This window comes from Nerophis ophidion, linkage group LG10, assembly GCF_033978795.1.
Source record: "Nerophis ophidion isolate RoL-2023_Sa linkage group LG10, RoL_Noph_v1.0, whole genome shotgun sequence".
Lineage (NCBI taxonomy): Eukaryota > Metazoa > Chordata > Actinopteri > Syngnathiformes > Syngnathidae > Nerophis > Nerophis ophidion.
Genome location: NC_084620.1, coordinates 22,124,785 through 22,196,873, shown reverse-complemented (window position 1 = coordinate 22,196,873; position 72,089 = coordinate 22,124,785). Strand labels below are relative to the sequence as shown.

At 39.6% G+C, this 72,089-nt stretch overlaps 3 protein-coding genes across 6 annotated transcripts in view; all 3 read right to left on the bottom strand.

Moving 5' to 3' along the window:
- LOC133560389 (ephrin-B3-like) overlaps positions 1–16,273 on the bottom strand; it is a 192,390-nt gene extending 176,117 nt beyond the window's left edge. Inside the window, exon 1 of the mRNA XM_061912853.1 lies at positions 15,300–16,273. Within this exon, the coding sequence (XP_061768837.1) occupies positions 15,300–15,415 (116 nt within the window). The 5' untranslated portion in view covers positions 15,416–16,273. The remainder of the gene's footprint in view (positions 1–15,299) is intronic.
- A 3,011-nt stretch (positions 16,274–19,284) lies between these two features.
- LOC133560388 (telomerase Cajal body protein 1-like) lies at positions 19,285–37,563 on the bottom strand. The gene is made up of 11 exons (XM_061912851.1): positions 37,371–37,563; positions 35,826–36,173; positions 35,440–35,620; positions 35,279–35,374; positions 34,332–34,440; positions 27,499–27,587; positions 26,119–26,342; positions 25,292–25,506; positions 20,508–20,611; positions 20,295–20,438; positions 19,285–20,226 (listed from the first exon to the last, which is right to left on the bottom strand). The coding sequence occupies exons 2-11, from the start codon at positions 36,034–36,036 to the stop codon at positions 19,989–19,991; spliced, it is 1,611 nt and encodes a 536-aa protein (XP_061768835.1). The 5' UTR covers positions 36,037–36,173; positions 37,371–37,563; the 3' UTR covers positions 19,285–19,988.
- Positions 37,564–37,621: 58 nt separating this feature from the next.
- LOC133560387 (GRB10-interacting GYF protein 1-like) lies at positions 37,622–65,912 on the bottom strand. Of its 4 annotated transcripts, none has more exons than XM_061912847.1 (26): positions 65,637–65,912; positions 61,312–61,940; positions 61,161–61,226; positions 52,800–52,929; positions 52,577–52,672; positions 52,346–52,463; positions 51,949–52,057; positions 51,499–51,692; positions 51,087–51,316; positions 50,839–50,983; positions 50,552–50,737; positions 50,114–50,271; positions 49,806–49,974; positions 49,416–49,711; positions 49,150–49,250; positions 46,832–46,932; positions 46,653–46,726; positions 46,412–46,549; positions 46,135–46,314; positions 45,860–46,068; positions 44,548–44,705; positions 44,304–44,467; positions 44,171–44,215; positions 43,942–44,086; positions 39,043–41,885; positions 37,622–38,974 (listed from the first exon to the last, which is right to left on the bottom strand). In XM_061912847.1, the coding sequence occupies exons 3-25, from the start codon at positions 61,193–61,195 to the stop codon at positions 41,818–41,820; spliced, it is 3,249 nt and encodes a 1,082-aa protein (XP_061768831.1). In that variant the 5' UTR covers positions 61,196–61,226; positions 61,312–61,940; positions 65,637–65,912; the 3' UTR covers positions 37,622–38,974; positions 39,043–41,817. The 4 variants fall into 4 exon arrangements, with proteins under 4 accessions (XP_061768831.1, XP_061768833.1, XP_061768834.1 ...); XM_061912849.1 differs by having other exon boundaries at positions 50,839–50,980; XM_061912850.1 differs by having other exon boundaries at positions 49,494–49,711; positions 65,637–65,911.
- Positions 65,913–72,089: the final 6,177 nt, after the last annotated feature.

The window sequence follows — 72,089 nt, the reverse complement described above, 5'->3', positions numbered from 1 at the left end:
TTGCTCGCAGACAAAGCATGTTATTGTTATTATTTTTGGTTTATATATCTTGGAGATGTAAACGTTTTAATTCCAATTACAATGTTTAAATATATGGGAAATATAAGTTTATTGCATTTGAAAGGTTATACATGCTTGCTAGTATGCTAACATTATTAGCATGCTAACTTTTTTAGCTGGTTTTGCAACCGTTCAGCCCAGAGTCCTATTACTTGGTACAGCATGCAAACAATAGCATGATAGCAAGCTAATTTAAACTTGCTACCTTTGTTATCTAATTTTACACTTTTTGTTCTATATACGCAGCCATACACCTTTGAGTCAAATAACTTGGTATATGAAACATGCTGACTGTTATCATGCTATTGTTAACACACGTGCTGAGTGTAAGCATTTTTATGTAAACATGCTAATGTTTCTGGCTAGCTCTATGGCTCATTTTATACAGTTACTCCTAAACTCGTGGATTCAGACACTCGGCACATCTAATAAGTACGGCGGCTTCCACCGACCCCTGGCCAGAGGTCCAGGACACAGGTAGCAGGCCCATCAACATTTCTGCAGGAATTTTGTATTTATGTATTCCATCCATCCATTTCCTACCACTTTTGGGGTCGCGGGGGGTGCTGGAGCCTATCTCAGCTACAATCGGGCGGAAGGCGGTGTACACACGGGACAAGTCGCCACCTCATCGCAGGGCCAACACAGATAGACAGACAACATTCACACTCACATTCACACACTAGGGCCAATTTAGTGTTGCCAATCAACCTACCCCAAGGTGCATGTCTTTGGAGGTGGGAAGAAGCCGGAGTACCCAGAGGGAACCCACGCATTCACGGTGAGAACATGCAAACTCCACACAGAAAGATCCCGAGCCCAGGATTGAACTCAGGACTACTCAGGACCTTCGTATTGTGAAGCACATGCAATAACCCCCGTTTCACTGTGCTGCCCATAGTTATGTATTATCGTGTTAATTTTGGTCTCATAAAAATAATGGCAATAATAGCGTTATTATACCTGCAATAATTTGTAGGTCAATATACTGTCAAGCAAATTTGTCCAAATAGTAATATCATTTTTTTTATGTATTTTGAGAATGATTTTCCCCCCAGGTTATCTCAGGGACCGCTGTCATACCACACAACCACAGAGCTGCCAGCCCTTTGAGGGCTTCAAGCAGAGTTGATCAAAGGCCCGGTTCTGCCACAAAAAAAGTATTGGGTTTCACCGGGTCGGACCTCCCGGGGTCGAATGTGATGGGAGGTGTCAGCCGTGAGGAATCGGAGGTTTACTCTGTCGCATGCGGGCAGGAAGGAAGCAGCTCGCTGCGGTTCTGACCCGAAGACAATCACTCACTCTGTCCGTCTACGCCCCCCGAGCCCACCGCGCTCTCCCAGAACCAACTGACCGCACTTCCTGCTCTTTTTCTATCTTTGCCCCGTCAAATGTGTCCTCGCCTTCTGACGCCACTCAGGGGTCAGTCTGTCACGGAACCATTTTGGGCCAAGAGGGGGGACATGAACCGAAGAACTGGGTTGTACTTATGCCCGTTTACACTCAAACCCTCTCACACACACACACACACACACACACACACACACACACACACACACACACACACACACACACGCACGCACGCACACTTCTGTCTTCTCTCTGTCACCCTCAGAAGACAAAGGTCGACCTGGTCCAAAAACTGCCAGGAGAATTGGATGATCCCGCTTAGGCGCAGTGTGCTGAGATGCAAGTTAATGAGGGGCCTGTGCGTGCGTGCGCGTGTGTGTGTGTGCGTGCATGCGTGTGTGTGTGAGTGTGTGTGTGTGTGTGTGTGCGTGTGATTGTGTGTAGCATTGGCGGGACACATGTGACCCCTTCTACACTCTCCCTACCCCTTCAGGCGGGGAGAACATGCATCCACTGGCTGGACATTTCATTAGGTACAGCTAGATTATTGAATTCCAGGCAATAAACAGACAACTGCTCACTTTTGAATGACGCCGTCAATCATATGAAAATATGAGTAGGAGTTATCAGTGCCGTGCAAATAAAAAAGGAAAGCGTCTCTTTTGGGAGGGGTCGGGGAGCAGAATGAACGCAGCGCTATCCTACTGGATCTCATTAGATGGTGCAGGTGTTCCTAATGTTGTGATCCTGCCAAATAATGAGCCGGCCTGCCAATTCTTTCATCTCTCACGTGTGTTTACAGTCTGGGGCTCACTCGTGTGTGTTTAATGCTCTCCAGCGCGCACACACACACACACAAACCTATTCACGTACCTAACAGGTCAATAGGTCACCAGGTCACCTCTAACCCACTTGAGCTCGTAAGGCTTCTTCTCTTCTTCTACTTATTGGATCATGTGACCGACATTCAGTTAACGGCCTTATGTCTTCGACATGTATGTAATCAAAGACTTCAGGATTTCTAGTAAAATCTCCTGTGTTGTATATTTTTGTTGCTGTTGTTTGTCAGTAAAAAAAAAAAAAAAAACCCTTAGCCTAGTTCAGGCGCCTTTTATCCACTGCCAATTAGCAGGCGATTAATGAATAATTGAGCAAGTGGAAAGAAGGAGGGAAGGGGGATTTAACTAGGATGTAGCATCTCGGCGGGTGGGCATTATGGGGGGTAGTTGTATTACAAGTCACCGCCAGTGACGAGCCAGCCATCGGGGGGAAAAAAGTGGTCCCCGGTAGAATTCATTTAAGATAAGAGATGAACACAGGATGGAATCAAACAGCGGCGACACCCACCAGGACACGTCATGTCAAAAGGACTTACTGTGACATCATCTTATCTACTTCTGCACATTATGGGAATTAGACTGACTCATCAACACTTTTGTAAAGCAAGTTAAAGGGGAAGTGCACGATTTGTGGAATTGTGCCTATCATTTACAAACTTTATGTGAGACAAGAACACGTTTTCTTTTTTTTTTTTCTAAATTATTTTTTTTTCTTCTAAATTCTAACTCGTAATTTACTTCAATAACATGGTGGCTAACAATGGAGGTAATAGGATTCGCCCAAAAAGTGCTCCGAAAAAACCTCCAAAAACATCAAAGATTGTTTTATATACACGCTACAGGTACAGTATATATGTAATGTAGTAACAGGCAGATTCATAATAACATTATATTTACTTATTTTGATCATTTTAATCATACGGCGGGATATTCATTTCACAGACGCATCACAACTTTTGCTCTTTCTTTTAAAAAAACAACACTACTAATCATGGCAGACTTCACGAGAGCCAACAATGACTACTTTGGGATAAACTCACCTCCCAGGGGGTGAACAAGGGGATGGGTCAAATGCAGAGGACAAATTTTGCTACAAATTTAAAGTACTTGGTACTTCAAAATTATGATCCAGAACTTAATTTTTTGAACCTGAATATACAGAGGATGAGATAGTGTTTACAAAGTACACAGAACAAGAATTATGATGAATCCTTTTTTTGTCTTTTTTTTTTATTCAGACAAACATTATTTATGTGTTTAATATTGATTTGCTTACAATGGTATATTATTTATTTATTATTTATCTGTTTGTTCACTGTTCTCTTACAGAGAACAAGGAAATTGGATAAAATTGCTATGGTATGAAAAGGGGTAGGATTAAATAAGCTCTGCTTCTTCCTACTCCTTTTCGGACGTGCTGTAATAAAACAACTGGAATTGTGTGATGCATTACATTGTATCGTAGGCAAGTTCGAAATGAAGTGGAACAGAACTGAACTGAACAAATCATGGCAGACTTCACGAGAGCCAACAATGACTACTTCCGGACGAATGATGATCCAGAACCTTATTTTTTTGAGCCCAAATATGCGGAGTATGAGCTAAAAGTTATAGAAACTGAGTGATTAGCAGATCAAGCCAGTAGCCATATTTCTAAATGCTAAACAAGAAACACAAATTAGGAATATAATACAACAATCAATAGATGTACAGATGTTTTTTTAGAGGGCACAATAGATGACATTCATTAGACGCACAGTCAGCCACCTCTTACTTGCCATGTATTACAAATTAAAATGCATTAAAAAAAAGTTAAACTCATGTGTTCTTGTCTTACGTAGAGATTGTGTAGGCAAAATTCCCCCAAAATTGCAATTCACATTTGAAGTTCTATTGATATTATATTTATAATACCTTTAAATAATTCTCATTGGTCCCACAATAGTGTATTGAAAGTCTGTTGACCAAAATCTAGCCTTGATGCTGGAGTTTAGACTTTCATAAGCTCTACGGGCAAAATGTGGCTTTGTATGTTTGTAGCTTTAATGCTAATAAGATGGGTGTGTGTCTCCAACAAGTGCTATTTTGCACTTCCTCAACATTTTACAGATGCACTGGAACTTTGCACTCGTCCAACATAACAGATGCCATAAAGCACATGACATTAAGGAGTGGGACAGGAGTACACCATCTTTAGCAACGTTAGCATAGCTATGTTAGCAACAGTACTGCTAACATTACACTCACATTTTAACAGCGACGTCATGCTCCTGTTGCCTGAATAGCAACAACATGATGTGAATTACAACATCCACACATGTAGATGACTGAAAGAGTTGGCAGTGGTTTCTATAGTTTAAGATCTGTAGCAAAGCCTGCTTTTTTTTTTTTTTTTTTTTTTACATTTTAACAGCAACATTTAGCCTATTCCCTGAATAAAAACAACATGATGCAACTTACAATACCCATGTTTTTAAGTGACAGGCAGATCATATTATTCAGATAACTTATCCTAGGTGTAGTTCAGTTAGGCACCAATCCTATGTATCGAAACGCTGGTATCTCTGCCTTTTATAGAATGTGTGGACACATTTTAAAAGTATATCTATTTTTTTGCTGATTTTTTTTTTTTTAGATGCCTTTTACTGAATATGCATAAGCACAGTTTTTAATAGTAAGTGATAATGCCTTTTATATTGTATTTTGTTTGTTATATATACTGTACAGTGGGGCAAAAAAGTATTTAGTCAGCCACCGATTGTGCAAGTTCTCCCACTTAAAATGATGACAGAGGTCTGTAATTTTCATCATAGGTACACTTCAACTGTGAGAGACAGAATGTGAAAAAAAATATCCAGGAATTCACATTGTAGGAATTTTAAAGAATTTATTTGTAAATCATGGTGGAAAATAAGTATTTGGTCAACCATTCAAAGCTCTCACTGATGAAACGAGGGTTTGTCTCAAAATCTCACGATAAAAGGCCCCATTCATTCTTTCCTTAACACGGATCAATCGTCCTGTACCCTTAGCAGAAAAACAGCCCCAAAGCATGATGTTTCCACCCCCATGCTTCACAGTAGTTAAGGTGTTCTTGGGATGCAACTCAGTATTCTTCTTCCTCCAAACACGATGAGTTGAGTTTATACCAAAATGGATACATGGATGATACAGCAGAGGATTGGGAGAAGGTCATGTGGTCAGATGAAACCAAAATAGAACTTTTTGGTATAAACTCAACTCATCGTGTTTGGAGGAAGAAGAATACCGTGTTGCATCATAAGAACACCATACCTACTGTGAAGCATGGGGGTGGAATCATCATGCTTTGGGGCTGTTTTTCTGCTAAGGGTACAGGACGATTGATCCGTGTTAAGGAAAGAATGAATGGGGCCTTTTATCGTGAGATTTTGAGACAAACCCTCGTTTCATCAGTGAGAGCTTTGAATGGTTGACCAAATACTTCTTTTCCACCATGATTTACAAATAAACTCTTTAAAATTCCTACAATGTGAATTCCTGGATATTTTTTTTCACATTCTGTCTCTCACAGTTGAAGTGTACCTATGATGAAAATTACAGACCTCTGTCATCATTTTAAGTGGGAGAACTTGCACAATCGGTGGCTGACTAAATACTTTTTTGCCCCACTGTATGTGATTGTATGTCTACTTGGGCGTTGGAGTTTGCAATAAAGCTTGATTGATTTAAGATGTGTAGCTTAGCCTGCTTTTTTTTGTGCTTTTTTGTGTTTTGTTTACAAAGCGCTGGTTGTGTACAGGGAGCAGGCTCATTGAGCTAGGAGAGAGTCAAAGTTTTACGCCCATAAGAGGGAGGTTTTTGCTTCATGATGGACGTCCCAAAAAGTCACGTCTTCAAAGGTCAATTTTTTTCAAACATCTTTCATAAACAGGTCCAAGCACACATGTTACTGTTGGAACGTCTTGGAAAAATCCCTTGTAAACCGAAAAGGAATTATAATTTTCTAATATTTGATAACGGAAATAAACCCACCATTTATTTCCACTGCAGGAATCAATCCGAATATGAGTGGTGTCCCATCCCCATCACTTCCAACACACATATTGGTTACATCGCCGGCTCCTGGCGTCGCTTAATTACTCCCTGGATGTGACACATGTTCCCAATTTGTGGCGTCTGGTCACTGCACGGGACATGGCGGGGGTGGTGTTGAATGAGGAGGGGAATGCGAAGGTGGAGATAACAGCAGAGAAGAGTCTGAAAGACAAGCTGGGGGGGTTGCTCACAAAAGTGGAAAGAAAGATGGAAGGAAAAGTAAGAAGAGGGAGGAGGCAGCTCTTGAGATGGGGGTCGGGGGGCGGGGGATGTGGGGGGTCGGCAGGTGGGCGGCTTTAAAGCAGCGCATCGGGCCGAGGAGCGGAGGTTAACAATGAGACAGTCCATTTGCTGCACCCACCAGACGTGAGGCGCACATGTGATGGACTTGGACTGCTGCAGCACTACAAAACATGCATGTGTGTGTGTGTGTGTGTGTGTGTGTGTGTAGCGGCAGGGAGCTCTATGTGGAGACTTTATCCACACTATAAAACAGGCCTGGGCAATTATTTTTGACTGGGGGGCCAAATTTAGAGAAAAAAATGTGTCCGGGGCCTCTATATCTATTTTTAGGAACACTATTACAAAACCCCAGGATAATGTCTGAATGCTAAAAACGTTACGACAGACCGCCTTGAAAACGGAATGGAATTTTAAATATGTTTACCGAATGAGACACGCAGAATGTACATTAAAATAAAGAATGTGGGTTTTACAATATTAACGATGAACGATAAAATACTGAATATTGACAACATATGAACGTCACGTCCCCTCTCATCGACATATTTCATAATCAAGCAAAAGGCAACAAACACAGCAAAATATGAATGCAAAGGGTAAAAAAAAAATAAACCCACCTCCAATCTGATATATGGGATATATCACTAAGCTTTAGAACTTTATTGTAAAAATCTCCTCCCGCGTCTGTCCCTGACACCCGCATTTCAGGCTCGTTCTGGAAACACTTTGTGGAAACAATCCACGCCAACACTGCTTAGTGCCTCATCTGAGCTGCTGTGACTTAGATTACCATAGCAACTAATTAGATTACCATAGTAACTAATAAGATTACCATAGTAACTAGTATATCCAACCATTGAAATACTTTATATAGATGAAGACTTACGGTCATTTGAAAACATCACTACACATCATGATGGCAGCTCCAGTTTCCATCTTAAAGATATAAAATTATTATTTGGGAATATCCGGCGGGCCGGATTGAAAAGCTTAACGGGCATGTGGCCCCTGGGCCTTAATTTGTCCAGGTCTGCTATAAAAGGTACTGAGACATCATGAGGTTTTATGCAAGGTTCTGAGAAGTGGCTGTGGGAACTTGGGGTAAACACTTAGTAAAAAGGCTTTGCTACACATCTTAAAACTAAGCCTAAAGTTCTGGTAACCCTCAGTTAGATACAAATGTGGGCACTGTAAGATTGATGATGTTGTTTTTCTTCAGCATACAGTACAGACCAAAAGTTTGGACACACCTTCTCATTCAATGCGTTTTCTTTATTGGCCTGACTATTTACATTGTAGATTGTCACTAAAGGCATCAAAACTATGAATGAACACATGTGGAGTTACGTACTTGACAGAAAAGGTGAAATAACTGAAAACATGTTATAAATTCTATTTTCTTCAAAATAGCCACCCTTTGTTCTGATTACTGTTCTCTTGGCATTCTCTCGATGAGCTTCAAGAGGTAGTCAGTCACCTGAAATGGTTTTCACTTCACAGGTGTGCTTTCTTTGAAGAAACTAGAATATAAAAAATGTTTTCATTTATTTCACCTTTTTTTGTAAAGTACATAAGTCCACTTGCGTTCATTCATAGTTTTGATGCCTTCAGTGACAATCTGCAATGTCAATAGTCATGAAAAAAAGAAAACGCATTGAATAAGGAGAAGGTGTACCCAAGCTTTTGGCGTGTACTGTATATGCTAACTTGTCGCTGTTACAATGAGACTGTATTGTTCGCACTGCACCTAACTAACACGGCTATGCGAGTGTTGCTGACGTTCACATCCTCCTGGCCCACTACTTAATGTTGCGATGTTGTGTGTGATACATGGCATCTATTGTGTTGCAGAAGTGCAGAGTTACGGTGTATACATATATAAAATAGTGGATGACACACATATGGTTGGAGTCCTAAATGAAGGCCGTATTAAGGGTTTGTGTGTGTAAATAAAAGGACGTAAAATGTACTTGCACTGCAAATTCTGCCGCACGCATGCACGCGTACACACATTCACGCACACAAATGATAAAAAACTACAACATCATATACTCTTTATACATTGAAAGAAAAGGATTTAAAAGACTAAGAATTTACTATAGTGGGAAAATGTTTGACTTTTTACAGCAGTTAAGTTGTAATATTTTGGAGAGAAAATTTAGACTTTTACAATAATAAAGTTTTTATACTAGTAGAAATAATAACATTTACGATAATATATATGTTTTTTTTGTGATATACCAATTTCTCATATTATGACATGATATGAAATATTTTGAAAAGAAACGTCATGTTTTTACAATAATCAAGTTGTTATTCTATGAGGAAAAAATAGCATTTACGATAATATAAAGTTAAAGTTAGAGTACCAATGTTTGTCACACACACACACACACTGGGTGTGGCGAAATTATTCTCTGCATGTGACCCATCACCCTTGATCACCCCCTGGGAGGCGAGGGGAGGAGTGAGCAGCAGCGTTGGACGCGCTTGGGAATAATTTTTGGTGATTTTTATACATGTTTTTCTTGCAACACTACAACTTTTTCTTATAACTTTATGAGAAAAAACACAATTTGGATATGATTTAGTTGGAATATTATCATTTGTTCTCATACTATGAGGAAAAAAACAAAGTCTACATAAATTATAATTGAATATTTTGGTAAGAAAAAGTCTTCAATTTACAAGAACAAAGTTGTTATACTATGATAAAATAAAATTTACTAAAATATATGTATTTCTTGTAATATTAAAACTTGTTTCTAATAATATGAGGAATAACACACATTTTATAGAGTTAAGTTGCAATAGTTGGGGAAGAAAAATCTGAATTTCACAAGAATAAAATTGATACAGAAAAAAAGTCTGCTATTTACACAAAATAAGATTTTTTTTAAAGTTGAATCATTGTGAGGAAACTACAGAAATATGTCCGAAACCATGACATATTGTATTATGAAATCTTTTTTTTAAGTTGTACTATTGAAAAAAAAAAAAAAATCAAACAAGAAAAAAATTGTGTTTAAAAGGAAAAATATATATTTTAAGAGACAAAAATTACAGTAGTGCATGAAAAAATATATTTTTTCAAGGAAAAAGTAATCTTTTTAGGACTCAAACATTATAATACTGCAAGAAATAACAGTTATATTTCATCATGACATGAAAAAACTAAAATTTTATAAAGAAAAATACATATTTTTGGGAAACCAAATGTGTAACACTGCAACAAAAAACACAAATTATGTCTTAAATGGAACTGCACTTTTTTTTTTTTAAATCATGGTTAGCATTCCTTATGTAAGACAAGCACATATATGTTTGTTGCCTTTTTCATGCATTTTAACTTGTAAATAAATGCTGGCAGAAGTCATAACAATGGATGCAATGTGAGTTGCCTTATTCCGCTAGTAAAGAGCTCAAAAAAACATCCAGAAACCTCCATGAATGTTTTATTTACATGTTGTAAGTATACATGTAATGTAGTAACAAGCACATTCATAATAGCATTTAATATTTAAGTATTTTGATCATTCTAAGCATACGGCGGCATATTAGTTTCACGAACGCATTACGTTGGCTATTTCCTTCAACAACAACACTACTAATCATGTGAAAAATTTCCCCTCTGTCTTCCTTTTTTATTCTCTCCATCCCCTCCTGCTCTGGACCCGCTTTGCCAAACATTGAATAAATACATTTAATAAGGTAAAATACAAATAAGGCAACCAGAGAAGTATCCCACATTTCTCTTTTTTAAAAGTAAATCTGCACAGTAAATATGGGCATCTAAATCAACACTATGATGTGACTGAATAGCTGAGCAGGGGGGAAAAAAAAATCACGTCAAACTTTATAAGAAACAACGATGAATACTTAAGGACAAATGATGGTCCAGAACCTTTTCCTTTTGAGCCTGAATACAAGGAGGAAGAAGCTGAGTTATAAGCAGATCCAGAAAATAGCCTTATTGGTAAAGGTTGAACAAGAAATACAAACTAAAAATATAATAAAACAATCACTTAATGTACAATATCTGCTCTCACTGGGAGCTGACTGATTGGATGTTAATAGATTCTTGTTTGGATCGCAAATTAATCATAATCCTCATGAAAGTGAAACAAAACAAAAAACAAAACGAGCATCTTTTCATTTTTTTCCTTGCGACCTGAGGGTATCAATTGAATGTAAAAAACGCCACCTTCTCAGTTTATAGCCACAACGTTCAACTATACAAGTGAGAGGCATGATTTATAAACAAGCACAAACTTTCACAGACTCAAAGGGAATGCAGCAAGTCACCACTTCAGTATGACAATAGCTCCGTAAGATAGTTGCTCTGTGATCATGGCGCCGCTAAAAGTAGTTCCTCCGCGTTAGCGCTTATAATAACAATATAGCTAATACTTGGTTAGTATTCAGGTTACGAGATGTAAACTGGGTTTTGCTGGCGTTTTTTCTTTTTTTTATGGGAGCGATAGATTACTCGCATTAGCATTGTTAGCCTCCTCATACTTTCTGTACTTAAAAATTGGAATGCATAAGAAAAAGAAAGACATGCGTTCTTGTCTCGCATTAGAGAGAGAGTGAGAAAGAGGTTTATTTAGGACAATGCACATTGAAGAACAATCTGATTTACAGATTGTAAATGAGCCAGATTATAGCATATTTGCTCATTTACATCAGAAGTCCCAAAACATAAAAACAAAAACACAGGACAATAAAACATTTACCATGTCAAAAACAAATAGACAAAAAATAAAAACAATGAAATTAATCAAAGTGACGACATGACTGGGGATTTTTAAGAAACATTTTTAGATGCTTTTTAAAAATGTAAAAAGTATGTGGGAAGTCTGTTCGAAAAATGTAAATGGTAAATGGGATATACTTGTATTGCGCTTTTCTAGCTTCAAGATACTCAAAGCGCTTTAATACTATTTCCACATTCACCCATTCACACACACATTCACACACTGATGGCGGGAGCTGCTATGTAAGGCGCTAACCATGACCCACCGGCAGCAAGGGTGAAGTGTCTTGCTCAAGGACACAATGGACTTGACTATGTTGGCAGAAGCTGGGGATCGAACCAGGAACCCACAGGCTGCTGGCACGACCACTGTCCCAACAGCGCCGAGCCGTCCCTCATGATATAAAATGACTTCTTTGGACCAGCAGAACTGTTTGTCCAAAGGTTGTTTTTTCTCTGGAGGAGGCTCCGATGCCAAAACCTCTGTCAGTCCTCAGTTAGATGTATGTGGAGAGAGGCGGTGAAGTCCATGAAGACCCTTATCAATTAAACAACTCTTTTTAAAATGAATAACATTTTCAAAGTTGAGCATTTTATATTTAAAAAAAAAAGTGCAGATCCCTTTTAATATGACAAGAAAAAAACGACAATTTTAAAAGGAAAAATACCAATTTTTAAAGAGACAATAGATATAATACTGCAAGAAAAAAACGGACAAATGTATGGGAAGTAATTACAGACAAGTACGACTCATTAAATTGGCAAATACGTAGTTGTACTTGTACACAATATCATGTTAGACCCGCTCGACATCCATTGCTTTCGGTCCCCGGGGGGGTGAGTTTTACCTTGCCATAATGTGGGCTCTACAGAGGATGTCATTGTGGTTTGTGCAGCCCTTTGAGACACTTGTGATTTAGAGCTGTATAAATAAACATTGATTGATTGATTGATTGATACATACTTGTATAGCGCCTTTCTACCCCTTTTTAAAGAGCCCAAAGCGCTGTGACAGTATTTCCACATTCACTCATTGACACACACATTCACACACTGATGGTGGGAGCTGCCATGTAAGGCGTTCACCAGGATCCATCAGGAGCAAGGGTGAAGTGTCTAGCCCAAGGACTCAACGGACGTGACGAGGATGGTAGAAGGTGGGGATTGAACCAGTAACCCTCAGATTGCTGGCACAGCCACTCTCCCAACTTCGTCACGCCGTCCCCATTGGCATTAAAGCTGTAGAAACACAAAATGCTCCCAATAAAACTTACTAAAAGCACTTTGAAACAGTTTAAATTCCACATTTAGACCACACACGTGCAATACACGACTACGAGGGACCTCTTCGCATTGCTGAAAAATACTTTCATATGGGAATACCGTAGTTCTTCATTCAAGGGCTACTAATACAACTTGAGCGGGGCAAGGAGGGGAAAAAAAAGAGGAGAAAGTGCACGAATGTGTGTGTGTACAAAAGGAAATAAACTGGAGGACGGACTAAGCTGATTAAGTATGAATGCTAAGCTTTGTCAATCCACACAATGCCATACAACCCGCTTTGTACTTTGCATATATGAGCAACCTCTCTGCAGATGACTCAGAGTGTGGCGTCAAAGCAGCCCCCTGCCCGCTAATTGCCATCCAGTCCACCTCACACTAAACTCCATTAGGAGAACAATAGCACAGAGGCACCTGTAAAGCCCATGAAAGCCCGCTAGCGGTTAGCCCCGGTGGAAATGACCCCCACGTAGCCTCCTTTTTCTCAGCGTCCAACCCTGTGGGCTGACTCCAACCTACTGCTGACAACTGAAAAAAAAAAATCCCTCATTAGAGGCTTCACGCCTGGGCTCCACCGTGGGGGGGCTCCCATGCACTGTTGCTTCCCGCACGGGAAAGGCTGGAGGGGACCAGCCTGCAGCACACGGACGCAATAAAACAGGCGTCTGAAGGAGCCTCTGGCCTGGGCAGGGGGCTCAGAAAGAATTTGTGGAAGACTGGATAGAGAAGAGACTTCCACCAAGGCACAACCGTATAGAATTATTCGACAAGGTCAATGCATCATTCTGAGAGTTGTTCCTATTATTTGGTTTATATTTCTGGCACAGGTCTTGTGCATAGAGAAAACACCATTCGGCTACTTTTGTCTATCACTATTTAAGACGATGATGAACCTCCCCCCCACACCCATGGACAAAGAGAGACAAATTCGGAGCAGCTTTGAAGAAAAAATAAAATAAAATTAAAAAAATAAAAAGCCGACCCGCCTCCACTGTGAGGAGCATGACAAACGCCGGCACTAATCTTAGACTTGTTGCACTCGCACGAGGACGACAAAAACACCTTTTTCTCGGTAAACACACGTCACCAAGAGGACGGTTACACCGGAAAAACTGAATCGGGGGTCCGTTTCTGTCATGTTCAGGCCAAAAAACATGACGACATCTCAACAGATTAGTGAGTCTGCAAGTTGTGTTGCAATAAAAAAGCGTCTTTACAAGCAAACAGGGGCTCAGTAGCAGGATTTTAACGACATGACATATATTGTGTTACGGTTAAGCTGCAAAAGCACAATATTTAAGGCTACATATAACTGTACCTCAACCCATACAAATAAATATATATATATACTGTATATAATCCGATCTCAGGTGCAATAACTGGTTAGCTGGTGGAATGTTTTTAAATGCAAGTTACCTACATTTTATTCTTTCTTCATAAAGCTTAAATAATTCCTATTATTGAAGTCCGTTTTTGTCCTTTTACTGCTCCGTAGGTGTATTTTGGACTAGCAAGACAAATAATGTTGATATTTTGAGTCTGCGAGTATTACTGCAATTAGCGCTGACGTAAAAGCCTCTTTAGTGATGCAACAGGGTGCAAAGACTTACAAAACCCTCAAATATATAGCAATATACTGCAAAACATACTAGATAAGGGGCCCTTAAGGGTACTTTTTGGAGTCCGTTTCTGTGCGTGTGCATTTTATACAAGTTAATAACATTATCAATCAATCAATCAATGTTTACTTATATAGCCCTAAATCACTAGTGTCTCAAAGGGCTGCACAAACCATTACTAGTATCCTTAAAGTTATGGACATACAAGCAATCTTTTCAAGATACATGCAACTCTGAAATAAACAATATTCAAAGATAGGTGCCCCAAAACATACAATCTAAACCAGGGGTAAGGAACCTATGGCTTGAGAGCCAGATGTGGCTCTTTTGATGACTGCATCTGGCTCTCAGATAAATCTTAGCTGACATTGCTTAACACGATAAGTAATGAATAATTCTGATGGTCATCACAGTGTTAAAAACAACCACGTAAGCAATCAGCAAAACCATGCAGCACCAGAAGTCGCCTTAATGGTAAGAAGTATTTTATTTATTATTGGTTACCTTCAGAATAACAATGTTATTAAAAAGAAAAAGAGACATATTATACTCTAAAAAATGTTGGATCTTACCTAAAAATGCACAGTGTTAAAGAATATTTTATTGCTCTCATGGAAATACTTTTTAAAATGTTTGGCTATCATGGCTTTCTCAGCCAAAAAGGTTCCCGACCCCTGATCTAAACACTAGAATACGCCATTGATATAAATATCGGAGTACAATTATGTCTCTCTTTGGAACCATGTGTCTAATTTGTGATGGATCAAGGACAATGGAAACAGAAGGGTACATTTTCCAAGGGCAATGTGCAAATAAAACTAGAAAATGTACAAAAGTACAATATTTAAGTTTTGCCCTCATCCCATGTGGAGAATGATTGGCGCACATTTCTGACAATTTGAGGACAATGGAAACACAATTACACCCATTGTGTTTGGATGTGGTTGAAATTCAAGCGGGAAGGGTGTAAAAGTACACTATTATTAATGCAATTGCTGCACGTATCATTTATGGCAAAAAGGGGTAATACAATTTTTTCCACAATTTATAAGAATGTACTTTTTTGACGCTTACCTCTCGTTGAGTGAATTCCAGTAGATGGGCTCCATGCTGCTGGCCGTGGTTCCCAGTAAATCCAGTATCAGCACCAGCAGTACCCACAGTCCATTGCCACTCCATGGACACGCCATGTCGAGCCAACTTCGGAACCGGGACGCAATAAGACAAAAAGACGCCAAGCTGCAGGTCCACAGCTCGCTGCTGAGGATGGGGTCCAAAAGACGGAGGTCAGAGGTCAGGTGCAAAAACACAGTATGGGCGCTCAGTGTCCAAGCTGGACTATCTTGGTCCACATCCCATGTCTTCCACTCTAGTGAGCCATCGGTGATCCTGGTGCAGAGGGAAAAAGGTGCTGGTCCAGGACTTTAAATAGAACTCCAGTGGATGTTGTCAAAAGAAGCCAGCAGAGAGTCCTTGCAAGGCAAACAACGCTCTCTTCTTGTGTGTGCGCCCTCTCCCATTACCTTCTCGCCTCATGCAACACGCCACCAAACTAATAATAATATGGCAGTTTTTAGAGGATGCAACGCGGAGTCCACATGTCCACTTTAGTCCTGCACAATCCTTTTAATGTCTGACTCGGGGCAGCTTTGTAAAATCCACAAATCCTCAATTTGCAGCGGATTTTGTAGGGAATTAAAGCAGTAGATCCAAGAGTCGGTGTCGATATCAGTTGGCATACACAAGGATCCGGTAGGGGGGGGGGGGTGAACTTGCAAAGTGATTTGATTGGGGATATAAAATCGTTTACAAAAAAAAAAAAACAAGCGAGTAGGTCCAATGTGTGATCCGGTCACGACACAATCCGACCGGTCCGACCTGCTCGGAGGCTCGCAGCACACTGGAAGATCCACTGGAAGATCCACTGGATCACCACAAGCAACCAGAGAGGGAGCACGAGGAGGGGGGAGGACAAATCCCCTTTTCCTGACTGGCAGGCAGAGAGCGTGAACGCGGCACAATGCAATCAGACTTTAGAGAGGGGAAAGGGAAAGAAAAACGGAGGAGTGTAATAAAATCTTTGTATTGTTTATCTTTAAATAAAAACGGGGGGGAAGAAAAAAAGACTGAAGAACATTTAAACCCGTCGTGGAAGAGCACCAGCGTCACTTGTGCATTTACGTAGTATTACAAGTCGTGCTTACCAATACTTTCATTCCTGGTAGGACTCTGTGGGAAGTGTTTCAGTTTCATCGTAATGTGGTCAAAAAGGACAACATAAAAGAAAAATAAACTAATAAGGAGCAGGTAATGGAAAAAGTCCGGCAAGGTCTTTAGGATGAATTCACTTGGGGGGGGGGAATCAACACGGCGATATATGGCAAATCCGGGGCTCGACTGTCATCATGTGGCTGGACTAGAGTACTGCACGCCAAAGGAAGTTGGCCGACACACAGAAAAAGTAAATCCTGAAGTGATGCAAACGAATGTATTAAAAGACATGTCCCACAATCATACATCGTAGCAGAGAAATATAAGCAGCAACATCCATCCATCCATTTCCTACCGCTTCTCCGCTTTTGGGGTCGCTGGTGCCACATGCAAATCAAAAAACAAAAAATGGCAAAATAAAAAACACTGCTAATTGGCGTTTATGAATCAAAAATATGCATCTAAATAAATAAGGTTTTTGTGTCCTTTTGATGAGAAATATAAAATATTTCCACAAATATAAAATATTTGTGGAAAAAAAATGTCCTTTACTTTCTTTTCCGAGATTTGGATATTTGTATTTCAGTGTTTTTCCATTTTATGATTACCCAAAAATGTAGACGCTATAATTCCAACAATTAGATCAAACATGTTTTTTTGTTCCAAATGTTTGATATTGTTCCAAGTGTGTACTATGTGATGTTTACAACTGCAGCATCATTGCAGCGGCGGACTCACTTAGTGGGCCGACCTTCAACTCTCCTCCATGACTACATCCTCTGCCTCCCTGGTGGCTGCAATGGCACCCCCCCCCCCCCCCCCCTCACACACACACACACAAAAAAACCAGGGATGGCTCCGAGTGACTATCATGCACAACAAGCTAGGGATGCTGCAACACAAAAGAGTCAGAGGGAAACACACATGATGGGAATGAAACTCACAGTAGAATACATTACACATGTGTATGTGCTAGGTGTTGTATGGTGAAGCTCAGGGCCAGACTGATGCTGAAGGATAACGATGTGCAGCTGAGATTTATCAGTGATGAGGATGCTGCTGTACTCCAACACACACACACACACATGCACAGGGATGTGGGAGTATTACAGAAGGAAAGGTGAGGAGTTGTTGCAACTTGTGATGTGCAGATCACACACTGGTGTGTCACTGCATCAGTGTCGGTAGCAGACTCTGACACACACACACACACACATTTATTTAGACCCACAATATGCTAACCACTATAACAACACATTTACCTGGCATGCAATACAAAGGCTTTCATACAAAAAGTTGTCAAAGGACCTCATGGACAAGATGGTAGACTTGTACGGGACTGAACCATCAGTTTGAAGCTTGGTGTGAAAGAGACCTGCACTATTGGTGCTGCAGTTGACAAGTGAAATAAATACAAGATAGCGGTCAATCCCTTCCATTCCATGCAAGCCTTGACCTGGTGGGCTCAGAACTAATTAAACCTTCAGGCCTCAGCCAGACACTGAAGAATGATATTGGATGGGTCTTTTAGAATGACACAAAAAAAAGTACCATATTTGTAAGTTCCTGATTCAACATGGCATCCATTTTTTATACAGCTTACCAATGGAGTCACCGGTAAGATGGGGCATAACCCAGCTGACCAGACCCTTACATGTCCATGCAAGCATACAGGAATATATCTACATGAGTGTGTCTCTACAGTAATTAAGCAGCTTGATCAAGTTTAAACTTAGGAACAAATTAATTATTGACATGTTGAATAAAACCCACTGTAATAATGGCCACTATCATTAAGACATAATATACGCAAAAAAATGTTACATAGTTAAATAATAGCTTTTTTTTTTTTTACATACCGTATTTCCTTGAATTGCCGCAGGGCATATAGTATGCGCCTGCCTTGAATAACTGCTGGGTCAAACTCGCTTCACAAAATGATTAGCGCATGCTTAGGGTTACCGCCTGGTCAAACTCTTGACGTCACGAGAGACACTTTCCCTGTCATCATTTTGAAAATGGAGGAGGCTGATTTCAATACCGGTAATTTGAAATCGCATAAAGGGAAGAAGATTAAGAGCTATTCAGTAGGCTTGAAGGTCCAAGCTTACATCACACTGAAATTTTTATTTTTTTACTGCATGCTTTCGGTAAGTGCCGGAGTGAGAAGAGGTTTTAAAATAATAAGCGTATGCTTACTTTTACCGCATGCCTTTGGTAAGCGCAGGAGTGAGAAGAGGTTTTAAATTAATTAGTGCCCCGGCAAGAATTCAAGGAAATATGGTATTCAAGAAAAAAGCGTATATTTAATTTATTTTTAATACATGAACATGTCACAGACAAACTTGCTAAGATATCAAGCTATTAAGCAAAGCTGTCCTTTTAACATTTATTAGATTTTGTTTAAAACTCTGTCTTGGATGTATTGTGCTTCTGTGCCTAATATTATGCATATTGAACCCCTAGGTCACTGAGACAGGAAATTTGGGAATTCTGAGCAGAATTTATGTGTTGCAAATTGTGAAGGCAAAAATGAACTTCCTCTATAAAAAAAGGAGCAATAAAATACTTGGCATTGGAAAAGACAGAACATAGCAAGCAGTCGTTGATCTTTTATTACACTTTTGTCTTCATTTTTTTGTTCTCCCTGTTGTCTTTGTACCTGCTATTCCCTTCTGAGGCGGAGACGGTCGCTAAGCAACAGGCACCACAGAAGTGCAGCTCTCCATCTAGATGGGTATTGCACCCCTCCCTCCCCTCGTCCCTTTGCCTGCATCCATGTGGCTCTCAGGCATCTGCTTTCACCAAGCAAAGGTGGACACACGTCTTCAATAAAGAGCGACACAAGTTTGTCAAGAGATTTGCCTTTTTTTTTATGTACTGTAAATGCATTTGAGAGCTGTCACAGCACTACCTCTGGCAAATATTAAAAACATCAGCGCTGTTTTGTGATAAACAGTTCATACTTTGTCAAAAATCTAACTTTAGGCCACATTCACATGATACCAGATATACTGCAAGTGCACCGTTTGTAATTATTATTTGATTATTGCATTAGCAGGCCAGGCAATGTGTGAAACGCCTCTTTAAAAAGGGACCTTTCTCTGACTTCTCATTAGCTAAAATGCCTTTCCAATCAGGGCGTGTGCTTACTTATGGATACACTCCTAAATTTGGGGCACAAACAGAAAACTTGGCCATGTACAGTACGTGTGGATACAGACTTTGTGGGCTTACACATACTGTATGTGATTTTCTTACATCCATCCAACCGTTTACTACCACTTGTTCCTCTCAGGGTAGCGGGACTTCCTTACAAAAATAAAGAAGGTTCACTTGTGGTTTAGAATGTGTTGAAACTCTAACATAACTAACATGAGGTGCTGCTTAGAACAAAAAAGAGGTTTGGCATTTTACATACATACAAAAAACTTGAATAAAAAAATAATCTGTTTTTCATAAAAGTTATCATGTGCATCCCTATTGAAGGACGTTTACCCGCTTTGTAATTGGCATGGGCTGTTGTGCACAAAAAGCTGACCTCTGCCCGTCTTAGGCATCCGCTACCGTCACACTCTGCTCCCGCTGCTCCTCTGAGGCTGCGCCACATGGCCCTGCCCACCACAGACACAGCCCGTTGTCTTGGCGGCTTGCCTGTGGTGAAGTAGCGGCGGAGATGGTAGTGTCGCGGCCCTCGTCGTCAGAGGACGAGTCAGTCTCGTTTTCACTGGGCCAGGGGAACTGCCGCTGACCGCTGGAGGTGGCGAGGAGCGGCATGAAGGGATGGAGGCTAGATAGGAGGCGAGAGGAGTGTGGACATTGATTGAATGTACTTTTGTTGTTGTGATGATGCAATACCTGACTCCGTTGATGCAGTCCCAATGGGCCTGGAACCTGAGCTGAGGCTGGAGTAGCTCCTCACTGCCATTAGGCGGCGTCACGCTGGTGTCCCACATTGATATAATGCCTTCTGTGTCCCCACTCAGCAGGTACCTTCCCGACCTGAGATGGCATTTAATGTACTCAGAAGGCGCTTAAGGGCGGAGTCAAGGTGGGGAAATTTACACTTACGAATCGAGGTCAAAGTAAATACGCTGATTGGTCGCCACGTTCCGCTTGAGGGAGAACACCACTTGACCCGGCTCTCGAATGTCCCAGCACAGAATCTCTGGATCCTGTCAGAGTAACATTGGTGTAATGCTTCAATTACCTGCCAAGTCTCTGCGTGCCGGGTCTCTGATTAGTGCCAGTTCAAGAAAAAACACTTACATTAATAAAGTACTTCTGATTGTGATTAACAGCAGTGACACAAGATGGCAGTAGCTGCATTTGAAGTATTGTGAGCAGGCAGCGTGCATGTAGCTCTCCAGGCGCTTTAAAATGTTGCTGCTCAGCTGTCAAATATGGTCAACAATCATGTGCGTTGCACTTAATAAACTCATCGGCAATATTGATGTTGAAATAGTTTTTTACCAACATTACTAACATTGGTTCTGCTTCTGTTGTTGTGTTGTTCATGCATGACCATATGGTCAAAGACGGCCTTTTGTTTTCCCTTCCGCTTCAGCATGCACTCCAAAACTATAACTAAATGGCACCTATGATCAATTCCTTGTGTTCTAGGTAGGGGTGTAACGGTACGTGTATTTGTATTGAACTGTTTCGGTACGATGGTTCCGGTTCGGTGCGGAGGAGTAGTGAACAAGTTCCACAAGAACATATGAAGTAGCTGCTTATTCTAAAGTCTTAACAAGCTGCTCTGCTCCGTTCTGCCTTCGTCTCTGTTTGTACACAGCACCCTGCATTGTCCCTCCCACACAACCGTAGCAGTAACAAGCCAATCAGCAGTGCGTATTCAGAGCGCATGTCGTCAGCGCTTCAGCATCGAGCAGATAGGTGTTTAGCATGTGAGCAGCGTACTCTCCCCAAACTATACTAAACACTTACAAGTCAACTACTTTCTAAACATTTCTATGAGCCTGTTGATCCTCTAGAAACAATCTGCAGCTCAGCTCACTCGCAGTCCTGGTTTAGGGTGAAGGCTAATAAGCTTTTAGCTTAACGTTAGCTCATTTTGCGGTGTGTGTGTGTGTGTGTGTGTGTGTGTGTGTGTGTGTGTGTTACGGACAGTGTTGATTGAGGTGTGTTGAATCAGCAAAAAAGGACATTATATTAAATGTAGAGTTTCTGTCTCTGATAGTGTACAATAATGTAAGTGCATCATAAATCCTACAAGAACTCCATGGTGTTCAGGGATGAATAGTCTCTCCTATTGCTATTGTACTACTTTTTCAGCTATAGTTACATAAATCGTTAGTAATGTAGCAGCCTGGTTTTGAATAGCAGAGTCCCTGCTATCACATGTTGATACAAATATAAAATTTACATAGTAAAAATCAACTACAGAATTCCCCAATGCTGTAATAAATTAAGCATGATGAGTTGACTTGAAACTGTTTAATGTTGCGCTTTTTATATGTAGAAGAAAAGTTGTGTCATTTTATTTCATCTAAGCAACAACTTGAGGCAGCTCAATGTGGATTAACGTGGGCAGAATTATTATAGTGTTCCCAATGTTAAAATGATCAAGCCATTGTTTACAAATTTGGTAAATAAATGACCAAAAAATTTATATTTTGTTGTTTTCTTACTGCACCGAAAATGAACCGAACCGTGACCTCTAAACCGAGGTACATGCTGAACCGAAATTTTTGTGTACCGTTACACCCCTAGTTCTAGGTCAGTGTTTTTCAACCTTTTTTGAGCCAAGGCACATTTTTTGCATTGAAAGAATCCAAATGCACATCAAGAGCAGAGATCATTAAAAAATGAAATTCATTTGACAGTAAAAAATCGTTGTCGCAATTGTTGGATATGACTTCCGAAAGGGACAAGCAGTAGAAAATGGACGGATGGATGGAATTTAAACCATAACCAACCATGCATCACAATAGCTCTTGTCTCAAAGTAGGTGTACTGTCACGACCAGTCACATCACGCCGTGACTTATTTTCAGTTTTTTGCTGTTTTCCTGTGTGCACTGTTTTACTTCTTGTCTTGCGCTCCGATTTTGGTGGCTTTTTCTCTTTTTTTTGGTATTTTCCTGCAGCAGATTCATGTCTTCCTTTGAGCGATATTTCCTGCATCTACTTTGTTTCAGCGATCAAGAATATTTCAGTTGTTTTTATCTTTCTTTTTGGGGATATTATTAATTGTCATGTCAGGTTCGGATGCACATTGTGGACGCCATCTTTGCTCCACAGTAAGTCTTTGCTGTCGTCCAGCATTCTGTTTTTGTTTACATTGTAGCCTGTTCAGTTTTAGTTTAGTTGTGCATAGCCTTCCCTAACCTTCAATGCCTTTTCTTAGGTGAACTCACATTTTGTTTATTTTTGGTTTAAGCATTAGACACTTTTTCACCTGCACGCTGCCTCCCGCTGTTTACGACATCTACAAAGCAATTAGCTACCGGCTACCACCTACTGATATGGAAGAGCATTACACAGTTACTCTGCCAAGCTCTAGACAGCACCGACACTCAACAACAACACATCATTTGCAGGATATAAGTACTGGTTTGCAAAAAATATTTTTAACCCAAACAGGTGAAATTAGATAATCTCCCACAGCACACCAGACTGTATTTCACGGCCCACTGGCACAGTGGTTGAAAAACAGTAGTCAAGGTAATATGTATTGGATATGCTTGGCTTGGTGTAAATTATGTTCCCCAGTCACTTTTATAACCCATTGTTTGAGTCTGTTTGTGAAGTTTGTAGGTTTGTGGAGGAGTTCCCTGATTACAAATGGAACCACACCCTACCCTCTCCAAAAGTATTATAATTCATCTTCTGAAAAGGTATACTCTTCAAAATATATCTTGAAGTCGTCGTCGCTATCCTTTTTCCAGACAAGGTGAAAATAAACTTTATACAGATTCACTCGGTCACATTATAAGCACACCTGTACACTCTTCAATTGATTCAGACACTGCAAAAAAAAGTTGCTTTTCCAAAAAAATATGTCACTGCATGTTGCACGTCTTCATCATTGTGCGCATGCCAAGATTAGATGAAAATATTACCTCATGGTCTGAAGCAGAGGAGCTTGACTTAATGTCCACATAAGTACGTCCACATCGACAATGTGACGCCACAACGTAGCCAGACTGCAAAACCACGTGAATAGAGGCCTCCAAGACCGCGTGCAAGCTCACGACAAAATGCATGAATCTTATGATTTAAAACAATGGCATTGTTTAACACAAGTATTCAACTATGTAACGTTAATTAAAAGTAAAAAAAGGACAATATTAACTATAGGTCCCCTTTAAAGTTGAACAACATACTTGCTATATACAGTGTAAAACGCATAGGGGTTTTGCTGTAGAGGCCGACGGACTATTGCAGTCAACGGCTCATCAACTAAATTAAGTTGAAAAAAAATATATACAAACTACAAAATCTACAAAAACTTGAAAAAAAAAAGCAAACAAAATACAATGTACGGACAAATGCAACATAAAAAGAATAGAAAATTACATAAAAAAGAGGGCCATCAAACGATTAAAATATTTAATCACGATAATCGCATTGTCCATCATTAACTCAAAATTAATCGCAGATATACATAATTTCCCATCATTACTAAGTGTACTCTAAACCTATCATTTTCAAGTTTTGACACTACGAACGGGCAATCAATATGTTTTAATGAAATGTATTTTAAACTTTAAAAAATGGACTAACATGATTTAATGACAATAAAAAAAAATGCTTACTGTGTATTCTTGTTTTGCCAGATTTTGTATTTTGTAGAAATACAGAATTTATATTCCTGCTTTAGGATCACTTGCATTCAGAGGACGAGCTACATTTCTATGTTTAAAGAACAGTTTCACGCATAAATAACACAAAATGTGGATTGTTATGATCATGCTTGGTACTTGGGAATCGATACCGGTACTCAATGGTACCAATTTTTGGTATTGTTTAAATGTAACATATTTATTTCTCTTTATTGATCGATCATCAAATATATCAAAACAATATCCAGTTACCTTTATAGTAACATTCTTGCAATTGTTTTTGCAAAGTTCTTTAACATAAAAACACAAAACTACAACAATACAGTGCCATTTTCTTGGTATTGCACAAAATAAAACCTGACTCCATGCATTCCTTTCTTTTTCCATCAGGAAAATATGTGACGGGGGTCTGTGGAGGCAATACAATCTATTATTATTATTATTATTATAAATTAAGTTAAAAACAAATAAAAGATGATGTTTTAAAAATAAAGCACAATTGTTTTTTCCAAAAGGTACTAAACTACAAATGAAAGTAAAGAAAATAACTTTACAATAACACTACAAAGTACAGTACATGTACATCCAAGTTACCCCCGCTACGGCACTGGCCTAGGGTCAAAAAGGACACGTGGGCATTAATCGCCCGTTAAAAAAATGTGTGCCGTCATTGAAATTTATAGTTAACGCGTTATTTTAGTGTAAACTTTGACAGTCCTAATAAAAAAAAACATGAGAGGCCACCCCCTTTTGATTGCGTATAAATGTATGGACATTTGTGAAGTAACATCCTCTCCAATTGTTGCCTCCTTCTAATTAACATAAACCTTTTTGCAATTTATGTAAATATAATTAGACCATTTACTTTGTTTTACGTTTCTGGTGTGGATTTCAGTTTGTATGATTCACTCCAACAATTTTAATATGCTACATGACAATACAAATATTAATAACACCACCAAAAAACTACAGTAAATCCACAGTATAACAAATGTGGTAAAGGCCAGTGAGCCTGATTATGTTGCAGAATTTGGCCATGTGTACGTACCTTGCGCCCGCCTGTGTACAGATAGTTGCCGTCGGGCGAGAAGAGCAGGTGGGTTATCCCCCCATGGTGGTGGGCGGGCAGCAAAGTCAGCATGGTGCCGTCTTGGCACGAGTAAAGGGCCGTGCAGCGCGAGTACGAGCCACAGGCATAAAGCGACTGGCAGGGGCTGAAGGCGATGCAGGAGATGATGCCGTTCTGGCCGCTCTGCTTCTTCACTGCAGAGAGAAAGTCACATTTCACACACCAGGCAAAGCTTTATTGCTATTTACCAATTAGACTTACGCTAACCGCCCATGAGGAGCCTTTTAGCATGTGTTTTGGCAGAAAAGCAGAGGTTTATTATCATTATCATGAGTCAAAGGAGCCAAAAATAAGAGTGACAGTGGCTCACTTCATAAAAAATAAAATCGGACCGTAACCAAAGAGATTCCGCATCATTAGAGGGAAAAACATAAACCCTCTTTTTGTGTGATATGCATGCAAAACCATTTAAATGTCCCTTTTTGTTGTGCGTAACTAAAAACAAAACAAAACAAGTTGGTTCTTCTTGGCCCGTTTTAGGGTACGCTGTCAAAATGATTCTCGTCATATTCGTCTTGTTAACTCTAAAGGCACTTTTGCCCCTGAACACAGCACGCCAACGCCTTCTTAAAAGTCCTTAAACGACACCAAGCAGATGCCGTATGCAAAATTGCAAATTCATTGTTTGTTTTAACAACCTTTTCTGCAACACTGGATTTTTGCATAAAAAAAGACACATTGCTAGACATATGCCAAGGCCACAAAAATAAAACAGTTTTATTTTTAAATGAGGGGCGTTGGCTGACCTATGGTGGGCCGCTCCTCGCAGACTCGCCCTGGTCGGTCCGTGTAGAAGACGCGGACAGTTTTGTCAAAGCCGCAATAGAGCTGCGAGCCGTCGGGGGAAAAGCAGAGCGAGTGGGCGGCAGTCAGCTCATCCAGGTGGTTGTAGGGCCGGAAGCTGGCTCGCACTTCCCCGTAGAAAGCATCCCAAATGTGGACCGGGTTGTCACGGCTACTGCTGGCCAGACTGTGGATGTCAAATTTTTAGTTGTCAGTTATTGTTACACGACATAAAATATTTACAAACTTGTTTCACCTTTAATTATTTTATCGTAGTATAACGGTGGATGTTTTACAATAGTTATAGTATAGTCACTATATTGTCCTTTCCTGGTTGCTGCTTAACTTGACTTTGTTATATTAGAGCATTACAAAATGTGTATTTATCGAAAACATATACATTGATACAAAAAGCTTACACTCATGTATTCATCGTGACCAGGTGCTCATCCACCTGAACCTAACATTCTAAATCCCCAGACAGTCAACCTCGCTTATTTAATTCTAATTGTGGGGTGCCAAACAAATGGCTGAACATAAATGCCGCTCAATGAGAGCGAGTAAAATTAGCTGACACGCCACTGCAGCTTTATTTCAGAGCTGGCAAGCGGCCAATTATAAATCGCTGGACTGCTATTGCTCGCCTGGAACGATGCCCGCAACCTGGCCCGAAATCGCAAAGCTGTAACACAGGCTTGAATCCCCTCTGTATCAGCAACAAACTAAAGCCAGCTGATGAAAAAGTACACAACTGTGAATTTAAAAAAAGAAGGTTAAAAGGACTAAAAGATGTGCGACCACTGGGGCAGCCTCGCAGGAGCTTCTCTCTCTTGGTACGTACAACTCAGCAGATAAAGACAACCTCCTATCAGCTTCTTTTCAGTTCCCTCATCTCTAAGACAGATATGTCTGTGTGCCATCTTGGTGGGTGAGCAAACCCTAGACTCACCCCCACGTCCAGTAACTAAAGAAGGTCTTGGAAGTGGTGTGTGCGTGACAAATTGACCTGAGCTCACAGACATGTCCTTAGCCTTCCCCCAGCTACATATGCACTGATGTCATAAAAACTTTACAAAAGAAAAAGTCTAAGCACGGCAAGGTCGACAAAGTTCTTTCAGTACAAAGACAAAGCTCCATTTGCGGGCTGACTCATGCTGAAAAAGCACCGTAGGAGAGTTAGGCAGACAAAACAAAGGCTAAAACTTTGACGTTCCTAATGAGCTCTAACCGCTTTTCTCCGCACAAACGCATCAACTGTGTCTCACCATTTGAGAGCTTTTCTCCGCACAAACGCATCAACTATGTCTCACCATTTGAGAGGTAAAACCACACAAAGCACTCACAAGCAGGAGTCTGGGTCCATCGAGTTCATTTTGGGGTACCAGCAGTAGTCGTAGATGGTGTCTCCTTCTGCCATCCTCAGCACTGGACTCTGTTAATGAAAGAATAAATATCACTTTGACAACCAAATATCTTACTGTGCTTTGTACAACAGAAATGCACGTTTGAGAGCTGTTCCTAATATTGTGGTTAGCCTATTTAGAGGATCCTAATGTCAAATAAATACAAAGCAGTAAACAACAGTAATTTGTTTCCTGCTGCAACAGCTTGCAACATTAACGATGGCCTGATAGGACACCAGAGACATTCCAAAGGCCCAATAAGGTAAGAGTAGATATTCGCATTCCAATTTACAGAAAGGTTTACTTACCAGAAAGATATGAACAGTCTATCATTTTATGGTACGCTTAGACCAGGGATCACCAAACTTTTTGAAACCAAGAGCTACTTCTTGGGTACTGATTAATGCGAAGGGGTACCAGTTTGATACATACTTAAATAAATTGCCAGGAATAGCCAATTTGCTCAATTTACCTTTAATAAATAAATCTATATATAAAAAAAAAAGGGTATTTCTGTTGAAAAAATTTGAAAAAGAATTTATGGAACATCATTAGTAATTTTTCCTGATTAAGATTAATTTTAGAATTTTGATGACAAATTTTAAATGGTTAAAATCCAATCTGCACTTTGTTATAATATATAACAAATTGGACCAAGCTATATTTCTAACAAGGACAAATCATTATTTCTTCTAGATTTTCAAGAACAACATTTTTAAAAGAAATTATAAAGACTTTGAAATGAGATTTAAATTTGATTCTACAGATTTTCTAGATTTGCCCGAATATTTTTTTTTTATTTTAATCATAATAAGTTTGAAAAAAATATTTCACAAATATTCTTCGTCGAAAAAACAGAAGTTAAAATGAAAAATTAAATTAAAATGTATTTATTATTCTTTACAATAACAAAAAGAAAAACATACTTGAACATTGATTTAAATTGTCAGGAAAGAAGAAGGAATTTAAAAGGTAAAAAGGTATACTTGTTTAAAAATCCTAAAATCATTTTTAAGGTTGTATTTTTTCTCTAAAATTGTCTTTCTGAAAGTTATAAGAAGCAAAGTAAAAAAAATAAATGAATTTATTTAAACAAGTGAAGACCATATTTTCTTGGATTTTCAAACTCTATTTGAGTTTTGCCTTTCTTAGAATAAAAAATGTAGAGCAAAGCGAGACCAGCTTTCTAGTAAATAAATAACATTTAAAAAATAGAGGCAGCTCACTGGTAAGTGCTGCTATTGGTATTTTTAGAACAGGCCAGCGGCTACTCATCTGGTCCTTACGAGCTACCTGGTGCCCGCAGGCACTGCGTTGGTGGCCCCTGGCTTAGAGAATGGAAAAACTAAATTGAGAAAAAAGGTTATAAAATGTATTTGTATTTGATTGAGGTAAATACATATTTGAACCCACCCAGGACACATTCTGACCTAAACACACCAGTAAACGAGTCATTTCCATTTAGGAAAGTACCCTGATGGCAAATTTTAATGCGGACAAAAGACACTTGTCATAGAGAGTCTCTTTTCCACTCAAATCTCTCTACCACCATGGGAAAGAAAGAAAAGCTGTCAAAGGACAATATTGTAGACCTGCACAAAACGAGAATGGGTTACAGGAGCATCCGCAACAAGCTTGGTGACACTATTGGCACAATAATTCAGAAATAGAGGGAATTTATGAGAACAGTCAATTGCCACAATAGTAGGTGCATCTCTATACATTAAAAAATTGCCAGAAAGCTATTAGATTTTAGGAAATCACTTCAAAATAAAAGAGTAATTAAAGGTTCCGTTCATTTGCTGATTCGACCATGAACTCGTACTGTTGGAGCAAAAGTTGTAACATGTTTTTTATTGTATGATTTAATTTTCATTATCTTGTTTGGTCAGTAGAGGGTGCTATGGGTAAACACCAAGTTAAAATGTTAACTGATGTTTCCAGGTGAAGCTACCTGAAAGAAAGCTTCAGTCTTTTGCCTGCAGTGGTGGGAAAGTAAATTGTAAATATGAAGATGATGATTTCATTTTCCAGCATAATCTGGCATCTTCTCACACTGCGACAACCACCAGTACCTGGTGTACTGACCATGGCATTACTGTACTCGATTGGCCTGTCAACTCCCCTGATCTGAACCCCATAGAGAATTTGTGGGGTATTGTGAAGAAGAAGCTGAAAGACACCAAACCCAATAATGGGGCGGCATGGCGTAGTGGGTGGAGCGGCTGTGCCAGAAACCTGAAGGTTGCAGGTTCGCTTCCCACCTATTGACATCCACATCGCTGCCGTTGTGTCCTTGGGCAGGACACTTAACCCTTGCCCCCGGTGGCGCTCACACCGGTGAATGAATGATGAATGAATGATTGGTGGTGGTCGGAGGAGCCGTAGGCGCAAACTGGCAGCCACGCTTCCGTCAGTCTACCCCAGGGCAGCTGTGGCTACAGATGTAGCTTACCACCACCAGGTGTGAATGAATAATGGGTTCCCACTTCTCTGTGAGCGCTTTGAGTATCCAACAATAGAAAAGCGCGATATAAATCTAATCCATTATTATTATGCAAATGAGTTAAAGGCCGCTGTTGAAGCATCCTGGGCATCCATAACACCTCAGCAATGCCACTGGCTGATTGCCTCCATGCCACACTGCATTGATGCAGTAATCCGTGCAAAAGGATTCTCAACCAAGTACTGAGTGCATTAATTGACATTTTCAAATGTGTGATTTTGTTTTGCTGTTATAAAGCTTTTTTTTTACTTATCTTGAGGAAATATTCAAATTTTTTGAGATAGGATTTTTGAGTTTTCTTAAAATGTATGCCTTAATCAGCAACATTAAAATAATAAAAGTCTTGCAATATTTCAGTTGATGTGTAATGAATCCTGAATGTACGACATTTTCATGTTTTTAGTTGCATTACAGAAAATAAACGACAATCTTCTAATTTTCTGAGACAGTCCTGTATGTCTCTCCTTACTTTTGCTCAGCGGTTAGTGTCCTCCCTGAGACTGGTAGGTCATGAGTTCAAACCCTGGCCAAGTCATACCGAAGACTATAAAAACTGGGATCCATTACCTCCCTACTTGGCAGTCGGCATCAAGGGTTGGAATTGGGGGTTGAATTACCAAAATGATTCCTGGGCGTGGCAACCGCTGCTGCTCACTGCTCCCCTCACTTCCCAGGGGGTGAACAAGGGGATTGGTCAAATGCAGAGGTTAATTTCACCACATTTAGTGTGTGGGTGACAATCATTGGTACTTTTTTTTCCTTAACTTTAACACCGTTTCAGGCTCGATTAAGTGCGTGACCAGCTGTAGCACTGACACGGATAGGTGATTCAGAAACACATAAAAAAAAAAAAAGCTAACTTACTTCTTGTCCTAGCTAGTTTACCTCATGCTGTAACTAGCTTATGGCTAGTGCTGCAGCATGCCGTTGCAAGACAATGTGTTCTGACACTACAGTAAATAAACAGTTCCTCCATGTTTGCCCTTAAAAAAACAATGGCGCTAAAGCTTGGGTATTTTACAGATTATGGAACGTAAAAGAATATTGTTGGCAGCTTTTGGATGCATTTTCAAAGTGATTTAGAAGCATAATAGATTGCTCACGTTAGCTGCATTGTCAGCCACCAAGAACGAGACAATTTTTTGAAATTACAATGCCCCAAAAAAATTTTTTTTAATGTTTTCTTTTTGTCTCTCATGAAGATTGTGAACGATTGAAAAAATTCTGAAAAAAAATCACTGTTCATCTATAATGTAATCAAGATATACCTGCGGACAGTGAGCTTTGATTTAAGATGACACTGGCAGCTTTCAGGGAGATAAAGTCTCCCAAGAACACAAAGCAAGTGTGAAGTCAGGCTCTCTGCAGCTAACTTTATGTCGTGGACAGAAAGCAACAAAAGTAAAGGGTCTCTAAACACGAGTACAGTCTCTAATAACACCAGAAATAGATGCAAGATTTGTTGCCGTTTGTTTCTAACAAAGAAAGAGTGACTGCCACAGGTATCTTGGCAATCTAGGGCAGAGCTATTCAACTACATAATGAAGAGGGCACCAGTTTCAAGAGCCCAAGAGCTCAAGGGGACGGACATATAAATGTGGATGTTTCGTCAGAAAGTGCCTGCGCTGGTTATATTTCTTTGAGATTGCATTTGCGTACTTGCAAAGTAAACACAGTGGATTTCACACTGGACTGTCAATAAATTTATTATTCTGCCCTTGTTTCCAGCGTGTGCAGCTAGTTAACAGTATGAAGAAAAATAAACTTTAGTTTTTGTTAAAGAATTGATGTTCCTTCTTTTAAATTATTTTCATTTCTTAGTTTTAGTTCTTACACTTTTTCCTTTATTTAGGAGGTTTTAAGACTGTAAATACAAACATAAAAAAATAAACATTACAAAAGAAAACTTCCGATGTGTATTTGTGGAGAGACACAGCCGACGGGCCGACAACGGGCGGAAAGCAGCAGCGCGGGCCCACCTGGAAGCCAGGAAGCGGGGCATGCGGCGGCGAGAAGAGGCGTGACACACGCGGAGCGACACTGCAGCGGCAATCTGAGCCACGTGCGTATACTACACACCTGCTCACAGTCTGTCAATCTGCTGCTAGAGTACAAAAAGGGCGAGGGAGGAACGAGCCGGGCAGCAGCACAGAGGAGGAAACAACGGCCAGCAGACGAGAAGCGTGACAAGCCACACCAAGAGAGCAATGACACACCCCGCAGCAAACGCAAGCCCCGGACGCCGAAAGGCGTGCAGTGGCAGCAGACAAGCCGGAAGAGCTGAAAAATGACGCGACCAATGGGCCAAGTGAAGGCAGATTTATTAAAATAATAAATCAAGGTCAAAACTGTTACGATGCGTCTTGTGTCAGGTGTCCTCACAACCCAAACGAGGATGGCTGGAAGTCCGTCACAGTATTTCACATAAATAATGTCCATTGTGAATCTTACATATTTCAAATAGGTTAGTGTTAATATATTCACATAATTAAATATAAATGTTTACACATATTGCAATTGCACAATAATATACCAAACATTGTGAAGTATCAACGGTCAAATTTAGCACTACATGTATTAAATGAGCTTTTCTCCCCAGTTACTCTCAGCCAAAAAAAAAAAAACACAACCATGAATACAAAAGACATCACAAAGTCAGCAATATCTATACAAAACTAACCACTTATATTAATGCACAAATTATATCTACTTAAAAATGTTTGACCAAGTTTCGTAATGAAGCTTACACGTTGGGATTTCTTACATTGTTGTGGCTTGTCTGGATCAATATGTTCGTCTCTTAAAAAAGTCCGGCAGAAAACAATGAATCGAGCATTTTGTAGGGGTAGAACATTCATACCTTGTTGTCCAGTTTTTGTTAAAAGTAAAATTTTTGGAATGTATTTTCATTTTTTTTGCCCCATCTGGGGTGACGGGAGTACTGCACACATGATGAACCCTAGTTTTAATGGTTTTATCAAGCCTATTTTGGTGATGTTTTGCAGGCCAATTAAAACGCTTTGGCGGGCCAACCCTCGATCGACTTCATTTTTTTTTCAACCAGGGAAAGGAAAAAAGTAAGTTGAAGGAAAATACTGAGACCTCAAAGTGGATGATATTTATTGAATTAAAGAAATAAATCATCAAAATCCAACAGCTCAAAATGAGTTTAACATCAGCCAAAATAATATTGAAACGGCTGAGATAGGCTGCAGCACCCCCCGCGACCCCAAAAGGGTCAAGTGGTAGAAAATGGATGAATGGACAGTGGACATTTATCCATAACAATATGGAAAAGCAGCTGGGAAGAAATACGGTAGAAATCTACTCACAAAAGTAAATGTTGTACATTAGTGTTACATTACTTCATAAAACTACTGTAGTTGTTTGTACTACATTCTATTGTTTTGTTTTGGATCAAATATTTCTTACCTAAAATTTTGTCTTACTTTTCAAAAGTCATGAGCGCTCGCCTGTGCATCAGTTGGGGACATTGCTGCGCTTTTGACCTGTCTCCGCTCGGGATGGTCTCCTGCTGGCCCCACTATGGACTGGACTCTCACTTTTATGTTAGATCCTTTATGGACTGGACTTTCACAATATTATGCTAGACCCACTCGATGTCCATTGCACCAGTCTCCCCTAGAGGGGAGGGGTCACCCACATCTGCGGTCCTCTTTAAGGTTTCTCATTGTCATCCCACTGGGTTGAGTTTTTCCTTGCCCTGATGTGGGATCCGAACTGAGGATGTCATTGTGACTTGTGCAGCCCTTTTGAGACACTTGCGATTTAGGGCGTTATAAATAAAAATTGATTGATTGCTTGATTGATGTTACAAGTTGAAATTATGTTGTTTTGCACCAATGGAATTTATTTTGATTCATTTGATTTGGATTCATTTCAAATGGGGATTTTTAGATTTTCAGAAGTGTTTTGAATATTTGTTACTGAACCAATGTTTATGTAAATTGAATATTATTGTAATTTCACAAAAATATTAAACAAATTGCCTTATTTTCAGTTTGAGATACTGACTTTAGGATTTGTTTTAGCTATAAGCTTCAATCATCAAAATAATCAAGTAATGTGAAATATATTCTTTTGTGTAGTGAATCTATGGAGCAAAAGCGTTTTACTTTTCCAATTGAAGTACTGAAATGAATTAACCTTTCAAAAAGGTTCTAATTTATTGACTTGCAGCTGCTTATTCTAGCCTCTAGAGGACTAATCAAACACTCTAAGTAAGCTATAAAAAAAAACCACTCACCATCTCAGCCAGCACATCCCAGTTGTAGGTGTAAGTCTCAGGAGGAAGGTTGTATACACGGAGCACATTGTCTGCACTGTTGCTCAGGATGCATGAACCATCCGGAGCCCTTAAGTAAGAAGGCAACACAGTAAACAGCATGTTGTTAGTAATGTGCTCACACACGCACGCTCACAAACACACACACACACATACACACACACAGTACAATATCCAGCCACCCATCCATTTTCTACCACATGTTGTTAGTAATATGCTCACACACACACACACACACACACACACACACACACACACACACACACACACACACACACACAGTACAATATCCAGCCACCCATCCATTTTCTACCACTTGTTCCTTTTGGGGTGGCGGGGGGAGTGGAGCCTATCCCAGATGCATCGTACACCTTGGACAAGCCGCTACCTCATCGCATTGCCAACACAAATAGACAATCATTCACAAACTAGGGCCAATTTCGTGATGACAAACAGCATATCCCCAGCATGTCTTTGGAGGTGGGAGGAAGTACCCAGAGGGAACTGGCTCAGTGGCCTTATGGTTAGAGTGTCCGCCCTGAGATTGGTAGGTCGTGAGTTCAAACCCTGGCCCAGTCATAACAAACACAAAAAAATGGGACAAATTACCTCCCTGCTTGGCCCTCAGCATCAAGGGTTGGAATTGGGGGTTAAATCACTGAAATTATTCCCGAGCACGGCCACCGCTGCTGCTCACTGCTCCCCTCACCTCCCAGAGGGTGGAACAAGGGGATAGGTCAAATGAAGAGGGTAATTTCACCACACGTAGTGTGTATGACTATCAGTGGTACTTTTACTTGTAACTGTAACCCACACAGTCACGGGGAGAACATGCACACTCAACACAGCAAGATCCCGAGCCCAGAAATTGAAACAGTACATAATATTACTGGTATTAACATTATTACCATTTGCAGCCTTTGAGGTAATTCTCCGGGAAGTTGGAGTATTCACTCCAGGAGCTAGTCAGCACTTGGGGAGTCTGAGAGAAGTCGAAGGCAAGGCTATAAGCAAAGAAACACCATCAGAGAGACACTAATAAAATTATAATTACAATTCCTCCACTTACTGTTGGGCTTCAGACACCTCATCAGTCATTTCAGTCACCTCATCCTTCTCTTCTGGTGGCATCTCTTCTTCTTTTGAAGGAGCATCATTGTCTCGGTTGCCATTTTGAGGGCACTGCTCCTCCTGAGTGTCCATACTTGAAGCCTTCACCGTCACTTCGTCATCGGCATGGAGGGGAGCTCCTTAAGAACATGATTTCAAACAACGGATCAAAAACACAATTCCCTCATCAATGGACAACATTGGGCAATAGCTTTGGCGTTTTTAAACGATACCGTGCTAGTATGCCCCCTTATGGTTGTCTCTCAACCATTGAGCGACGCAAAGCATGTGACCTGATTTAAGGCTAAGTAAGTAATATCGTGAAGTATATAAATGCTCATTTACTTTGGTCATCCTGCTCTATGTTTACTTGTCCTGGTGTATCTCCATGCATCACAGGAGAGTCGATCCAATCCTGCCCCTGTGTCTTGTCGCACAACCGAGCACGTTTGGCGGGAGGTATAGTTCCTTCGTTCTCTGGCACTATTTCCTGTTGAGGGTCCTCGCTATTTGCTTCCACCACTCTGACGTCCAAGTTGACACCAGGGTCCGCCATGTTTTTGTTCCTCAGGGTAGCCTACGACGTGCGCCCCCAGGTGGCGGGTAGTCAGCGATATATAGCTGGGGTCGGGCTTCTTCCTGCAGTGTAGATTTCTGAATAGGCTGGCGGGCGAGGACATCACAGCATCCACCCTGCGGAAAAAAGGTCAAGGGGTGTCCTATTAGAATGTGACAACTTACTCATTCAACAAACAAAACAAATGCACGCTGTTAACATTCAGCTATGGAACACCACCTGTAGCCATTCAATCGCTGTTCCCTATGTTAGTTGTGCTACAAATATAAATAACGTGTCGCACAGTTAGCTTTCAAATATGCTTAAAAGTATAGTACATGGGCACAACAAAATAGGCGCTCGTTTATGCAAATAGCAACACTGCACCTTATGTTAACATAAGAACATGCTAACGTGTATGTAAATAGCAACATTGCACCTTGAATTAACATTAGTATATGTTAACATTTATGTAAATAGCAAAATTGCACCTGATATTAACATTAGTAAATGTTAACATTTATGTAAATAGCAACATTGCACCTTATATTAACAGTATATGTTAACGTTTATGTAAATAGCAAAATTTCACCTTATATTAACATTAGTATATGTTAACGTTTATGTAAATAGCAACATTGCACTTTATATTAACATTACTATATGTTGACATTTTTTGGGGCTTCACAGTGGCAGAGGGGTTAGTGCGTCTGCCTCACAATACGAAGTTCCTGCAGTCCTGGGTTCAAATCCAAGCTTGGGATCTTTCTGTGTGGAGTTTGCATGTTCTCCCCGTGAATGCGTGGGTTCCCTCCGGGTACTCCGGCTTCCTCCCACTTCCAAAGACATGCACCTGGGGATAGGTTGATTGGCAACACTAAATTGGCCCTAGTGTGTGAATGTGAGTGTGAATGTTGTCTGTCTATCTGTGTTGGCCCTGCGATGAGGTGGCGACTTGTCCAGGGTGTATCCTGCCTTCCGCCCGATTGTAGCTGAGATAGGCGCCAGCGCCCCCCGCGACCCCGAAAGGGAATAAGCGGTAGAAAATTGATGGATGAATGTTGACATTTATGTAAATAGCAACATTGCACCTTATATTAACATTAGTAAATGTTAACATTTATGTAATTAGCAACATTGCACCTTGTTAACATGAGTATAAGTTAACATTTATGTAATTAGCAACATTGCACCTTATGTTGACATGAGTATATGTTAACATTTATGCAAATAGTAACATTACCCCTTATATTAACATTAGTATATGGTAACGTTTATGTAAATACTAGCAGTGCAACTTATGTTAGCGTTAGCTAATGCTAACAGTTACCTACCCGAGTTGTGGCTTTCTCGGTCAAGCTTCAGTTTCACCAACAGTGGTTTAAATCATCCTTCCCGGATCGAGGTGAAGTTTTGGCAATTCGTACTGGTTATGTGAAGGCGTCTTTCACTTCCAAAGCGCAATTTTTCCCATCCTAAAGAAGACCCAAATATCGTAGGCGGCCATGTGTTACACAAGTATCGCGAGATTCACTTTGTGTTTGTAGCACCGGACGTGATTTCAGTCAAGTACAACGAAAAGGACTGTTGCTGTTAATATTTATTTTTTTCTTCAGACAAAAAAAATATGTACATATCTTTCGGTTGCTTTCTTCAGTTCGGCTTGTACAGTTACATTTTTCTAAAAAATGAAAATAAATCGAAGACTAAAGCGAAAGGAACCGAGCTGACCCTTTATATGCGTCATTTTACTTCTCGGGGAAGTCAATAAATTAGATTTTGTTCAATTAGGATTATTTGGAACAGTGTTTTTATTGAGGCTACAGAAAACCGAATCAAATTTGAAGCGGTCACATTTCTTTGTTTTAAGTTTATTTGAAATGCAGCAAATGAATTTCCAAATGTGTATTTATTTAATCAGACACAAACTTAAGCTACACGGCAGATGTAATAGCATTTCGCAGCACTGTTTTCAGTAAAAACACCATGTGGATAATTGATGAAAACCAAATATCCAATTCAGGCATCAAATTCTGGGGAACTGTCAGAATGTTCATTGATATTCGGGAATTATCTCGTTTGCTTCAAGGTTTAACATTTTGCGTTGCGCGGAAACAAAAGTGTGCTATTGGGCCTTTTCAGCTCAGCTCCAAACAGGACAGACTCCAGTCCTAATTCAGTCTGCAATTATCGCTACAAACCCACTCTTCAATAAAAGAAAACCAAAACCAAAGAAACAAGAAACACCAACCAGCAGCCAAACAAAGGGAGATATATACATATATCAAGGTCAAGAAAAGCTTGTCGTTCTGTTCTGAAAAAAACCGCACAAATGCGATTTTGTTGTCATATCTCAGACAAAGTGGTGTCCGACTTTAGCACATCATTCCATTTTATCCGTTCGCCGTTCAGGACCCAACTGTACAGTTTTAAGGCATGTTGAACTGGAGGATTAAAGCAAAACGGACTCGAAGGAGGTAACTTCAAAAACATAAAAAGGTATCCATTATTTACAAAGCCTTGCATTAATTGAGATGCAGTGTGACCCAGTGACATGTAGTGTTTCTTCAACCCCTTTGGAATCTATGTGACATGTAGCTAAGTGTGTGTGTATGAACAAGTGTCAAAGTTTTTGTACAAGTCTTTAGTCCATCCAAATCCACGGCTTCATGGTGGCTTCTCGTCCACTAGAACCCAACCCAGCTGTCCTTGCTGTCCAGACTGGCTCCATTGGGTTAAGACCTCATCAGGACCATCCAGGCCGAGGTGGGTGACAACATCGCGTCGCAGGTCAAATCTTGATGGACTAAACGCTCCCGCAGCTTCTGAAGTCGGCGTGGCAGAGGTCGGATCCTGTCCGGAGGACGCTGAGGGATTGTTGTCCGTTTGGCCGTGGGTTAGATCCTCTTTGCAGAGGGCAGCAAGCACGGCCAAGCTCCTGGGAGAAGAAGAAGACATGAGTACATTGTGCGAACAGTCTTATTAGATCGAGCATGTACACCTTACCAGAACCTAAGATTCGTCTTTGCGTTGTCATTCTCAAGGCAGCTGAGCAGACACCGCCTCAAAACACTAAACAAAAAAAATTCACTGCCCTTGAAAACTATCTTATGGCCACAAAAATGTCCATTTTGCCAATAGTCCTGAAACTGCTTGGTTCCGTTCTTTTCTTTCCCATCCGCTCAAGTCTCAGTGAAATTATTTTTTTCTTTTCCAAATGTTTTTCTCCAAAACATTCACGCGACATGAGTTTTCCTTCATTTGTTTGCATGTTTTCTCTCCGTCAACTACGATGAGTGATATAAAAATATGCTTATGTACAGGGGACTCCAGTCTTTCGGTTCATTTTGGAAATATATTTCCTCCTGTTGTGCCCCCCACCCAAAAAAATGGTACCTCACAGCTTGAATTGAACAAAAGTGCATAGGTGAGTTGGTGAGGGCAGGGTGAGTGCTGGTAAGGACTGAGCCCAAGACTCCTATCGCCTCTCAATACCTCCTCCAACTGGTGTCGACTTGCACTCTATTCCACGAGCAACCCCCCCACCCCTAAAAAAAACTAAAACAATGAAGATTAATCCTGGGATTTCCCCACTGTGCTCCCCATTTCAGGATCCACGGCAGTCCCAAAAAAACTCCAGTTAGGAGGATTTGTGTCCAACAGCACTCATTGTCCGTATGGCAGAAGCGCACTTGCAAACCTCACCCACTTAACATGGGAAACAATATGAAAAAACATGATCCAAAAAAAATGAAGTAAAAATGCACCCACAGATATCCATGTGGTTTGTAAACAACCAAAGATCCATTATGGAATAGAAATAGTCATTTCTTTTAATTCTTAGTCACCATTTGTGGACCAGGATTGTAGAGGCAGTGTGTTCAACTGTATCTATCCCCAGTTCTCCCCCCTTTTCCATAGTCTACTAAAAATAGAAAAAACATCTTTGAAGCTTTTTTGTATCTTGTTTCCATTTTTGAAATCTTCTGGAGGAAAAAAATATCAGCACGGGTTTCTTGTCATTTTTTGGAATACATTCAATATTTTCTTAATAAAGAAATAATACACACTTCACATGGCGAGAATGAAATAAAACAAAACAAAAAATAAGAAAAAAAAAAATAGCAGCCCCAAGTGCTCATTATCTTAGTCCAAATACTTTTTAAACTTTGTATATAATGTATATGTTCATTTATATATTTCTCATAAAAAAGAAAACTCGTCATTATCAAATTGCAACAACAAACAAGTAACACAATGCTAACATAACATGCACCGTGGTGTGCACCTGCACATTAAGATGCTGTATCATTTTTTTTCCTCAAGCGTCAGAAACTCGACACCTTTCATTCACAAGTTCGAGGGCTGACAAAAGGCAACGTGATCACACCGCAGGAGTAGTAACGCACTAACCTTTGGATGGATCACCCCTCGACTGAACTAGAAACATTTACGATATAGATTTATGTATAAAAAAACAAAAAACATACACGCTTGACATACACTGTGCTGAGCACTGACATGCCACACTCACTCTCAAAAAAGAGCTAATGTCTCAATGGCCACGCACCCGATCCAAGTTATAGGCACAAATGTGCATTCATACACAAAAAAAGCACATATATTCAAAATGAGTACCTGTAGTTTTGCCTCATTTCTATCAACAGTAAATGAACACACACAAAAAACGCAAACATTGTCTCCTGTGATTCGCCTCACATTGGAACGCAACTGAGGGATAAACAAGCGGCGAGCGTCGTGTGAGGAGCGCAAAGCTGACATTTTACAAGTGTATGCGTTTCATTATCGCCAAAATGGGGTTAAGAGAAAGGGTGAGAGAAAGGATGTGTTGTGCAATTGCCCTTTCTCTCTCTAACTCCACATGTAGCACACACACACACGAACATGGAAGTACAAAATAAAACGTTTTAAAAAGTCAAATGGCCTCGTGTGTCACACACATATTGGTAGCAACTAAAAAAAAAAAAAAAGACATTGTGCAGACTGGTATATTACTGACAAGAACCAATCATCACAAGTCAGTCATTCACACACACATTCACAAAAATAGTCATTTCTACGACTAACCCCTTTTTTTTTTATCTTTTAATATTTTTTTAGGCAAGTGCAAGTCTTCAAGTTTTTTGTGATCCGTTTTTCAATAGCTTTACTTTTTTATATAAACGTAAAAAAATGCGAAACAAGAGAAATATCAACAGTGTTTGTCTTTCAAGAGAAAGGATTTGCGCTCAACATAAAGGTCCCGACTTTGAAAAGCTCACTCGACACTTCCCCTTTCCTACACTTCCAGTTGCGACGCACATCGACTGTGTTCACACATACCGCGTGTGCGCACTGATTCTGGGCACGCGCGCGCACAAACACACAGACACACGCACACATACACAAAAAAAAAAATTCAAATCCCATCTCATTAAAGTGCATTAGTTCATTATAAGGTGCTTAAAATGTTGAGTGCCAGAGGATACCCATCTTTCTTTGAACCCTCCCCATTTTGCACCAGCTCAAGTGATCAACTGGTGCAGCAGGAAGCCTAACTATATCAAAACCACGAGAAAAGTAGGCCTCGGAGGCGGGGGGCGCCACCCCGAACGGGCACCCGCAACCGACCGATCACACCACACCTCTAAGGCTTGCTCCCTTCCCAAAATCCCTACCCCTGTCCCCACCCCCAGGTTCCCCCAGCAGTGCACATTCGTCATTTTGTCTGATTAAAAGACAGAAGGCCTCAGGTAGCTATTGCTGCTGCGCTGCGTCACATCAGTAATCCTCCACCATCTCCATCTCATTCAGGCTCAGACACTCGGCCGTATTGTGGAATGAGTAGTCTGCAGGCGGGAGAAGGCACAGGGAAGGAAGGGTCGCATCAGAGACAGTGTTAATTTTGACACAATTTTTTATTTTTGTTCGTTTTATGTCATCTCAGGGCATTTCAGCGATCGCAACTAGGCTGTTGGGTTTGTCTTACAAGACGAAAGTTTCGCCTCTCATCCGAGTCAGCATCAACAGTTCATGCTCATTGTCTTAGATTTGTCCGATCTAGTCGGGAGACTTATGACTGATAAAGCCTGCTTGGATGAGAGGCAAAACGTCTTCAAAGACAAACCTAACAGTCCAGTTGTGATTGATTGAATGTCCTGAGATTACAATGACCTGGATCAATGAGAACATTCACAGAGAGTTTCAGTCAGTCTTTTGACAAAAATATATTTTAGTTTTAGTCAAATTTTAGTAATCTAAATCCATTTAAACGAAACTACATCATCTTTAAGCAGTTAATATAACAATATATCTAGTGCAGTGGTTCTCAAATGGGGGTAGGCGTACCCCTGGGGGTACTTGAAGGTATGCCGAGGGGTACGTGAGATTTAAAAAAAAAATTCTAAAAAACAAAAAAAACAATTCAAAAATCCTTTATAAATATATTTATTGAATAATACTTTAACAAAATATGAATGTAAGTGTGAAAAGAAATGCAACAATGTAATATTCAGTGTTGACAGCTAGATTTTTTGTGGACATGTTCCATAAATATTGATGTTAAAGATTCATTTTTTTGTGAAGAAATGTTTAGAATTGAGTTCATGAATCCAGATGGATCTCTATAACAATCCCCAAAGAGGGCACTTTAAGTTGATGATTAATTCTGTGTGTAGAAATCTTTATTTATAATTGAATCACTTGTTTATTTTTCAACAAGTTTTTTGTTATTTTTATATCTTTTTTCCAAATAGTTCAAGAAAGACCACTACAAATTATCAAAATGTTTCACTGTTATACAATTTAATAAATCAGTAACTGATGACATAGTGCTGTATTTTACTTATTTATCTCTTTTTTTTCAACCAAAAATGCTTTGCTCTGATTAGGGGGTACTTGAATTAAAAAAACGTTCACAGGGGGTACATCACTGAAAAAAGGTTGAGAACCACTGATCTAGTGGACTAAAATATAAAATATACAGCCTCTGAAAAGCACCTGTATTTACACTACTTAAAAATAATTTGTTTAACACAAAAGTAGCTAAATCTTATGGTCACGAATTATGTATTAAGTAATTTTTTAGCTTCACAGGTTGTCAATAAATACATTTCAGGCATTTTTCTATTTGTTATATGCTACGTCCCTGACAAAAAAGTATGTATATGTGTTGTGAAAAAGAGTAATGATACATGCCTTCATCAATAACTTGTTTATTAGCGTGGGAGACCCAACGGAGCAAACACACATTGACTTGCCTGCTGATGGCATCATATAGCATTAACAATAAAATGTGTCCCTTTCACTTTCTCGTAGGTGTAAACATATTACGATGTGGAACATGTTAAATCCACACATTTTTGTTTTGACGGTGAGAAGTAAAACTTCTTCATCTCAAAAGGAAAACATCTGATTGGCTCGCCTTTGTAACGCACTCCTCCCCTCTTTCATGTGTGTTTTTAAAGAGCTGTGATTGGATATATTCATAACTTGTCCCACCTAACTGCAATACCAAATATGATTGGATTTCGTTTCTGTCAACAAAAATCTCAGTTCATTTCGTAATGTTTTAGTCAATGCATTTTGTTTTGATTTATTATCGTCTTATTTTTGTCAAAGGGGAATAGGTTTTTTTGATTGATTAATTGATACTTTTATTAGTATATTGCACAGTTCAGAACATATTCCGTACAATTGACCACTAAATGGTAACACCCGAATAAGTTTTTCAACTTGTTTAAGTCGGGGACCACGTTAATCAATTCATGGTAAACTGGTTGTAACTAAGACAAAAATTATAAGTCCACGAAATTAACACTGATCAGAGAGCAGAGCTAGTGGGGAAGAGAAATACTGGATTATAAAGGAACAAACTAGGAAGGGAAGGAAAGGGAAATAACATACCTAAGATGCTGGGATCAGGGTGCAGCATCATGGGCTGTTTTTTTTTCATCTTCCCTCCTTGGTTGTCATAGAGACCACCCTTGCCCATGTGATTGGCCTGGAACATAGACTGCAGGGCGCTTGGGTTCATACCTCGCATCGAGTCCTGTGGAAAAAAAGGTCCAGGCGTGCTATCAAGACATATGCACTCCCAATTGCAACTGGTTTGCGCAAGAGCGTCCATTTATACCTGCAGAGGGAAGTTCATGTTCAGGCCAGCTACTTCCTTTGATAGCTGGGAGAATCAAGAATAGGAGAGTTTCATATGTCACCAATATGACCGCAGAAATATTCTGTTCTTTTTTTCTCGAGTCCAAGCTTACCTGCTGTTGCTGTCTCTGTTGGTTGGCTTTCTGTTTGGCACGTCGCTCCAGGAACTGTTTGGCGAACTCTTTGGCTTCCACTGTGTCCCCCAGGTAGGACCGGATGAAGTCCAACACTGCATAGGGAGACTCCACCTCTTTCAGGTAGGTCACAATCGTAGAAACTATGACCACAAAACCAAACCGTTAAAATCAAAGTCGGCGTCATTCACATTAATAAAGTACAGAAGTACTTAAATTTTACCATCCAGAGGAGAAGACGAGTTGTTGGCAGAGGCGTTGAGGGCGTGCAGCATCTGCTCACACCAAGTAGTGAAGCCATCCTGAGGCTTCATGCCCTGCAAGAGCTTCAGCAGCTTGTCCTCCTCGTCTGTCCGCTTACGACGCATCAAGTACTGGTCGCTGTAGACGGCCATGTGTATGTGAGCAGCAGGAATGAGCAAGATAGACTAAAATCTATATTGCAATTAACAGTGCTGTCTCCTGCGATAAAAATATACTTGTACATCACAAAATATTATAGTATTATTGATAATAGAACTATTTCAAAAGGGTTTACAAAACATTCTAGTGCGTAAATAACTGTAAATAATAGTCAGCTTACAATGAAGCCAATGTATAGGTCCTATATTCCACCCATAAAACGTAATAAATAAACATCCAAAAACCACCAACAATACTCCATTTACAATTTATGTATGCGCCACATACAATATGCTTAAAACGATCAAAATCCGTAAAAGTTTACTACATTACAGATACACTTACATCATGTATATAAAACCTTAATGGAGGTGTTTAGATGTTTTTAAAGGCTTTGTAGGTGAAATTGCACAGCTACCATAAGCTCCATTGTAAACAGACTTTTGATGGCATATTTAATATATAGACTGCCAAAAACATAACACTCATTGTCATGTCTCTCATGGTCATTGTGAACGACAGGCAAAATTCCAAAAAACTGCAGTTCCCCTTGAAGTCTTCCGGTGACCGGTGACTTATTTCCTGAGTTTGTGAACAATAAAAACAACAAAATATTAGTTTCATGATAAAAATATCAATCTAACCACTGCAGTATCAACCATATAATGATATTTTACTTCATATCCATACTGTGCAAATTTGTATCAATCCTTCCAACTTTGTTTACATAGAAGAGCTTTAGCTTGCATTTAGCTTATCTTACGGTGCGCAGTGTAGCATCTTTTGCAATCCCTCTGCCTCCAGGGATGATGCTTGTTAGAAACGCAGGTTACTTGCCGCCATGGAAACAATGATTCCTGACTAAGAAGTGGCTATGCACTGTGAAGCGACCTTAGCAGCTAATAAAATGCTACATTGCCTTCAGTACGCGTTCGTTCACTTGACGCTGTCAAATTTGCAAGACACAGCTAAAATGTGTCAACCACATACATTATCACGATATAACGATAGTGTTAAAAGCACAATAAAGTCAGCCAAACTTATATCGCATATATCATCTATATTGCGCAGCCCTAGTTAGGAGTTGTGCTAATTTAATGTTAAAATCAGGCTGGTTTGCTTTTGTAACATACCTGAGTGATGGGCTGCTGCGGCTGTTCTTCAAGCCCAGGTTGTTGTTACCGTTGCTACGGTGACTGGCCTGGTTCTTCACAGCCTCCTCCCACATGCCCATGCCACCACTGCCACTTTTTCCCTCCATACCTCCAGGCCCGCCCCAAATACCAATGCCATCCGCCCACTGGCTTCCCAGGGATGAACTCCCCATCGACAGACAGGAGTGCTGCAAAACAAATGCAACAAAGCTTCACTATTTAAGTTCAACTACTGGTGCGGTTTAGAGACTTACCCGGTCCCTCTGTTGGGCTCGTTGTTGTTGCATCTCGAGCAAAGTCAGACTTTGGGATTTCCCTGTTTTGGGCAGTCCGGAGGAGGAAGCCCCACTCCAGCTCGAGCTGCCTGCCCCAAGGCCCTGCTGCTGGGGGCTCTGCTGAAGCAGCTTCATGATCAGCTCCTGCTGCTGACGACACTACAGAGGGACACGCAAAATACGTTACAGTTGCAAAGCTGATGGAAAACAGATAGGAAGAATGCAAGCTATGGTGAAAGGCCAATCTTTTTTTTACCTGCTTGCGTCGGAAGAGCTCCTCATCCTCCCTTCTCTTTTGTTCCTCCTGCTGCCTCCTCCTCTCCTCCCTCCTCTTACGCTGTTCTTCTTCCTCACGCTTCGCCCTGAGTTCAGCTTCTCGCCTCTCCTGCTGCAGCTAAAGAGAACACATTAAAATGACAGCCAGCAGTGCATAGATCCATTTAACAGTGTAAATGTTGCAAACTAATATAGGGGTGTAAGGGTTGCCCTGAACAAACCTTTTGAAGCTGTTCCAGAGTTGGACCCTGAGTTGAAGAATTCATTGTTATGTCCCAAAGACTGGCTTCACTGCCTACATGCAAGTCAAAAGAAGGACATTGTTAACATTAACACGGCATTATCCCCAATTAGGAATTTGCACTGCTTTTTTTCTCTCAGATGGCAGCTGAAAACACACCTGACGGCTGTGAAGCTGAGGTATGCATGTCCCACATGGGCCCTGTATCTGGCACTGACATCGACCTGTTCATCGAAGGTATCATTCCCTGCTCACTGCACCTAAAATACAAAAAATAAAGGCGGACTGTAACAAGAAATATTCAAACCCACCTCGACATCACATACCTTTAGTGTCAAGTAGGGTTGTGCCGGTAGATTGACCAAGAGTTAGTATCGACCAATTTTTGTGAATAAGTATGTGACCGTCATTGTCGGTTGTATAATAAAGGGGAACGGCACTTTTTTTTTTATTGTTCACAATCGTTATGAGAGACAATAAGTCTTTTTTTATAGGATTATAAAGATGATAAAAAACGCTTGCAAGATGCTAATAGGAGTCACCATTGAAGCCTTCAAAACCCTCCAACGTTTTACATACAAGCTGCAAGTAGAAGTACAAACAAAAAAAAAAATATATATATATATATATACACACACACACACACACACACACACAAATACAGTGTTGGCGCTAGGAATTTTCAAAAATGGGGTCCCGGGGACCCCATCAAGTCATAAAAATGGGGTCCCCCTTTTTTGTAACCGTTTTGAAAACTAATGATAAATGTATGCATTATCCTGTTATATCACACATTCGGTATTGTGTTTTAAATACATATGTAAATGTATTTAGTTATAAATATTCATTCACTTTCTTGTTTCCTTCATTGATCTAAACTTTATACCGCTGCCAATATAATTTTCCATATTTTTATTTTATAAGTTGTAGGTGTATTTATTTCAGTATAAAAGTATGAAAAGTTTTTTGCTTCGGTCATGAAATTTTGATAATACATTATTTATATAATGCTTAAATCTCTAGAGTCTACATCAACTTCAGATCTATCCGTCAAATTTAAGTTTTTATATTTTTGTTGTTTTTTTGTTTTTCTGCTCTCTTTGTCAAAGAAACATCTGTTTTTTATGGCAAACACACTAAATATGCAAAATCATCCAGAAAAAATATTTTTCAAAGTGGAGATAGGCGCCAGCGCCCCCCGCGACCCCGAAAGGGAATAAGCGGTAGAAAATGGATGGATGGATGGAGTATTTGATGTGAAGTAATCGGAGCCTTGGACAGGTCAATAATTCATAAAAACACTGATTTTGATTCAATATTATGTTTTGAGCAATGAAAATTTTAAGAAAAAAAAAAGTGTTGTTTTATTAGTCAACATTGCAACTTTTTCTAAATTACATTTCACCTGTAAGCTTTTTTTATTCCAATTTTGTTAATTTAATAGTTTTTAGAATGTGCCGTGGGCAGGCACCATGCTGTGTGAAAAGCAATACACAACAAAGCAACATCCTTGTTGATATTAACCGTGAGCTGCAGTCAAAAGGGATCTCCACTGTCTGGATTTCTCTTCCTGCCGTGGACCAAAATGCCTCAAGAGCAAGGTGGTGGATGGGATATCGCGCTCCTACACCACCTTAACCCTCACGCGATTGGGCTTTTCCTCTCCTTTTCTAGCTTTCCTATCTATCTCTCTCCTCAAAGTGCAGCGCAAATGGGCAACAGCGAAGAGAACAGAAGCAGGTGAGGCCTGGGAACTCCTAGCTTGGAAGCTCGTAGCTTTGGACACACACGTTGGCGGCAAACGCAAGAAGGTCTCTCTGCTGACGAACATGGTGGCAAAGTTCACAGTCAGTCAGTAAACTAAACATAAGAGGGGGGTGGATCAATCCTTCAAATCGGTGATGTCGATACCGAGGGTAATATCAGTATATGATCGATACTAGAGTGATTAGATCGATATTTATATTTTCATAAAATTATAATTTTGTAGGTTTTTGTTCATGTTTAAAAACTCAGGTAGAAATTCCCTGGACACAGGAGGACTTTGAGGGCAAAAACGAAAACAATTAAATGAGTAGCAGATGGTATTTTCTAGCTTTTGTTTAGTGTATTATTGACTTTGTTTTGCTCAAACAATATAAATTTTATGTAATAAAAACAAATAAGGAACTAGTTCAAATATCGTGTTTATATTGTTAAACAGTCAATAGAACATTTAACATAAATACATTTAACAATTTACAGTTAATATCAATAAATCAATGAATGTTTATTTATATAGCCCTAAATCACAAGTGTCTCAAAGAGCTGCACAAACCACAACGACATCCTCGGTATTCCTCGGCTTCGGTAATACATATGATCGGTATTGGTACCGGTTGATCTCATTAATGGATGATCGAAATCGGCAGCATAAAACGCCAATTGGAACATCTATAGTGTCAAGTGCAAACAATCAAAATGCAGTTTGGGCTCACCTGTTAATGAGCTGGTATAACTGCTGTTGTTGGAGCTGCTGATAAAGAGCAGCCGCTGCCAGCTCCTGCTGTTTTTTCAGCCTATCCTGATCCAGGTTCCCCTGAGAGGAGGACGACAGTTTACTGTGAGTAGATTGTCTAATTATTTATGGACACACCGATGCAAGTGTTTTTATACATTAAGAGAAATACTGTACTTAAACATGCTTATAACATGTTTTACTTTTTAACTTTACTTGTAATCCTGCTGTATGAAAATCGATTACCGTGCCCTGTCTATCCATCTTCCCTCCCTTCTGCATCCACCCCTTCCCATCGTCTATGTTGGCTGAGCTCTGACTCACAGTCCCGGCGGACGCCCGGGTGGGCTGCGAGCGCTGCGTTGGCTGTCTCACCAGCAGCGGCGGAGGGGAGGGACCCGGGGCGAAGGGCACACGGCCCCACATCTTAATGACATCGCCCAAGGGTTGGAAGCCCTCGTCACAGCCCCGCTTCACCAAAAGCGTCATGGTGAAGTAGCCAGCTTGGAACCACTCACACATCTCCACAGTGGTAAAAGGACCTGTGGTGGTATGAAGACAATAGATGTTAATTTCTATTTCATTACTACTTTTGAACCAGGATAAACGTGCACATGGCCATGTCCAAAGGTTTACCCTGGATCTCTCCTTGTGGGTCTTTGTAGAACCACTTCATGGCAGCCTCGTGCGACAAGGGTAGAGCCGCTGCAGTGTTTCTACTCTCCTGTTGCTGCTGCAGAGCCTGTGTGAAACACTCTTCCTCTAGGGAAGTGTCCTGCAGCGATGCCACCATCTTTTCTGCCTCCTACAAACACACATACACACACACAAAAACACCTTAGTAATTACCTAGACAGGATATATTTTTGTCTGCTGACCAATTATCAGTATTGCTCATTTAGCTATTCCTGAAGCTTGCTATGCTAGAGGCTAACAAAGCATACCTGCTGCAGGTGTTTCATGCCCTCATCATCCTCAGTGTCTCCTCCCCCGGATGGAGGAAGAAGGGGAGCAGCAGAAGAAGGGGGAGGTGGAGGCAGAGTTGAAGAGGTGGCAGTGTTGGAGCTCACCTTGGTTTTGGATCCACTCACTAGAGCCACATCTGAAACAAAACCAGTAAGTTTTATTTTTCTATTTTATTTACTGCAAGTTTACGGTTAGCTGCAAGGCACAGAGCAGCACTTACTGAATGTTACACAGTGGGAGCAGCTGTTTTAGTAAACAAGATATTAAATATTTGTGGCTAAACCGATTGTATATCCATCCAAAATATCAACATGAGAATGTCTTCACTTAAACTCCCCTTAAACCTGATGAGCTGGGCTGCATGTACAAAATCACATGTCGTGTTTATCTATGCTAACACAGAGCTACCGGCCTACCTTTGCTTGGTGTGCTGCTGTCTTTTAAAGGGTGGCTGTTGCTCAGCTGAAGGTTATCCACTGTTGGGACAGTGTTGCTGGGCTGGAGCTCCAGGGATGGAGGGGCACCAAGGGTGGGAGGGGAGGGAGATGGTGACGCTGGTTTTCTTTCCTTGTCAATCACAGCTGAGGTGGAATCTTTGCTTTCTGTAAAGTGATGGGAGAAGGACGGACAGATTGGTAGGATTGAATGTAACTTTAAGGAACAAGGTACAACTAAAAAGGACCACCTAAAGAAAGTGTCTTACCTTTGTCTTTGTCTTCATCAGCAGAGTTCCTCTCAATATCAGCAATAATCTGGCCCTCTTCCGCCGCCTCCTCCTCCTCCTCCTCTTCTTCCTCAATCCCCTTAAACTCAAAATCCTCCTCCAAAAGAGCATCCTTGCCACCCTTCTAGAACAAAACAGTGAGAGGATATGCAGAAAATGTATTGATTATTGTTGTGGACATCTTAAATGTACAAAAGCCTTCCATTAAGTGTGTCGATGACACTTACCTTCAACGGCATGAACGCTCCAGAAGAGTCAAAAGTTCCCATCTCTCCATCCTCCTCGTCAGTACACCACTCAGGCAGGCCGTCCCTGTCGTCCTCCAGTCCCTCACTGCCGGCACGCCGGCGTCCATTCCCATGCCCCTCTGAATCCCGGAAGTCGAAGTCAAACTTGCGCCGACGACCCTCACCTGGACCGACGTGGTCCCGCCAGCCTGCTGAGCGTGGACCACCATCTAACACAGACAGATATAGTTTATCCGTCTGTCTGTAAATCTAGTTTTAATAAATTACATCAAACAGGAGGAAAGACATCTATAAATAGACACAAGTGAGCGCTTTGAGTATCTAGTTGATAGAAAAGCGTTATATATATTTGATCCATTATTACTATTATTAATGTTTGTGTTTCTCATACCGTCCCTGCGGGGTCCAGTCAGTCTCCAATTGGTTCCTGGTTCCCCCTCCTCGGCTTCTTGCTCCTCCCGAAGGGTGCGCCAATTATCACTGTCAGCCCTTGTGTACTCCTTCCTCCCAGGGGCCACAGTGCCCTCCTCAAAGCCTGGACGCCCCACCTCCCGTCGGAGTGGCTTCTCAAACCGACGCTCACCCCTAAAATTCATTAGAGTGACATTGTATAGTGGAACCTGTTCAAGTCGATATTGTTTATATCGGCAACCGTCTGTGGCCCAACAAATTAAAGTAAAAACTTTGTCCACAAAAAAATTCTCTATTATTACCCAGTATTATCAGGTATATGGCTGAAGTTACAAATATGTCTAAAGAATTTTTAGTTTTGAACCGAGGGGTCACACTACATATTTTTTTAACAAACAATCATTGCAAGAGTGTGCGCCTACTTCCTTACCGATCGTCCCAGCTCTGGCTTCGATGTATGTCTCGGGAGCTGCGACCAAATCCCACTTCTACATCTTCAATACTTCTTTGGTAGAATCCACCTTCACCACGGCCTCGCCCTGCTCACATATAAACACACACACACACACACTCAGGCAAGTGTGACAGGACAAAGGGAGACCAAGAGGAAGTGTGCTATTCTAAGATGGTGTAGAAAAGAGGAAATAAACACTGTAGTTGGCTAAAATTGTTTTAGTTTTCCTGGACAGCTTGCATACAGCAGTTGTAGTTACAGTTCAACGCGTTAGGCAGCTTTTCTTCATGACCTTAAATGCATGTATGCGTATATTACTTACACTGATGTGGACAAAGTGCTTGCTCTTTATTCTTCAAAAGCGTAATCTCACCTCTGCCGACTCTGGGGGTACCACGTCCTCGGTTTACTCCAACCGGGGGAGGCCCGCCCATCCCCTTTCCCATTAGCCTTAGTACGGCCACGCTGTTCACAGACATGGAGAAGTTCCTCTGCAAAGGGGAGAATGGGTACAAGAGCACAAGAGGGAGGAATGTGAGGAATGTCAGCCAACGGAAAACAGCCACTTCAGGGCCGAGGACAGCGGTTTGTGTTTGAGGCCGACCTGCTCCTCCTCAGTGAGAGGCACCAGTGCCAGCGGCTGCATGGGCTCATCTTGCAGAATAGCAGCAAACTCCTTATCCTGCATGTCCTCTGGGACCTAACAACAACAAAAGGGCCTTCAGGGAACACCAAGCATTGAAAAGCAATACTGCTTACAATGTAATCACTACGGAACATTCCACGGAAGGAAAAAGATTATTTGAGCCTTGCGTGCTTCAACCAACCTTGTTGTCTTTGATATAAAGTGCTAACATCTCCTCTCGGCCGTAGCGGTACTCTGCTAGCTTGTACTTTGGCATGGCGGGCGAAGGAGGAGGGGAGGTCACACTCCCCCCACTGGACAGTGCACGGAGCCTGGAGAACGACAGGCAGTTAGTAAAAAGATATATTTTTAATGAAAACAATACACTGTGCAGAGACGGAAAATTAACCACTAAGACTATTTTTGCACCGACTGACAGTACATGCCATGCTGTGATGTAGTATTTGCACATTGAGAAACAGCCTAAGTCCCCTATACTGCAAAGAATATCGCTTCAAATCCCGGCCGAGTCATACCAAAGACTATAAAAATGGGACCCATTACCTCCCTGCTTGGCAGTCAGCATTAAGGTTTGGAATTGGGGGTTAATCACCATAAATTATTCCCGGGCACGGCACCGCTGCTGCCCACTGCTCCCCTCACCTCCCAGGGGGTGGTCAAGGCTGAAGGGTCAAATGCAGAGAATAATTTCGCCGCATCTAGTCTGTGTGTGACAATCATTGGTACTTTAACTTTAACTTATATATAGCCAGGTGCATGGTATACAAAGAAAGGGGCTATTGTATAACAGTTACTGTGCTACAGCTTATAGTTCACAACTACACAAAAAAATCAAAGAGCTTCCACCGAGCAAAAAACATTATAACCTTCGCCGGGGTTTTTCTGTCAGTAAGTAGGTCAGCAACATGGGGTAAAATAAGATTTTGGGGGTTGTCCAGATTATTTACATTTACATTACAAGGCAGAATTTCTGTGTGTGTATGTTCATGACCTCTTTTTCACCCACAGAGAAAGTGTGTGTATAACTGACAGGAGTCTTTATACCATTTAAAAAAATATTTTGCTATATAACAAACGGAACCAAATACTGAAACAGTTGCAAAGAGTGAACAATCTTGCGGCCAGAAATTAGTTTGCAAAATATCTTAAAAAGGTAATGGGTGGATTTTGAAGAAACTTTCAGAAAATGTCAGAAAATGGATAAGAAACAAATTACAACATTTTTGGAGTGATCCAGATTCCGTTCTGGATTCAGGAATTTTGAAAAATGAGTATGTATTATCGGGATATCTATTAACCATTAATGTCCCGTGATATTGCATAAGAATGTGATATCGGATCTAATCCATATCCTTCCCCCCGAAAACAATATGAACTTATGATATTGAACTGTGTTATGCGCCACAGAGCAACTGCTTGCCATAGTATATCCGCAGTGAGTGTGGAAATATTTCCAAGTTGTCCTTTGGATTTCCAATGAATGTAAAGTGCTGGTTATGCGAGGTGGGACAAACGCCTCTTTCTTTAAATTTGAAAATGTAAATAATAATTAGAAAACATTTTTTTATCGACTATCACATCAGCAAGAATCACTCAGTAAAACGAAACAAAAAAAGTTTATTTACTGGAAAAACTGTTCAGCTATCCCTAGTTAAAATGGACACATGAGACCACCATTTATTCAAAATACTAACCTGTCTTACTTGATAGTTGTGGAACATGTTGAGTTGACCATTGGTCATGATTTTAATGACTATTTTGTTTAAACATTTGAAAAAAACTTTACATTAGTTTGAGGGAACTCATGGAAAAGCTGCTGCATATGTCTATGTGGGTTTATGTCAAACTAAGTGTTTGACGATACTGGTTAGATATTGATGAATAAAAAGCAGATGTTGGACATCCCTACTTTATATTCTGTGAGGAATCAAGCATCATCCCCCATACACTCAGCCTCATTATTTATTAGCTTTCCAATTTGACCGTTTCATAGAGAGAAAAAGGCTGTTACGAGGGGGGCCAGCTCTCAAGGCCTGGAGCTGAACAATGGCTCCATTCACTTGCCTCTAAGACGAGTGTTACTGACTCACAACCCCACATCTAAACCATATGTACCTCAGAGAGCTGTGAAGGTGGGTGTAGGGCGGAAGAAAAAAAGGCAGAGCAAAGTGGGTAAAGATATATGTGCACAGAAAAAAATAGTCTGCACGGTAGCAATTCATTCAGTGACATGCTTTACATATTTGGCAGTGTTTCTCCATCCACTATTAGGGGGATCCAGTTATTAAAGATTGCAGAATGTAAATAGTAATGATAATACAGTAGATGAGCTGCATTAAGCGTGGCAGCGCAAAAATTGCACTCCCTGTAAACCTAGGGCTGGGGGAGGGTGGGATACACCGCAGCGTCTCATCATATCAAATATAAATATCAGATCAACTACCTGTCAAAGTAAATTAAAATTTAACAGTTCTCATTTTCAACATATTCAATTGGCTATAGACTATATAACACAAAGCTCCACAAATCTTTAATAGACAACCACACGTCAAGCTGGTATTCTTTAGTTATGGGTGACTGGATAACATGTTTTAGTGTCGCAACATGTGCTACGTTGTACAGCATATCTGCCAATATCGATCTGATATCTTCATTACTCCATCACTAATACATTTGTATGCATGTACAGTGGAACCTCGGTTATCAAACCCCTCTATTTGCAAACATTTCAGTTTAGGAACCTTAAGATTGCATTAAATACGCCACTGTGTGCGAACCATGTTTCGGTGTAAGAACACTTAATTCATTCATTTTGTGCCGCACTTCCTGCGCAGTATAGTGCACACAGGGCCAGTGTTATATTTAAAGCAATTTTTGATTTAGTTTTAGTCACATTCTTGACGAAAATGTGCTTATGTCATATTTCAGTCATCTAATTTTATTTAGTTTTAGTCAAATACATTCCTCAACATTTGAGTCGACTGAAATTACAGTAAAATATGTTGACTGAAATATAAAGTATTTACGCCTACAAGCCCGTCCGGTGTATCTAAAACAAATACATACACTGTTAGAAAACTCACTATTTTGCATATCTTGTGTTTCTTATGCTTTACTGACAGTGTTTAGTCTCAGTGTTGTATCTGTTTTAATAGCTAAACTTTCATCGTTGTACTATAAATATTGGTTTGTACTGTAGCACTTTAAAATTTAATGAAATAATGTGATGCGAGAAAAAGCAACTTACCACTCAATGATGTCAACACAGCCACACTAGCTAGTAATTACGGCGCTGGTAAAAAATAGTTTGTCTGCATTAAGGCTTATAATAACAATATCACTAATGCTTTATTGATATTCAAGTCGCGAAATGTAAATGGAGTATTGTTGTTGTTTTTTGGAAAGTTATTTATTGTGTTTTATGGCCGGAATAGAGGACCTCCTCCCATTGGCTTCATTGTAAGCTGACTTTTATTTACAAGTTAGAATGCATTAAAAAAATATAATTATTGTGAACGATGGGCAAAAAAAAAAAAGACCCTAGAAATGCACACAGCTTATGTAGTAGTAGGCCTGGGCGATTTATAAATGTTATCAATAAATTTAAGTTTTTTATTGCAGGCGATTAACAAAAAAAATCTATGTTTTTATCCTCTTGCTTGGGCATACTTTTAGCCCCCATGAGCTTCCGTGGCCTTCGCCCGCCCCCTTACTTCCTTAACGGAGATCCACAAGCCGAGCAAAACATGGGTAATGCTAATGCTAAAGAGAACGAGACGTTTGTACCGAAGAAGGGACAAGTGATGGATTTATCTGATTTATATTTTATGATGGATCGGTAGATTTACAGCAACAGTCGTGCAACAAATGAGTGAACGCTGCAAAGTTTCCTTTAAAAAAAGCAGTAGCACAACAAGCGTATTCCAGTATCTGAAACAGCACCGAGCAGACTGGGAAAATGCAACTATTGACAAGGCGAACAAGACCGCAACAACAAACTCCACCAAAAAAAGCTGCTTTCTGCGGTGGAATCATTTACACATGGTAAATGGAGAAACACGCAGAGTGATCACTAAAGCAGTCGTTCTGCTTTGCATATCTAAACCGGACAGCTTGCACACAAGTGCTGCTGCAAAACTCTCTAGATTTATAACACACTTAATCATCAATATAATGATATAATAGTGCATGTGCAATGAAGTGTACATTGTCTTCAACATCAGTACACACTAACAAGAAGCTCACGACACTTCATGTAAAAGCCTGTTTTTTCCACTGACTAAAACTTTATAGTCATCTCAATCAATGTTTTACCTAATTATTTACTTTCAGAAAATGAACAATACTACATTTTTAATTACAGAATTATTCTATTCAAGACAGAAGTGTTAAGTTTGTACTTTATTGATATAGTTGATTTTTAATACTATTTAATGATTCATAGTATCTGTATTGATTTATTGTGGTTTATTAATTTGTATGCAATGTACAATGCTTAATAATTTTGTTTCGCGACGTATTCTAATCAAGACAGAAGTATTGCCCTCCAGATGAAACTCCTAATTTAGTTCTTTGAAAAGTATTGCATAAAAAGTCAAATTTATATCTGGTTTTAAATGAACAACATTACAAAATTAGAATTTTGCGAGGAGTCAGATGCGGTGTATACAGTGTCATTTCAAACAACTAGCTTTTGATCAAATACAACCAAAACTTGTGTTGAACTATCTCAGTCATTTATATTCGTTAGTTTCTTTAAAAAGTATGTAAAAAAAAAAAAAAAAAAATGAAGTGGAAAAAAATCAAATCAAATTTCCCTCAGGCTTAAGTTTATGAAAGCATTTCTGATTGGTCACTATACCCCACTATATTCAAAAGATTCAAAACAATTGTATTAAATCTAATCCCTTGTCACACCAAGGAGTTATCCGTCATTGGGAATCTTATTTCACAGACATTAAATTGATTATACACCATTCCAGGATACACATATTTTCCTCATATTATTCATTTGGCAAAGATTTAACTTCAGAAAAATACAAATGTCAAAGCACCAAGGTTTGTGGCATCATTGGAACATTTAAAATGGGATTGTGTACTGACTCATTATGAGAAAAAAATATTATATTTTGAGTGTATTCAAACTCCTATCCCTTGGGGCTAGAACCACTTAGAAATATTCTGACTGCTTAGGGAGACAAATTCAGCTTGTTAGCTTTCAAGAGTGCCCAAAAAGCCATGCCTCCAATCTAAATGGTTTGCATTTACTTTGGGTATGACATTTTTTAGGGCATCTTAATCTAAATGCCCAGAATGCTAAATGGGAGTCTTAAAACTACAGTAGCTAAAAAAGTCCACAGTACCTGCCCTCTTAAGGTACTAACTAATTGGATAACATTTAGCTACTTTAACATGAGGGGCAGATTGTTTTTTTAGTAAGCTTCAACATTTAGGGATACCCTGCATTTAACGGAATGGCTTCTAAATCCAAATGCAATGATGATCATTGCACTTTTTTAAGAAAGCACAGGAGCAGATAAAAAGAGAAAGAGGCGAGCAGCTGCAGATGGGTCGAGAGAAATATTCTTCCCAGTCTGGCCGTACACCATGAATGCTCAGAGCGGTCTCAGCCTGTTAGAAATGTAGTGCCACCAATCAGGAGGCTGTACCTCCCATTAATTGCTACATAAACATTCACTGGCGAGCAAGTAGGGAACAGGAAACGGCAACTATAATGCCTAGATGTGGACTAAATGCTGCGCAAAAACACTACAAAACAACAAAACACTTTTTTAGTAGGGCTTGACAATAAATCAAATTTTAATTTCGATTTCAATTAGGGCTTCTCATGATTATAAGAATATAATCGAAGAAAAAAAAAGATTAATGGGCCGCACAACATGCATGCAAATTCCGGAGCATGTGACGGTGAAACAGATGAGGAGCAAATGAGTACAAAAAAAGAGCATGTCGACGAGAAGTTTGGTATCTCACCAAGGTTATTGTTTTTTATTTGACACATCGCTAAAATGCCTGATTAATAATAACTAAACTCAACAAAAAAGTAAGTCATATAATATAACTGCGGCTGAAGTAACATAATTGGCCATTTAAACGGAATCTGCTGATAAATGCAAAATAAAATCAGGGAAATTGACAAAAATGTGAGTGAAGTTTTGTCATTGTGAAAATACGGTACATTTCTGTTCGGTAGTGCTCATTTATACCCCAGGGTTTCCCACAGCGCTTTGTTGATAAGGCAGCCGCAAAAAAGTCAGAGTTACCTGAGATACTAAGTATGTCATTATTTTGTCTTAGTAAGTCAATAATTACTAAGTCAAAATAATGACATACTTAGTATCTCAGGTAACTAGGATGTTTGTGTTTTGTTTTTCCTTTACGGAAAAAATATCACAATAAATATTGTATATTGCCATTTAGCATACGGAGCGACAAACACAACCAATGATGAGATGGAAACGTGATGGTGGCGACAGGCCAAATTACACTGTTCCATACACCCACCCAGCCCTTCCCCGTCCGTCCTCCTATCCCGAGCATTTATGTATGAAGCTAAAGCTAGCAAGAACAATCCATACAGCCACAACACATTTCATCTGCTTGTGTTGTTGTGAACGAAATCATTGATGTAACATCAATGTACAAACAGTGGTTGCAACCAGAGGGACACTCATTTTTTTAACAACCTCAAGTGAGTTGCCCATTACTTGTCAAACTTAGAACAGCCCAGCACACTTACTCCCTTCACAATAATAGCTCGGTGTGCCACATCCAGTCAGATTGCGCTAACAAACTAAAGAGTTCAAAAAAGTATTACACAAGCATAATGTACTTAAAGCATTTATTGTTACATTTACAAAAGTATGTTTTGACTTAAATACTTGTCAAATGTGTCCAAATACATATTTATTAGAGCAATAAATGAGAGGGTTTTTGCATTTAATTAAAAAAACATTATTAAATTTTATTCTAAACAAGAAGCACACTATGATGTTAAAATTGGTATAGAGGGTAAAAAACTGATTTAAAAACAGTTAAAACAGAAAAAAATAAATTGTTTCATTTCTTAATATTGCTATTTTTATTCAAATGTATTGGTATTGCTATTAATATTTTACTTGTTGTGGTTTATTCATTACTAATTTATATCTAGGTTGATTTTTAAACTGTATTTCAAGTTAAGTTTTGGTGGTACAATAAAAATTAACGTTTTAAAATTCATGAATAATTGTGTAATTGTGATTAGAATATCATACTTGCCAACCTTGAGACCTATGATTTTGGGAGGTGGGGGTGGGGGGCGTAGTCGGGGGTGGGGCGGGGGCATGGTTGGGGGCGGGCGTGCGTGGTTAAGAGAAGGGTATATTAGAGGTGGTGTGCGCAGTTGTGCACTGCACTCTCTAAAAACTGTAGATGTTATTGTCACATATGCATGATTGATTGATTGATTGAAACTTTTATTAGTAGATTGCCCAGTTCAGTACATATTCCGTACAATTGACCACTAAATGGTAACACCCGAATAAGTTTTTCAACTTGTTTAAGTCGGGGTCCATGTTAATCAATTCATGGTACAAATATATACTATCAGCATAATACAATCATCACACAAGTTAATCATTATAGTATATACATTGAATTATTTACATTATTTACAATTCGGGGTTTGGGATGAGGAGCTTTGGTTGATATTAGTACTTCAGTCATCATCAATTGCATCAACAGAGAAATGGACATTGAAACAGTGTAGGTCATACTTAGTAGGATATGTACAGCGAGCAGAGAACATAGTGAGTTCAGATAGCATAAGAACAAGTATATACATTAGAAATACATTCGATTATTTACAATCCTAGGAGATTCGATGTGAATGGAGGAGTGTATTAGTAAAGGGTTGAAGTTGCCTGGAGGTATTGTGGTGCATGTAGAGTAGATGGCAGTATTGTCCTGTTTAAGAGTGTCACAACATTGCTGTTTACGGCAGACGAACTGCTTTACAGTAGACAAAAACGTGACTCCTGTTGTTGTGTCTTGTTACCGCGCTGGGAGGACGTTAATGAAACTGCCTAACAATAAACCCACATAAGAAACCAAAAACTCGCCCTCGATCATTCTACAGTTATAGGGTCATTGGGCAGACACGCTGTTTTATATTGTGGGAAAGCGGACGTGAAAACAGGCTGTCCTCACTCAGGTCCGCATGGAGCTAGAGGGGGCGTGGCCTCCAGTTCAGCCTGAATTTCGGGAGATTTTCAGGAGAAAATTTGTCCCAGGAAGTTTTCGGGTGAGGCGCTGAATTTTGGGAGTCTCCCAGAAAATCCGGGAGGGTTGGCAAGTATGTGCAATATCCATCAAAATAATTGTGATTTTTTTTCTTCCATAATCATCTAGCCCCATTTTGTGGCAAAGTTTCTTTACAGATTACACAAAATAATCATGCATTCTGGACGAAAAACAATCAATTCTACATAATTATGCCCACTGATAGTTAGCAGAGGGCTAAAAATGTGCCATCACTCACCATTCTGGGCCAAAGTTGAGAGTCTCAGCAGTCATATTCCTCACGTCCGAACACAGAAGTGAGTATCTGGGAAGCAAAAAAATTGTTTTTGTCAGAGGATTGCCTTTCATATAAAGTCTACAAAAAAGTTGTGTATGTTCTACAAGCTTACCCTGTCCAAAGATATCGGAGCAGGGTAGACTGGGCTGGACCAGGCTAGAGCTGGCTGGGTTTAGTTAGGCTTGAGTGAAAAAGGCCGAGTGGTGCTTAGACTGTGATCACAGGGTGACCCCCCTCCCCCCAAAAAACACACATCCACAAGAATAGCTGCCAGTTGTAGGTGCTTGAGGAATACCAGGTTATCAGTTCGGTAAGTATGGAAGGGCTTTGACGACAGATTGGAGAATGGAAGCTCCTGCTACTCACAGCTGATTAAGTTTGTAAAACATTGAAAAACAAAAAGAACCTTGGAAATACTCAATGGAACCAAAAAAACACTTGCTAGTAATATTTCCTCTTTCCTTTTGTTGTGTTTTTTACAGCAGTTAGATCTCACATTTACGGTTATAACATGAAACAGTCCGTTAAAAAAAGGAACGCAGGGACATTTGAAGTCTCATGAAAAAAAACAAAAAAAAAAAAACAGGCTGCTGGAACAGCTGCCGGGAGCAAACGCGACCTGCACTCCTCTTCACCGAAATCCCCCTCTTTCCTTCCCCCGGCGCCTTTCGAGATCACTCCGACTTAAAGGTGGACAGGGGGAAACTCTCCAGGTAATTTCTCGACTTTCTGTCCTCGGCACTAGAACAAATAAGCACATGAGACACCACTAAGAGGAATACACAAGTTCGAGAGAGCAATATAATCCATACAGTGTCTCCGAAAAGTATTCACAGCGCTTCACTTTTACCACATTTTGTAATGTTACAGCCTTACACCAAAATGGAATTGATTATTTTTTGTCCTCAATATTCTACATTACACTTATTCCCAAGTCAAAAGAACACGATTTATTCAAAAATGTTTTTGAGAATGTTTACTACATGCATTTTGGTGTGGTATTTTTTATTATAACTGGGATGACTGCGGAGATTGTTGTTGTAACAGTCAAGAGGACAATTGCACTGCATTTTAGTTGTAGTTTTGCAACACAGCATTACAGTTAATACTTATTGGGCTTACACTTCCTTTTATTGTCATTCCAACTGGAATTTTACAGTACAGATAAGAACGAAATTTTGTTGCATTAGCTCGTTGTAGTGCAGGATAAAAGAGCAATAAGGTTCAGATATAAATAGATTATTGAACAGATAAATATATTGCACTTTTGCATATGCATCAACATTTTTGTATTTGAGGTCAAAATAGTCAATACCGAGCATGTGATGCAGTTTAGTTCTAAATGACTAGCATGATATTTAAGATATCACATTTTAGCAGTATGACATAGAATAGGGGTAGGGAACCTATGGTTCGTGAGCTAGATGTGGCTCTTTTGATGACTGCATCTGGCTCTCAGATAAATCTTAGCTGACGTTGCTTAACACGATGAGTAATGAATAATTGCACTGGTAATCACAGTGCTAAAAATAACGTTGAAAATATAAAACATTCTCATGCATTTTAATCCATCCATCAGTTTTCTAACCTACCGCACTTGTTCAAGAAGTCGCATTAATGGTAAGAAGTATTCAATTTATTATTGGTTAGCTTCGGAATAACAATGTTATTAAAACGAATAAGAGACTTATTATACTCTAAAAATGTTGGTCTTACTTAAAAATACACACATTTATTTGTATTCAGTGTTAAGAAAATATTATATGGCTCTCACGGAAATGCATTTTAAAATATTTGGCTTTCATGGGTCTCTCAGCCAAAAATGTTCCCGACCCGTGATATAGAAGTTGTAAACATTGGTTTATAAAATAGGGCAGTGGGGGTACTTGAAGGTATGCCAAGGGGTACGTGAGATTTTTTTTAAATATTCTAAAAATAGCAGCAATTCAAAAATCCTTTATAAATATATTTATTGAATAATACGTCAACAAAATATGAAACAAGGATTCACTGTGGAAAAAAAATACAACAATGCAATATTCAGTGTTGACAGATATATTTTTTGTGGACATGTTCCATAAATATTGATGTTAAAGATTAATTTTTTTGTGAAGAGATGTTTAGAATTAAGTTCATGAATCCAGATGGAACTCTATTACAAACCCCAAAGAGGGCACTTTAAAGGCCTACTGAAATGAGATATTCTTATTTAAACGGGGATAGCAGGTCCATTCCATGTGTCATACTTGATCATTTTGCAATATGGCCATACTTTTGCTGAAAGGATTTAGTAGAGGTATAGGGGCGGTATAGCTCGGTTGGTAGAGTGGCTGTGCCAGCAACTTGAGGGTTGCAGGTTCGATTCCCGCTTCCGCCATCCTAGTCACTGCCGTTGTGTCCTTGGGCAAGACACTTTACCCACCTGCTCCCGGTGCCACCCACACTGGTTTAAATCTAACTTAGATATTGGGTATGTAAAGCGCTTTGAGTCACTAGAGAAAAGCACTATACAAATATAATTCACTTCACTAGAAAACATCGACGATAAAGTTTGCAACTGTTTGTGCTGATAAAAAAGCCTCGCCTTTACCGGAAGTCGCAGACGATGACTTCACATGGGGGGACGGCTACTCACGTCCTCACATTGTTTTTAATGGGAGCCTCCAGCAGCAAGAGCTATTCGGACCGAGAAAACGACAATTTCCCCATTAATTTGAGCGAGGATGAAAGATTCGTTAATGATGATATTGATAGCGAAGGACCAGAAAAAAAAAAAAATTAAAAATAAAAAGTGACGGCTCAGGGCGGGGGCAGTGTGAGTGTTTCAGATGTAATTAGACACATTTACTAGGATAATTCTGGAAGATCCCTTATCTGCTTATAGTTTTAATAGTGTTTTAGTGAGATAGTAAAGACATACCTCGAGGTCAAATGGCTGCAGTAAACACGCAGTGTCTCTAAGAGAAGCCAAGCTCACAGGTGCCTTTTAAAAAGCTACTGCAGGACGACGAATAATCCAATGATGTCTCCGGTAAGATATATATCACAATTTTCCCATCCAAAAACATGCTGGTTGACGTAGAGAAACATGTTCGCTTGACCGCTCTGTGTTAAAAACAAAAAAACTGCTAAAGAAAGCTGCAATACACCGTTTTCCACCAACAGCATTGTTCTTTATAGTCTCCATTATTAATTGGACAAATTGCAAAAGATTCAGCAATACAGATGTCCAAATTACTGTGTAATTATGCAATGAAAAGAGACGACTTTTAGCCCTAACTGGTGCTGAGCTAATATTTCCTGACAGTCCGTGACGTCACGCGCACACGTCATCATTCCGCGACGGTTTCAACAAGACACTCCGAGGGAAATTTAAAATTTCAATTTAGTCAACTAAACCGGCCGTATTGGCATGTGTTGCAATGTTAATACTTCATCATTGATATATAAACTATCAGACTGTGTGGTCGGTAGCAGTGGGTTTCAGTAGGCCTTTAAGTTGATGATTACTTCTACATGTAGAAATCTTTATTTATAATTGAATCATTTGTTTACTTTTCAACAAGTTTATAGTTATTTTTAAATCTTTTTTTTCCAAATAGTTCAAGAAAGACCACTACAAATGAGAAATATTATGCACTGTTATAAAATGTAATAAATCAGAAACTGATGACATAGTGCTGTATTTTACTTCTTTATCCCTTTTAACAACCAAAAATGCTTTGCTCTGATTAGAGGGTACTTGAATTTAAAAAAAATGTTTGCAAAAAGGTTGAGAACCACTGAAATAGGGGTTATACATTGGGCAGGTGGGCCTAATGAAGTACCGTACTGTCATGTAAAACACAATGCTCGTTCAGCGGGGCAACTTAAGTATTGAAAACGTGGTAAACAAAAAAGGGATGAAACATAACTAATTACTTCGAATGTCGTAAATGTAACTAATTGAACTGATTTTAAATGTGGGCTCGGTTTTGACAAACACATCGCTAGCAATCGCCCTCACCTCGGTTACCATAAGGGTACAATGCAATCACCATGGCGAGCGTTTCTAACACTATTTGTCATTTTGGATTGCGTAAAATTGTAACATTAGTGTAGGCGACCAACCATATTAAAATAAATGTAATTAAATTGTGGTAGCATACCTAAAGCTAGTGCTAGGTATGCGCTGAAGGCCTCAGCCTTCGGAGGTTCAAATGACACGAGCTATGATGGCGGAGGGGGGGCGGAGTATCAGACTCGCACTCCCCGGCCTGCTCCACCGCCACTCGGCTGTTGTTCCAATGAAGTCCGCTAGCGCAAACGAGCATGGCTACAACGAGGCAGATGAACACGCCGGGGATTGCAATTCATGTCCGCCCGTTGACTCCTAGAGTCCACCTGAGCGTACAGGCGCGGAGCAACGTTAGCTCGCAAAGAGGAACCAAGGCTTACCTTCACTTGTTTACCAAGCAGCCGGCTATCGACCGCCGATCCACTGCGTGCAATTTGGTCTCTCTGAACACCGGAAACGTTATTCATTCGACGGAAAGCCGCGCTTCCGTGCTCGATGCGCCTGTTTTTTGTTCTTGGTCGCCTCCAATAGTCGCCACTGCGTGATCTTCGTGTGTATGTATGTGTGTGTGTGTGCGTGTCTACTGCTGCCTGCTAGTCGCTGGTCCTCTTGTTGTTTGTGTTTAGGAAAACATGGCCGCCGTCCCCCCCTCACACCACGTGACTCTGCTCACACTGTCAAGCCAATGCTGGGACACACCACTGCTGGGCAATACAACGCTGAACATGCTGGTATCGAACCGATACCACGCAAACACAGGAGTCAGCATTGCCGATTCGATTTTGTGTTTTGTCATTGAATGTTTTTGTGATTTTGATTCATTATTATTATATTCTAAATAAACATGAATGATGTATGAATCCTAGACAAAAGTTATACAAATGTTATGATTCCCAGAGCCCAAAAAAGTCTGCGGGCTATAGAGCGTTTTTCGCTCGGGCTCCAGTAGTCTGGAATGCCCTCCCGGTAACAGTTCGAGATGCTACCTCAGTAGAAGCATTTAAGTCTCACCTTAAAACTCATTTTTATACTCTAGCCCATGGGTCACCAACGCGGTGCCCAAGGGCACCAGGTAGCCCGTAAGGACCAGATGAGTCGCCCGCTGGCCTGTTCTAAAAATAGCAGCACTTACCAGTGAGCTGCCTCTATTATTTTGTATTTATTTATTTACTAGCAAGCTGGTCTCGCTTTGCTCGACATTTTTAATAAGAGAGACAAAACTCAAATAAAATTTGAAAATATTTTAAAGACTTGGTCTTCACTTGTTTAAATAAATTCATTTATTCTTCTACTTTGCTTCTTATAACTTTCAGAAACACAATTTTACAGAAAAATACAGCCTTAAAAATGATTTTAGGGTTTTTAAACACATATACCTTTTTACCTTTTCTATTCCTTCCTCTTCTTTCCTGAAAATTTATATCAATGTTCAAGTAAATTTATTTTTTTATTGTAAAGAATTATAAATAAATTGTAATTTAATTCTTCATTTTAGCTTCTGTTTTTTTGACAAAGAATATTTGTGAATTTTTTTCTTCAAACTTACTATGATTAAAATTAAAAAAAAATATTCTGGCAGATCTAGAAAATCTGTAGAATCGAACTTAAATCTTATTTCAAAGTCTTTTGAATTTCTTTTAAAATTTTTGTGCCGGAAAATCTAGAATACATAATGATTTGTCTCTGTTAGAAATATAGCTTGGTCCAATTTGTTATATCCATCCATCCATCCATCCATTTTCTGCCGCTTATTCCCGTTCGGGGTCGCGGGGGGCGCTGGCGCCTATCTCAGCTACAATCGGGCGGAAGGCGGGGTTCACCCTGGATAAGTCGCCACCTCATCGCAGATTGGATTTTAACCTATTTAAAACATGTCATCAAAATTCTCAAATTAATTTTAATAAAATTACTAATGATATTCCATAAATTCTTTTTTTAATTATGTCAAAAAGATTCGAATTAGCTAGTTTTTCTCTTGTTTTTTTTTCGGTTGAATTTTGAATTTTAAAGAGTCGAAATTGAAGATAAACTATGTTTCAAAATTTAATTTTAGTTTTTTTCCTGTTTTCTCCTCTTTTAAACCGTTCAATTAAGTGTCTTTTTCATCATTTATTCTCTACAAAAAACCTTCCGTAAAAGGAAAAAAAATGTACAATGGAATGACGGACTGAAATACCCATTTTTTGATACATATAGATTTATTTATAAAAGGGAAATTGAGCAAATTGGCTATATCTGCCAATTTATTTAAGTGTGTATCAAACTGGTAGCCCTTCACATTAATCAGTACCCAAGAAGTAGCTCTTGGTTTCAAAAAGGTTAGTGACCCCTGCTCTAGCCTTTAAATAGACTCCCTTTTTTAGACCAGTTGATCTGCTGTTTCTTTTCTTTTTCTCCTCTGTCCTACTGGAGGGGGTCCGGTCCGGTCCGGTGGCCATGGATGAGGCGCTGGCTGTCCCGAGTCGGGACCCAGGATGGACCGCTCGTCCAGGGTCGGGACCCAGGATTGACCGCTCGCCTGTGTATTGGCTGGGACATCTCTGCGCTGCTGATCCGCCTCCGCTTGGGATGGTTTCCTGCTGGCTCCACTGTGGACGGGACTCTCTCTGCTGTGTTGGATCCACTTTGGACTGGACTCTCACGGTTGTGTTGGATCCACTATGGATTGAACTTTCACAGTATCATGTTAGACCCGCTCGACATCCATTGCTTTCGGTTCCCCTAGAGGGGGGGTTGCCCACATATACGGTCCTCTCCAAGGTTTCTAATAGTCATCATAGTCACCGACGTCCCACTGGGTGTGAGTTTTCCTTGCCCTTATGTGGGCTCTACCGAGGATGTCGTTGTGGTTTGTGCAGCTCTTTGAGACACTAGCGATTTAGGGCTATATAAATAATCATTGATTGATTGATTGATTTATTATACATACTGAAACAGTGGTTTTCAAATGGGGGTGCGTGTAACCTTGGGGGTACTTGAAGGTATGCCAAGGGGTACGTGAGATTAAAAAATAAAAAAAATTCTAAAAATAGAAACAATTAAAAAATCCTTTATAAATATATTTATTTAAAAAATACTTCAACAAAATATGAATGTAGGTTCATAAACTGTGAAAAGAAATGCAACAATGCAATACTTTGTGGACATGTTCCATAAATATTGATGTTAAAGATATTTTTTTTGTGAAGGAATGTTTAGAGTTAAGTTCATGAATCCAGATGGATCTCTTGCAATCCCCTAAGAGGGCACTTTAAGTTGATGATTACTTCTATATATAGAAATCTCTTTTTATAATTGAAACACTTGTTAATTTTTCAACAAGTTTTTAGTTGTTTTTATATCTTTTTTTCAACAAGTTTTTAGTTGTTTTTATATCTTTTTTTCCAAATAGTTCAAGAAAGACCACTACAAATATGTTGCACTGTTATACAATTTAATAAATCAGAAACTGATGACATAATGCTGTATTTTACTTCTTTATCTCTTTTTTCAACCAAAAAGGCTTTGCTCTGATTAGGGAGTACTTCAATTATAAACATGTTCACAGGGGATACATCACTGAAAAAAAGGTTGAGAACCACTGTACCAAAAAGTCAGTAGTGCATAAATATGTAGCTATCGCCACCCTGTGTTTGACAACGTAGTCCCTGAGTGTACAAACAATAGAATACATGAATTACATTATTAATATGAACTACACAAAAACACAGATGTAAACAAAAATAAACAGAAGAGTTGCAAAATATCCTTATCTCTCGCTAAAGTATCTTTGGAATCCATGCTACGGATCGATCCCCCCATCGCTAACAAGCACGTAAATGCACACGCTTGTCTACCTAAATCAATGAACAAAATCTTAGGTGTGTGCATTTTGTAAGCAAAGCATCGACATGCAAAAAGGAGAAACAACAGCAATATCCATCCATCCATCCATTTTGTACCGCTTTTCCCTTTTGGGGTTGAAGTCTGACTTTTATACCACTTTACAACTGTTGTCATATACGCCTCAGGTTATTTGGAAATAAAATGAAAATGCATCTGAACTGGACAGCAACTGTTGCAAGAGACCTTGTGTGGGGCCTTCAACTGTCCTGCCACAGACATAAAGCATCAGAAAGGCATGACAGTGGGAACGCCTGACAGAAAATGGCAGATTTTTGGGACTCATTCTGAGTTGATTGTTCAAATTTAAATTAATTTATAAGTAATTTGCAAATACTTGTTTTACAGTTGGTTTACAATACAAAAATGCAAATAGTTGTAGTTTTGGACCACGCAATATGCTTTTTTTTTTTTTATTTCTAACAACATTAAACTGCAACCTGCATGATTGATGCCACCCGCATGAACTTGAAACACCTAAAATGACCTGAGCCATTATGGATTCAATAGACATAATATTCCAAATACACAATAGCAATCAAAAGTATTGTTCCACCCCCTCGGAGGTGAGGGGAACAGTGAGCAGCATATGGGTCAAATGCAGCAGGTAATTTCACCACACCTAGTGTGTGTGGGACTATCAGTGGTACTTTAACGCTTAAGCAGATTTAATGACTGAACTGGACGAGGTGCAAATATTGTTGTTGTAGCAGCGCTCAGACAAAAGAGGGCAATGTTTAATAATACAGTATGTCTTTTTTGCAACCATCCATCCATCTATTTGCTACCGCTTATTCCCTTTGGGATCGCCGGTGCCTATCTCAGCTACAATCGGGCGGAAGGCGGGATAGACCCTGGACAAGTCGCTAACTCATCACATGGCCAACATTCACATTTACAATCAATGCATTTTTTCGCCCATAGACTTTGTGGTTGTCAGCCTTGCAGTATAGAGAATCCAATGGTTCTTGACTGACTAGCAATTAGTCCAGAGTGTCCCCAGCCTGGGTAGGCCTTCTGCTCTCCTATGACTCGGATGAGGACAATCGCAATTAAAGCGGATGCCAACTGAATTGTGCGTTACGCAGTTTGGTGCATATAAAAACTAAATGTACATCCACCTGTCCGTTCATTTTCTATCAATCTGGTCCTTAATAGGGTAATGTGTGAGCTGCAGCATGGAGAGACATATATTTTGACAGAAAAAAAGATATGTACCTCATGTAATCGCATAACCTTTAAACTATATTATTACCCAATACTGCAACACATAACATACTTTCCAAACATTTTATTTTCCATCCATCCATTTTCTTACCGCGTGTCCCTTTTGGGGTCACGGGGGGGGGGGGGGGGGGGAGCCTATCTCAGCTGCATTCAGGCGGAAGGCCACCTCATCGTAGGGCCATTTTATTTTTAGTTCAAATAAAAACATATTTAAATATCGGCTTGACTTATGATTTAACAAAATATCCATCAAATTGCACAGTGACACGGTTTTACAGTACAAATGACAGTCACTTTTACAGCATATTACTGTAAATTGAAAAAACTTGTATGTCTGTCTCTTGGTTGTTTTGACGGTGTGTATTATACAAGGAAAAACACGGTAAAAATATGGCAGCTTTGTTGCCAGAATGAAAAAAACAAACAGTGGTACCGTTTTTTCCATTTACAGTATTGTTAAAAAAAAACTAACAGATTTTTAAGGGAAATTGTTATTCTCCTATAAGCTTCCAGTTTTTTTCCCCTTAAAAAATAGCGGTACTGTTTTTCCATTTAATGTAAAATCACTGTATATTTTACGGTAATAGTAATTGAGTTTCCAGTCTTTACTGTATTTTTTTTACAATGTACGTAAAATATATATGTATAATATTCAAATGCATAGGCAAATTGATATAATATTCGCTTTTACAAGTGGCCCTTTATGATTGCATAATAAAATAAAAAAAATTAAAATACGAGTGAGTTTTTAAAATTAAACCACATGAACAGTATATTCCAGTAAATAACATCTTCTAGAGCAGGGGTGTCAAACTCATTTTAGATTGGGGGCCACGTGGAGAAAAATCTACTTCGAAGTTGGCCTGAATGGTAAAATCCCGGCACGATAATTTAAAACTAAAGACAACTTCAGATTGTTTTGTTAAAAAAAACATAATCCCGTTCTGAAAATGTAAAAATCATTTTGTTGTTGTTTTTTTTACACTTACATGTTGCGGTTAATAGTATTCTACCTTTATTTGTCATTATTTATACTTTCTGAATAAATTATGTGATAATGTGTTCATCAGTCAACTCATTGGTGTTCATTTTTAATCTATCAAGATACAAAAGTAATATAAAAATCAGATTACAGGATGTTATTTATGTAGTTTGCTCATTTTCCTCGACTGATGTGATGTGATCATGTGGTTGATTTTTTTTTTTACATTGGTAGCATTATCTACAAGATACAAATAATTGCAATTGCGACATCCAGTGGACACATTTAGAATAGCTGTTTCTTTCACTTAAACCAGGGGTGTCAAACTCACTTTAGCTCAGGGAGCACATGGAGAAAAATCTACTCCCTAGTGGGCCAGACTGGTAAAATCATGGCACGATAACTTAAAAATAAAGAACAACTTCAGAGTGTTTTATTTGTATAAAAATGGAACAGGCACATTCTGAAATTTTACAAATCTTAATGTATTTTTGTTTTAATAATTACCTGTTGCGGTTAATTCTAGCTTTATCTGTCGTTATTAATTATTGTGTGATAATTTAATTTTCTTTGTTTCTGTTGTATTGCAATATTTTCTCTGAAAATTATTACTTTTTTATGTAAAGTTATTACTAGGGTTGGGCAACGATTAAAAATTTTAATCAAAGTTAATCGCACTATTTCTCTGATTAATCGCGATTAACTGCATTGTATACGCAAAGCCCAATAATGAATTCAAAAG

Excerpts from the sequence above, each read along its gene's own strand:
- LOC133560388 (XM_061912851.1), bottom strand. The coding sequence starts at position 36,036 with ATGGCGGACCCTGGTGTCAACTTGGACGTCAGAGTGGTGGAAGCAAAT. Across the intron at positions 35,375-35,439 it reads GAGGTGTCTGAAGCCCAACA|CCTTGCCTTCGACTTCTCTC; the intron begins GTAAGTGGAGGA and ends CTTTGCTTATAG. Across the intron at positions 20,612-25,291 it reads TGTACACAGGCGGGCGCAAG|GATCCAGAGATTCTGTGCTG; the intron begins GTACGTACACAT and ends TTACTCTGACAG.
- LOC133560387 (XM_061912847.1), bottom strand. The coding sequence starts at position 61,195 with ATGACTGCTGAGACTCTCAACTTTGGCCCAGAATG. Across the intron at positions 46,933-49,149 it reads TTATACCAGCTCATTAACAG|GTGCAGTGAGCAGGGAATGA; the intron begins GTGAGCCCAAAC and ends TTTGTATTTTAG. Across the intron at positions 44,468-44,547 it reads CTCGTCTTCTCCTCTGGATG|TTTCTACGATTGTGACCTAC; the intron begins GTAAAATTTAAG and ends TTGTGGTCATAG.